Genomic DNA, 72,089 nt, shown 5'->3' with positions numbered 1-72,089 from the left:
GCTGACGAGCCTTTATTAAATAATATTATATATATATAGGCCTATAACTATCGTAAGAATATTAATTGAAACGTATAGGGCCTAGCTAGTTTCAAAATAATATGATAAGGATATTAACGCTGGGTCCCGACATAATCCATGTTGAGTGGTATCGCGAGTTCATTCATGTTTACTCAAACGAAGCTCTTAAAGGCCCGGTCACACTGTGACGAATAGGGGTGAACGGCAAGCGACGTTGAGCTGCGAATTGCAATTTTGAATTTACCGCCACTCATCGTGGGTTGCCGTTAGTTGTCGCTGACGAATCCGTCAGCGACCGCAGACGGCCGAAATTATTCGTCGGGAAATTTTCAACATGTTGAAAATTTTGTGACGACAAAAAGGTAGTTGTGATTCCGTTCAAATTTCGTTGGAGACAGCAACCCTCATTTCTTTGACGTTTCCATACCGTGCGAAGCCGTCTCTAGTCGTTTTGAGGTCGTCACAATTTCGTTGGTAGTCGTTGTCAACGACCATTGACGAATAAACAACGGCAAGCGACGTCACATCTCGAACCCTGACGACACGTTGCGGCAAGCAACGAAATTGTAACGATCTTGGTGCGACAGTGACTTTTTGTCCGGAGAGTGACGGATATTGTTTGTGAGCATCGTTTGCGAGTACCTGCGGCATTGAAACGGTGGTCTGCGATGGGTTACGATTTTTAAACGATGGTCAACGATTTTAAACTTTTTGTGCGATTCATGAAATAGATATATGCATTTGTAGGATTGTAGAAATTAATCAAGTCTTTTTTTTATGGTCGTTGACAACGACTACCAACGAAATTGTGACGACCTCAAAACGACTAGAGACGGCTTCGCACGGTATGGAAACGTCAAAGAAACGAGGGGTGCGGTCTCCAACGAAATTTGAACGGAATCACAACTACTTTTTTGTCGTCACAAAATTTTAAACATGTTGAAAATTTCCCGACGAATAATTTCGGCCGTCTGCGGTCGCTAACGGATTCTCAGCGACAACTAACGGCAACTCACGATGAGTGACTGTAAATTCTAATCAAGTCTTTTTGTGCGATGTTTGACGTTTTATTGACGTCAGTTCGATTTCAATAGATTACCCGGCACGATGCAATTTTAAAGTTCATATAAAAAGAAAATAATATCAATAATAATCAAAAATATTAATATTTCTGATTATTATTGATATTGTTATTGATATTGATGTTAATATTTGTGATCATTATTGATACTGATATTAACATTTTTTATTATTATTGATATTGATGATAATATTTTTGATAATTATTGATATATTGATATTGATATAATAGTTTGGATTATTATTAATATTGATTTTAATATTTTGATTATTATTGCTATCGAAATTTTTTATTATTCTTATTGATATGTGTAGTATTTGTTATTATTATTGATATTGATATTAATATCTTTGATTATAATAATTGATATTTATGTTAATATTTTATTATTGATATATTATTGATATAGATATTAATAGTTTGGATTATTATTGATATTAATTTTTACTATTTTTGATTATTATTGATATGTGTAATATTTTGATTATTATTGATATTGATGTTAATAATCCTGATTATTATTGATATAGATATTAATAGTTTGGATTATTATTGATATCGATTTTACCATTTTTGATTATTGTTGATATTGATGTTAATATTTTTGATTATTATTGATATTGATATTTTTGAGTGGATGATCAGAACGTTGTGAAGAGTGGGAACGCCAAAGGGGACTATACGACCCGCACACACACAGGCTTTGATGTCGGCTGCTGAGTCACGTCATCATCACCGCAATCCACCGTCAGCTGTCGTTCCTTGCCGCAAGCAAATCCGCTGCCAGCCGTCTGACCTCGTTGCTTGTTGTCGGGCTCCGTCAAGACTTCGTCACTCACCGCCCAGACAACGTCCGGTTTTGGTCGCTAGTCTCCGTTTCCTGCCGCAGCCTTTCGTCCCTTGCCGTCGTGTTGTCGCTAAAAGTCGTTCCCACTCGTCAGCGAATCTTGTTTTTCCTCTTTTTGTCGTCGCTTTGCCGTCAACATTTTGTGATTTTCACGTTCGTCACCTTTCGTTGCTTATCGTCCGTCATAGTGTGACCGGGCCTTGGTAGAGTCTTTTGTCTTGAAGTGGGACTAATAACCACTTGACTAAACAAAAGAGAGACATTTGGATGTAGTCGGTAACAAGCTCTTACACATGCCCTTCTTTTGAACGCACATTGATACACATGTCCCGAAATTAAGCGACAAGACGCTGTTGTTGCAGTAACCAACCATACGTTCGCGTTGGAGTAAATTTGAGCAAGAAATCCAATCGATATTTCTGAAGTTGCCGTTCCAGTTAAAGTAACTTCATTCCGCAAGGTCTCTAGTGTCAACACCCTGTATTATAAATATTTTTTCCATACAGCTCCATTCTCCGTTGAAATCAATATTCCATTATTGACACAGATAAAGAAAGTTTACATATGCATTGTGTTATAGGACTTGCACCTGGAACTTAACTGAATGGGCTAAACGTGTTCCTTTATACCTATAAAGTATAATTGTAATTCTCAAAATTAAATATATCACAATTTTTACTTTGGATTTCAAAATATTTACTTATAAAATGCAGTAAAAGATATCCACAGCAAGCTGCAAGGCCCCGCTAATTAGTGTATTGCTTTTCGAGTTAGTGTACTGGAAACAAAACCCTGGTTTTACCTGAAAACAAATCGATTTTTCTTGTAATAGAAACATCATATGGGGTACTAGAGCATGCACAAATCGTAATAATGTGTAGAATATAGAAACTCTGTGGTATCTCATATGATAGTCATGGTATGCTTAGCCTGAGTCGCTCGGCCTATCTCGAACAAATCGCCATGCGTAGCTGTTGAAAAACGAAAGGATTCGCTGTACTATCACGGCAATTTTTGACACGAAGATATAGGGATGATGACGATGTGCGATATCGTTGCTTTTAACTTTTCTTTCTCCTCCATGAAAGTTATGTTGTCGGGTAGAGCATTCCACTCTACCAATGTCCTCGGTATAAAAGAGTACTTTACAGCAGTTTTTATTATCTTGAATTTGTGTGTATTGAGAATGCTTTGATGAGCGTAGGGCTGGGCGCAGAACCTTTCGCATTGGGACGGCGAGGCGAACCAGCAGAGCTTGTTGGAAAATTGTAACTCTCGCTGTCTTACTGCGCACATCTAGGGGCTTCCATTCCAGACCTGAATTCATTTTTGTAACGCTGCTCTTCCTCTGGTAATCTTGACTAACAAAATGAGCCGCTCTATTCTGTACAGACTCTATTTTTTGTATGAGTTCTTTTGTGTGAGGATCCCATAATGATCCACTAAATTCCATACATGGTCTTACCAGAGATTTGTATGCCATATTTTTTATATTTTGGGAGCTGGAATACAGGTTTCAGCTGAGGTTTCTTCGAACAAACCCCAGAGTTCTGTTTGCTTTGGCGACTATCCCATTTATGTGTGTGTTCCATGTTAATTTTGAATTTAGTATGACACCCAAGTCGGGTGTTCATTTGTTTCAGCCTGAGCTGTATGATTGAGAGTATATGTATATGTTTGAGGTGTTCTTGCGTGTGTTATTCTTAACACTTCATGGCGTTAAGACTTATTTGCCCCCGTGATTGCCATTTAGTGAGTGTATCCATGTCTTCTTGAAGTTTGTCAGCATCCTATGGACCTGCTATATTTCTGTACACTATACAGTCATCTGCAAATAACTTCACGTGTGAGTTTATATTTTGTGGCAAGTCGTTTATGTATATATAACAAGAAATCCATGGGTCCAGTTACTGTGCCGTGGGGTCATGAGCGTCAATCGCGGGGAGACAGGCGCCCCCCTCCCACTTTTCGGCAAAAAGACTCATTTTTGTTCTTTTCAGCCACCTTTTGACAATTTTGGCCGATTACTCCCCCCTACATTTAAAGCCGGATTGGCGCTGATGCTTAGGGGACACTAGATTCTACTTTTATCCATTCTGAACTTTTACCGTCCATGACTACAAGTTGCTTTTTCTGTGTTTGAAATGCTGCTCTCCATTTCAGTGTTTTCCCTCGAATCCCGTAGCGTGACATTTTCAGCAATAATCTTGGGTGGGGCACTTTATCAAACGCTTTCTCGAAGTCCATTATAATCATGTCAACCTGTTGTTTTTGGTCTAACTGCAGAGCTATATTCTGAATGGTGTGGATAAGTTGCGTTTTACATGAATGGTTTTTACGAAAATTGAAAAAAAAACAGTGGCATGGTCGATGGTAATTATATAAATAAACATAATTTTTCACCAGGTTCGCCGTCGCAAATAATAAAGGAGAAAAGTAGAAAAAGTGATCCCGCCCGGGAATCGAACCCAGGACCTCAGGTTTACGAAACCTGTGCCTTAACCACTCGGCCATGGAAGCTTCACGATTAGGCTGCTTGAAATTCGAAACCATAAGTGATCACTTAAACTCATCTCCTCCTCGCAAATATAGTAGCTAGGGCCGTAAATGCGCCTAATTGCCATCCTCCCTGTAAATGCCGTGCTGATTTTCACACAATATTATGATTTTCAAGATGCTGCATTACATTGGATTTTAGTATGTGTTCAAAGATTTTGCTGCTGCTGATGTTAAATTCACTGATCTATAATTCGCTGTATGAGTTCTGTCACCCAATCGGATGGTACCACTCCAGTATCGTATGACAACTGAAAGATGATCTTAAGTGCCGATCCTATTTCATTGGCCACTAACTTCAAGTATTTTGGTGATTATCTCATCCGGTCTCATGACTTTATTGGGATTCAATTCAAGCAACAGTTTGACAACACCTTCTTCGTGTATTATCATGGTATGCCACTATCTGGTTCCACATGTAAATCCTCCAAAATTCTCCTTGGTAAATTGTGATTAAAATTGTTTTACCTAGAAGTTATGCTTGCTTGGAACTATCTGTTACGAGGAGACTTGTGGCTTCACCTTCACATAAGTCTTTTAAGCCGTGTTCGGTCGCCGCCAATAACTCTTTGACCGGAATGTTCGTAGGAGTTGGTGAGAAATTCATGCATTTGCTTAGGATAGTATTTTCAGATTCACTAAGTTCCCTACTACCTACTACTTTCATTGCGATTTGTATTTTGAGGAAAGTCACTATTATCATGCTTATTTCGCCACTCCCGCCTTAGGATGTTGTCCGGCAGGTTTTCTTGTTTTTTTAGACGAGCAAAATTCTGAAGATGTTCTAGCTTAACGCCTGAGTATGTTTTGTCGGCTGCTATCTTGGCCACACGTGACACAGTTTTAAAGTCCATTTCATTCAAATTATCTTTTAGACAATTGTATGTTTGACTTATTTCTTTGGATACGTTGCATATGCTGGCGATTTTCATTAATCGTGGCTCTGACGAGAGATAGACCAGCTTGAAACATAATTCGTTTTGCTTTGTTAGACTTGAGACCCGTTGTAAACATTAGACCTTTAGGAATAATATCATTGCCTCTGCATCTTCGTAGGAAGATGAAGACTGAGTAACAATTATTACAAAATATGCCACTCAGACCTATTGTCAGCTCATTTAATTCACCATGCTACAATCTAGCGAAACACCTAGCTGATATATTGACACCCTTATCAGGGAAAGGCACTTCCTAAGTCGAGAACTCGCAACATTTTGTTGAAAAGGCAGGGCAAATATCCATACAACCAGGTGACTTATTGGTCAGTTTTGATGTGGTATTATTATTTACTAATGTACCAATTGATGATGCTAGTAAGAATATATGAGATATCTTGCGTGATGATGATACACTTGAATACAGAATACGCATGACAAGCGTTGAGATCGTAGAACTTATGAAGTTATGTCTCACATCTACGTACTTAAAATGGCAAGGGACATTTTATGAACAAAAAGAGGGTCAGTCAATGGGTTCACTCCTCTCCCCAATAACATCGAATATCTTCATGGAACACCTTGAAACCAAAGCACTGGATACGTATCCTTTGAAACCCGTTGCTTGGTTTAGATTTGTTGATGACACCTTCGTCGTCTGGCGACATGACAAAGACGAACTGGTCAGATTCCTTAATCATCTCAACAACCAATATAAGTGTGTTCAGTTCACCATGGAGATTGAGGAGGCGGGTGGCATACCTTTCCTTGATGTCAAAGTGCAGAGATCTGACACTATACCGAAAACCCACTCACATTGTTCAATATCTTCATTTTAACTCTAGCCACCATATGTCTGCCAAGAACAGTGTTGTCAATACGCTGGTTCACAGAGCATTGACTCTGTGTGATGAATAACATCGAAAAGACGAACTCAGACACATTGAAAAAGCGTTGAACAAGAATAGCTATCCCTCAAACATCATACACAAGGCGTTTAAGAAACAGACAGGAGAACAATCAAAAGAAGTGGTGGACGATGAACGCAAAGGCGTTACTTTCATGCCATATGTGACCGTACAGCACGAATGAGCCGTAAATGTCCTCAATTGTATTCTGAGTTACAGTGTAAAATGGGCATGAAGGTCATATTCATAGGTATTTCAATTTGGTGCTACGTGTATCTCATTAAATGAGGTACACGTAGCACCAAATTGAGGTACCTATGAATACGACCTTCATGCCCATTTTACACTGTAACTCAGAATACAATTGAGGACATTACGGCTCATTCGTGCTGTACGGTCACATATATCAAAGGTGTATCAGACGAAACCGTGCAGGGGTCAAAACATACTACTCTAGGTCGGCCAAATTAAGAGACAACCTACGCCACCCGAAAGATCCTCTTCCCAAGGATGTACTCTATACGTTGCAGTTGAGGTAAGCAATACATAGGTCAAACCAAACGACCACTAAAGCTCAGAATATCTGAACACCGAAGAGCTACAAAACAAAAGAAAGAAGAGGGCTCGGCAGTAGCTGAACATGCGTGCAAAGAAGGCCATGAACCCCTATGGGATGAAACAACAAAACTAGCACAAGTTTCCCACTTGGGGATGAGGTTGACCCGTGTAGCGTTGGAAATCAGAGTTAATGAAACTTCTACCATCAATAGAAATGACGGCAAAGACATCAGTCGTATGTGGCGCTCTCTATTTTTAAATAACCAATCACAAAGCCGCTAATCTCTACCGCGTCCGGAATGAAGTGATTTATACGCTCATCGCGCACACTCTTAATCATAGTCCGGCAAGGCCCGCAGAGCTGGCATAGTATTTGCTCGCGGCCAACTCAACCCAAACCTCCACGTGGTGTCGGATGGATAACGTAAACTTGGGCTCTGGGGAAGAGGCTTTGATGCAAGGAAGTCAAGCTAGCGGAGGATCATGCAAAGTATTTTAACCAAGTTTTAGCCCTTCCTCGGCTGACTCAGCCTGGTGTGGCTCTGAAGAGACACCGTTTGGGTTTTACCACGTCGACAAAGAAATAAATTTGGATGCATCGTACGAGCATATACAGCAAGAGATATACAACGAGCTAGGCATGAAGAAGATAACTAAGATGCAGTGAAGCAGATAATTACGTATTGTGACTGAATGGAGATATACAGGTGCAACTTGACAAAGGAGTGAGTACTGGCGCAAATAACCTAAGTAGTTGAAAGCGACAACATTTGATTGAATGGACTTCACTCCGCCATAACTACGGTGAAGGACACCGGCTCAAATCCTTTGTTTGGAGCCAATCGATAATTTCATGCAGCGCCTCTATTGTTTTGCATGAATACGTCCAGGGCGATGTGCTCATTGAGCGGTTGGTATACATTGAATTTGGTGTTATAACATGTGTTAACAAAAGCATCAAATGGGCAAGATATTTCAACAATAAAAGCTTGCATGGTCTGACGATCACAAATAAGGAGGTCGGGTTTTCTGTGATGGATGTATCGGAAATCAGATTGAGTACCAAGAAAGTCGCCTGTTATGGGTTGGTCACTGAAAATATCAAACTGTGGGTGTAGTTTCATAATTTCCTCCCTAATAAGAGCCACAATACGGTCGTGTCTCGCAACATAAATGTTTCTGAAATGCATACAACCATTCATGATGTGGGATACAGTATCAGCCGGGTTATTACAAATGCGACATGTTTTTGGGTACGTGTTGGGATAATGATAATATTTGTGCAGGAGAGAATTACACTCTAAAAGCTGTAGGCGTGATTTGAATATGAAACGAACAAGATTATTATCTAAAGTCAGATTTAACAAAAACTTTGAAGACAAAACTTGAACCTTATCGCACTTAGTTCTGAATATTCTGCCTTGTGATTCCAGGTTGCTAAGCCTGTTTATGCGTTTATTGGTATGAGTCTGTTTGAGGTGGGTGGAAAGAGCAGAATGTGACCGAAAAACTAATTGAACGTCATCCTGTTCAGACACAAATGCATACACATCATTATGAAACTCTAACTTCAGCTTCTCGCGTATACCATGGAAGTAAGAGACATGGAAGCTGGTCGATCCAACACCTATTGAATTATTTACGTAACATTCTATAGAGGGTACGTATCAAGCTATTATGATAACAATGTAGTCAGCGTGTCTTTGATGTGGATCAGACTTGCCGCCTTTATTGCCAGTTCGTTTATTTACAGGTTTATTATTATGAGCAAAACTCGTGTTTTCCTTGATTATGTTTCAAGTATGTTGTTTTTATTCGGAAAAAAGTGACAGGGATGTTAGATTTGTAATCCATAATTACATAAATCCAATCAAAATATCGATTTCTACCCTATACTTACAAACTTTCTTAAACTTCAAAATATTGGAAATCCTGCATTTACGTCTAAACCGCTAATTAGCGGTAATAATTGATATGCGCACTTGGTACATGCGTTATATTATAAAATGAATCCCGCATCTATTTGTGTGCCCGGGGCTGCCCGAAATTGCTGTTGACCAGAATGTTCCAGAGTCGGGTATTATTTTTACATTCTGCTTAAAATAAATTGTATTTCACTTCATTTTCTGTTTTAAAACTGCTATCTGAGAGTCTAGCATATATATACATTTAATCCGTAGGTTTTCACATAATTACATACTTTAATAAAATTGTATAAATTAAACTGATAGCATTCTGACCATTACGTAGGGATTTTATAAAATATGTTTGTGTTCATAAAACTAGTCATGTACTGCGGTAATATAACACAGCCCATTGCCAGGACTTAGTACACGACCTCGTACTGCTATTGATTTTTAAGCGGGAACTTTGATTTTAGGCATGGTACACGTTGACCATGCGTTGACTCAATTGTTCCACTTTCACCTGTACTTCTTTTGTTCAGTATCGCGGCAAGTATGATACTCACTTTCATGTAGTATTTGACCAGCTTCCATGTGTATTACTTCCATGCGTATACATAGCTCATTTAACTCAACCCAAATGGATTTAGGCCAGTTGACCTTACCCCTTTTGACTATTCTGCCATCTCCATCCACTTCACAATTCGCAAACAAAGCAACACCAGGATCATCCTAAGTATGAAAAATCGCTTTTCTTTTTGTCATATGCAGCTGAAAGAACGATCGGGCACTGTACTTTATCATCAGCATTTAGACAAGCTGTGTTCACACATGCACTTATTACCGGTAATATTTTATCTAGGCTTATGTCCGATCGAATTAAATATTTCCGCTAATCCCTTAGTGCGTCCACATTTGTCGGCAATAGCGCTATACGCTGTCGAAGTTACGTAATAATCGGATTAACTACCATAGCAATAGGTGAATCAAGCTGATTACTTGCACCTGTAAGATTAGTATCTTTGAAAAGACCAGTATTGTATTCAATCTATATGTTCAAAATTGTTTTCACCTATTGCTAGGGTAATTAAGGACCTGGTGCTTAATCTCGCCGATTACCTCTGCATTTCGATGGCTCTACTGCGTCTTGCAGTTTCAAGCCGCAGTACGCCGATGAATTAATACAGTCATGGAAGTAAGAGACATGGAAGCTGGTCGATCCAACACCTATTGAATTATTTACGTAACATTCTATAGAGGGTACGTATCAAGCTATTGTGATAACAATGTAGTCAGCGTGTCTTTGATGTGGATCAGACTTGCCGCCTTTATTGCCAGTTCGTTTATTTACAGGTTTATTATTATGAGCAAAACTCGTGTTTTCCTTGATTATGTTTCAAGTATGTTGTTTTTATTCGGAAAAAAGTGACAGGGATGTTAGATTTGTAATCCATAATTACATAAATCCAATCAAAATATCGATTTCTACCCTATACTTACAAACTTTCTTAAACTTCAAAATATTGGAAATCCTGCATTTACGTCTAAACCGCTAATTAGCGGTAATAATTGATATGCGCACTTGGTACATGCGTTATATTATAAAATGAATCCCGCATCTATTTGTGTGCCCGGGGGTGCCCGAAATTGCTGTTGACCAGAATGTTCCAGAGTCGGGTATTATTTTTACATTCTGCTTAAAATAAATTGTATTTCACTTCATTTTCTGTTTTAAAACTGCTATCTGAGAGTCTAGCATATATATACATTTAATCCGTAGGTTTTCACATAATTACATACTTTAATAAAATTGTATAAATTAAACTGATAGCATTCTGACCATTACGTAGGGATTTTATAAAATATGTTTGTGTTCATAAAACTAGTCATGTACTGCGGTAATATAACACAGCCCATTGCCAGGACTTAGTACACGACCTCGTACTGCTATTGATTTTTGAGCGGGAACTTTGATTTTAGGCATGGTACACGTTGACCATGCGTTGACTCAATTGTTCCACTTTCACCTGTACTTCTTTTGTTCAGTATCGCGGCAAGTATGATACTCACTTTCATGTAGTATTTGACCAGCTTCCATGTGTATTACTTCCATGATACAGTGTAGCCATATACCTGGTTGCGATTTCGCGACCAGTTATGGGCATCGAGTTCGCAACATCTTGTCATCTTCTTGCTCTGCAGTTTGCCATTCATTACTCAAAACCTTTATATTAATGTTTATTGTAGTACTTACTTGAGTTTACTCACCGTGAGCAATTTGCGGATCAGTCGATATAATCCGGCAAAGAATATACATCGAAGGTCATAATGATATCATCCAAGCATAGAAATGGTATAAAGCACATTGGTTCTGCTTTAAAGATTTCATAGGTTTTCATTTTTTTCTCTCTTTCTTTTATCGGTTTCACCATTGTTTTAAATTATATATATAGGATATAATTATATAGCATATATATTTCCCGTAAAAGGTTCTTGACATCATACATTATCACTGATTATTTGCAATAATACATGAATTTTAACCATTGCTAGTATCTGAGGTGAAGTTTTGTTGAACAATTACTTTCAATATGTTATCATGCAAACGTCATCATGGTAAATAGCATTTGCTTCAAACTACAGCCATTTTGACTAACCTACCATAGGAGTAAAGTATGCACATAATTTTAAAATGTGTAAAAATGTTGGGTTTGCAGCAGAGATCGAGTTAATGTTATTAAGTAAACATTGGCCTCATTCATCAACGCACTCAAGGACACTAATTTGTTAGGGTATTGTTGTCAAGTGTTATAAGCCGGTTGCGAGAAATGTAGGAGTTGGGCCGATCAAGCCGATGCACGGGTGACTGAACATGGCTTTTCATCGAGCAGACACACATTTTGTTAGTGCATATCGCAACAGTATTTTATTTCTCAGCATAGGCGCATCGGCTTGGGTCTGCGTCTTGGGTTGCGGGCACGCCGCAGACTTAATCGGCGAGATTAAGCACCCAGGCCTAATCCGATAAATTGCGTAACTTCGCCAGCGTATGTCCGACGTGTTATGTCCGATAAGCCTACTACCGGTCATAAATCCCTCCTTTCTACATGAGCATCATCAGAAAATTTAACCCGATTTAAAATTTTTTCACTGAAAATTCACTTTCAATAAACGCCCCTCTTTAGACCCTACATGGTGGACATCTTACAAAATTACAAAAAGTCTGCTTCAATAAAATTGCGACCTCCCCTATTTCGTCAGCAAAGATTTTATGACCCCCTCCCCACCGTTTGCACCCCCCAAAACAGGCATCAGTCTTTTGGAATAAAATAAACACACTATCTGTAGTCATGTTGTGTTGTGACTCCCTACATTTTGGTCATCAAAAATATTTTATGACACCCCCTATTTTTCTTTCCGTATATTTGGGACCCCCCTAATCATCTTATACAATCCAATTGCATGCCTTTCTGTTATCATACTTATGGCTTAATAAATGTCATCTCCATCTACATCCAGGGCCATACTGCTCCCCCCACTGAGCCCTCTTGAGGGTTTACATTTGCTACCCATCCCCCTAGAGACTCGTGTAGGTCATCCCAATAAGGATGGTCAATTGCGCCTGCACCTGAACTTTTCACCCGACCATGGAGGGTGCGATGGAGAGTTTTCAGTGCCTTTATCTTAGCATGTATCTGGTCCCCCGACCGTATGGGGAATCCCCCCTTGTCATGTAATAGCGTGGCTCCTCCCAAAGCTTTTTTTTATCCCAGAAATACTTTCCGTGTCTCTCCAAATTTTGAGGATAGCCAATGTTTCCTTGTCATTCCAATTGACCCCTCTATTGCGTTTATTTATATTAATATTTCCAGCTGCAGCCATGATGACATCACGCAGTAAATTACTATACTCAGTGGCTTAGATTTCTTTTTGACATTGGGGGGGATGGAGTTGGAAAAAAATTTCAAGTATAGTCAATCCAGCACCTTTTGGCGACAGAATAAGTTTTTGGTTCAATTGTGCGCAAAGCGCGCGAAAAATTTTGCTATTTTGAAGCTAAACTGATGAATTAATGGTGTAAAAGTAGAATAAATGCGCGCGGAGCTCGCGAAAATTTGCACTTTGGGGGCAAAAAATGGGCAAATATGAGGTTAATTTGGTCAGAAACCCATTATCAGGCGTCAACATTGGGGGGGATGATTGTATGGACCATCCCCCTGGCAAAATATTGGGGATTTATCCCCCCATCCCCCCGGGATCTACGCCTATGACTCTGCTTAAAATTTTGCGCGAGTGATGCTCACAGTTATATCCGACAGCCCAATTAAATAATAATAGTGCTGCATGTCCACACGTAATTACTATAACCGGACGTAACGTTTCGATCGGTCTTAACAGCTCTTAACAGCTCTTAACCCTGGTCATCTTCAGCTTTAAATTGACGGATTTAAAGCACATTACGTCGGATATAGTAATTTGTTTTATATCCGACGCTCATTCACACTGCCACTTATATCCGATATTATATACTTCATTAATATATTCTTGTTCATTGATTGGTTAAAAGTGGATCGCATGACCAAAAATAGTTCTACCATCAGTACTCATATCCGTAAATAACATTTTCAATGTAAATAGTACCTCCAAGCCGTAAATGTGACCGTACAGCACGAATGAGCCGTAAATGTCCTCAATTGTATTCTGAGTTACAGTGTAAAATGGGCATGAAGGTCGTATTCATAGGTACCTCAATTTGGTGCTACGTGTACCTCATTTAATGAGATACACGTAGCACCAAATTGAAATACCTATGAATATGACCTTCATGCCCATTTTACTGTAACTCAGAATACAATTGAGGACATTTACGGCTCATTCGTGCTGTACGGTCACAAATAGTACTTTTGACCATGCCTTCCGCGTGCGCGCATTCGATGCGACGGAACGGTTCGCGCACGCGAAACTGCCATAGCGTGATTTCGCGCTGCTGTAATTAGTTAGCCCGATTTAGCCTATTCGATTATTTTGAAGGGCAAAATATAGGTTGTGCTTGGTCGATAGAAGCTGGAGAGTCCAAACGTCAAATAATTTTCTTTTAACCAATCAATAAACAAAGAATATATTAATGAAGTATATAAAACAAATATATACTGCCTTTATTCGAAGTTCTGGTTAAAACTATGGTCCCTCGTTGAGATCAATTAATACTATTTAAAATAGTACTATTGATCTCATCTCGGGCCCATAGTTTTAACCAGAACCTCTCATGGCAGTATATATCTGTATACTATAACCGACGTAATTTAAGTCCGACTGTGTGAACAAATTGTCGGATTTAAAGCACATTACGTCAGATATAGTTATATCCGACGCTAATTCACACTGCCACTTATATCCGATACTATTACCGACGTAATGTAAGACCGGTAATAAGTGACTACATTGTAATAAAAAAGACACCTTTTTAGCAACATACATTGTTAATGGACTTAAGACTCCTAATCCTCCTTTATAAGTAGGGATAAAGATGATATCCCTATTGGATGAATTGTTTAAATTAAACCATTCACGAAAATGTTTTACAGTGCTATCCTCCATGGCCGTAAGTGTCTTCAAAGGAATCGTAATATTACAGAAAAAGAAATTCAGTTTCGAAATTGCCATAACGTTTATGGCCTGGATTTTGGCGCCTATAGGCTAAGGACATTTACTGATCTGATCAAGCGTATCATTAAATTCCTGAATAATGGAAATAAGCTGTGAATCGGTAGCTTTACCATCCAAGCTTATGTCATGACCAAGATAGGTGTATTTTCCATCTTTTCCAAGTTTTGGAATAGGGAGATTTTGAATGGAAATGTTTATGTCGGATGTATCATCCCTTTTGCTCCACTTATTTCCTGTCCTTTGGCCATGGAGGGTAGCACACTTCCTATATTTTACCTCCATACCAGTGCTGTTAACGAAGATCCCTGTTTTTTCACACATTTGGATGAGATTTTGTTTACTAGTACTACATAATGCAATGTCATCAACATAACCCTGAACAGGGTTAGGAATGGAAACAATACTATTGCCGCCCATTGTATTATACCCCTCTGTCTATGTATGAAATCAGTATAACCCGTGCTAGATTCAACTTGGAAATATGAATTTGTATAAATATCTTGAGTTAATTTAACTATTGTTTCTGGATATCCATAAGCTCTTAGTGAAACGATCATGAATTCGTGATTTATGCTGCCAAATGCATCAGCCAAGTCAATGAAAGTAACAAACATTTTTCCTGATTGATGACGAAAGTCAGTAATTGAACTTTTCAAACAAAACACATGTTCTTGTAACCCATATCTAGGCATTGAACCTTTTTGATTATCAGAAAGTCTGTTATTATCAACAATCCAAGGTATAATTCTTTTTTCCAATAGTTTCATGAACAGTTTGTAAACAGTCACAAGTAACACACATATACGAATTTTTTATTCAATAATGAACAAATACATTTGGGCCACCAAAGCGGCATTATAAATCATTACATGAATAAATTACAAACAACATGAAATTGAACAGGAAGAATTAATTGATTTTGGTGAGCCTGTATCGCAGTCTCCAAATGATGTTGGTTCCAATCATGGAACTGACAGAAGCATACTTGGCAACAGCCTTGGCAACACGTTTGGGGAAGCCAAGTTTCTTCAACCCACTTCGGAAACGAGTGACCCAATCACGAAGACAAGGATTTTGCAATCAAATCCGCACAATGTGAGCAAGTTACAAAGAGGAGTATACTTTTGGAACTTTGTGTTGTAACTTTCCTCAATGAAAGCATCGAAAGGACAAGTTACTTCCAAGATGAAACACTTCATGTTTTCGTGATCAATGAGAAATAGGTCTGGTTTTCTTGCTTGAATGTCCTGAAAGATGTTTGCGAATTCAATTTCATCATCGTCATTCGTGATCAGGGCACCCGAGATGATCTTTTCACGGTAGATATCACACCTGTTGTATTTTTTAATTTCCTTTTCAAGGATATTCATGATCCGGTTATGTCTTGAAATGTAATTGTAACGAAATTGCATGCAGCCGTTTGCTACATGTGATGATGTCATTTCCAACTTGCAACTGATTGTCCGGTAAAGAACGTTTAAAATGAGGCGAGGTGGCAATAAAATATTTAGCATATTTTCACTCACTCAGAGATGTATTTCATCAATGCAGTTTTGAAGTGCAGAAAGAGTCGACTGAATAGATGCTAAATCTGAAGGTATATGAAAGAACTATATTTGAATATCGTCTGCGTAGACAAGATAGCACAAATTGTTCTTATTATGATCCTTCCAATATGTATGGTATAAATCGTGAAACATTTTGGTCCAACGATCGACCCCTGTGGAAGTCCATAGCGCATATCATGAGGAACAGAGTGCACATTGTCAACCAAAATACAGGTTGTTCTTTTGCTGAAATATGATCTGAAGTTCCTGTTATGCCATTCACACACTCTAATCTGTTGAAGAAGATACTGTGGTTCACAGTATCAAAGGCGGCACTTAGATCTAAAAGCACAAGGAACGCGCCTTTCTGGTCATGCGTGTCTTTCTTTTGACACCACTCAGGGGTCATACCTCCTTTTCATTTTAAAATACGAAAATGACCCCATATTTATTTACATTTTGCTCTCACCAAATGTCCCTTACTGTGAAAGTGTCAACCATACACGTATATCTATTCCATATTGAAGTGCCTCCATACATAATAAAAGCTAATAATATATACATTATATTTATACTCAGTCATGCAGGAATGCCCTGATCATGTCGTTTGGGACAGAAGGTGCACAAGTTGGAGCATTAATGCCCATGATTAAAGGAAGTACTACAATCATTACAGGACCTACTTTCGATGCACAACTAATGGCCAATGCTATCCACAAAGAAAGGTAAGGACATTTCTAAACTAAAACGCGTACCACCATTAGCTGAACCATGGGGCTTCGACCGTATATTGTGGCATACCTAAGGACAGGGAAAATGCGCAATGCGCAAAAAACACCGAATTTTAAGATTTGCCCAAAATAACCATTTTTTAAGTACTCATTTTTCAAAAACCTGAAGTTTTCACTAAAATCAAAGAATCCATAATGATCTGCAACGCAATCCATAAAAAAGTATAGAAAAATAGCCGTCGCAGAAAATATAGAAGAAAAACAGTAAAATATTGCATAATTTGAACTTTTTTTTTTGGGGGGGGGGAGAAAAATCATGCATTTAATTGCGCATTTTCAAAAACTGGTGCGTGCATTTTACTCTTTAAAAAGAAACGCATTTTCTCTATGCTTAGGTACCCAGCAAAGGGTATAAAACGTTTTCATAACATTAAAAAACATTTTTTGATAACCTACTGCAAATGTTTTAACATAATGTTATTTAAGGGGGTACTACACCCATGGCCAATTTTGTGCCTATTTTTACATTTTTTCTCAAAAATTATAGCGCATTGGTGACAAGTAAGATATGTATATTATAGGGGCAAGGACTATACACAGAGGATGATTTAAGTACTTCCCACCAGCCCACGGGGTTTACTGTGCAGCAGGCGATCAGTGTGAGTAACATGACACTACTGCTATGCTATACTGCATACAAGTGCGTGGTTAAATTTGAATTTGTACAGTTATATTTACATAAAAAACGATGTGAAGATGCTGGTCGATTTCACATTTTATGGTATCTACAGAAGGTGTGAATTATCCTTTAAACACACATCACTTTTGTTCTAAATCGACCAAGTAATAATGACACACGGGCAATTCTAAAACAACATCTTTTGCACAGAGTTGCCTTCTTGACATTTCGAAATATGAAAAGGACGCAAAATATTAATATTGACCCTAGTCTTATGAGTCGTGTCTCCCCCGTGAGGAAAATATTTTTATTACATTATTTACTCTTTTCTCTTTCATTTGACACCACTTGGGGGTCATACGTTCCATAAATTATGAAAAGGAGCCAAAATATGAACATTGACCCGGGTCTTATGTATAACCCCCGGTTGGGCAATTGTTTTTATTGACCCAAGTCTGATGAGGCGTGTCTCTCCCGTGAGGAAAATATTTTTATTACATTCCTAACTCTTTACTCTTTCATTTGACACCACTGGGGGTCATACCTTCTTGAAATTTCGAGATATTAAAAGAAGCAAAAATATGAATACTGACCCGGATTTTATGAGCATTTATTTTTATTATATTCTTTACTGTTTTCTCTTTCATTTGACACCATTGGGAGTCATACCTTTTTGGCATTTCGAGATATGAAAAGGACCCACATGAATGTTGACCTGGGTCTTATGATAAGTGTGACCCCCGGGTAGTGTGTTACTTTTTCCTCTTTCATTGACATCACACGGGTGACCATACCTTCTTGGCATTTGGAGATAATATGTCTATTTACGACCAAAAAGCTAGTCAGTCAGTCCAGTCAGTAAGTAATTCAGATATACTAATATAGTCTGAAACCATTTCATGGCTCAGAGAAAACAATACTTTTGTCCATTGGATTTTTTTTCCAGCCATGGCTTAATTCTGAATTGTCACCTAATTTGGGTGTACTTTGTCTTGGGTCCAATCTCTATCATGGAAAGTTTGCTATATCTTTCTAAATATAATGATTGTTTGTTCTAGATTTGTGTTTTAGCGTTTCATATTTGAAAGAACTAATGTTTAATTGCAACATTTCGAAACTACAAACCCAAACTGGGTGCTATGATGTACACGATTGGGCTACGAGTATGCATTTTACCAAGTTAGCAATAGGTATTTCCTTCATGTTGCCAATGCATGACTTTCTTTATTATACTCAAAAACGGACTTTATTATACATGTACTAGAAAGTTGTTTACGTGCATATAGGCTCCTTCACAGCCGGTTTCTGTTGTGTATGTTTACAACTGAGCCACATACAGACTGGGTTGCCGGGACTACCAGACAAAGAATCTGTTTTTTGACTATAATTTGGCCTCCTATCAGTTTTACTGATAAGATGGCTAATTGAAAATAAACACTTATTTTATAAACAGATAATGCTCTGTGGTTATTTATGGATGGAAACTTAGGAAATTGCTATTAATGAAATAATTAATATATTAAACATACATTTTGCTTTGTTAACGATGGAAATCCGTTCACAAATATGGTTTTTAGGAACCATTCGACAATAAACATTTTGAACAATTTTACTCTATGAAAAAGGATACAATTGCACCCCTGCTGATCCGACTACTGATAAGCTGTCAACAAGCATTGACAAGTAAAGTGTGACCACTAATTAAACAATAATAATGGGCATTATCTGACCATTCCCTGATCTGACCAGAGCTGGGTATAAATAGTGCAGGTGCCTAATACCAACATAGAAATTGCTTCAGTAAAAGTCATTAGGTTATTACACTATGAGATATTGAGACTGAAAATCACACTGAAAACTGCAGAGTAACGCTGAAAAATTATTCAATAGATAATACCACTGAAATAGCACTGAAAAGAGTTCTTTTGTTATCAGATTAATGTCTATAGAGGCCTTGCATGTGACGTATCATCCCGTAAATATGACGGACTACTCAAATGCATTCAACAAAAGCATGATTGCAATCTACCGTGACAAGCTCGTGACAGTTCGTCTCACACACATAATCCTGCACTACGATCAAATAGGTTGATGACAACATTTGATTGAATGGACTGCACTCCGCCACAACTACGGTGAAGGACACCGGTTCAAATCCTTTGTTTGGAGTCAATCAATAATTTCATGCAGGGCCTCTATAATCACACTGAAAATTGACTGCAACATTCTCAAAATGAGAGGCCATTCATTAATCCCACTGAAATGGTCCTAATCACACTGAAATATATTTTCTGATGCTTTTGTTATGAATAATAATCCCTAGACAACAGGCACGCTGAAAATACCCAGAGTAATAATAGAAATGGCTAGAGTAACGCTGAAAATGGTTTTCAGTGTGATTTTCAGCGTCAAACTTTCACAGTGTTAGAGGTCATATAATGGCCTTCCATCGATTCTGGTACATTTCTTTTGTATACTTTGAGTAGGTAACTTCAAACCAAATAATTGTTTTCTTCATACCACTTATAAGAAACTGAAACCAAAACCGAAACTGACTGACACAAATGTTCAGTTTTTAACAAAAGGTAGACAGAATGAGTTCGATATCTTATGATTCAAGTGGTTAGGCAGGACAATAGGAAACCACGTGACCAAAACCAAAACCAAAACTAAAACTAAACATTTGAAATGAGTGTACGTATCTGTTTGTGGGACCATCGAGTTTTAATTGTAGCTTGATGGTGGCACAGTGTCAACACCCTGTATTATAAATATTTTTTTCCATACAGCTCAATACTCCGTTGAAATCAATATTCTATTATTGACACAGACAAAGAAAGTTTACATATGCATTGTGTTATACAGGGTGAGTCAAAAAAAGTGCAATAGAGCAAAGAATCGATATTTATGTAAGAACCACGTTGAACTTTCCAATTATTGAAAGTTTCTATAAATGCCACACTCAATACGCACCCGTTGTGAAAAAATAAAGTCAATCACATCTACCGTTTAATTTTTATGAGTCCTTTTGCTACGATACCCAATTTCATTATTTGTCCACGAGGTACCATGTATTTTGAATGAGAGCACACAATGCATGATAAAAGCACCAGCTCTGAAACTGACTTTAACTTAAAACGGTTGATTTTTGTGTTATTTCAATTTCTTTTTTCTGTTCAAACAAACTTTCTAGCATTACTTTAAGTCCTTCATACCTCACTCGACTTCAACTCCAGTTTTTTTAATCCCAATATGTCCAACTTATTGGATATTTTATAATTCACCCCACTTCAATTTGCGCGCATTTCATTTCGACATTTGAAAAAATCCGCCTACAAATGTGTATCTTTTTGATAGAGAATAAACATCTTTAAAGTAAAGGTAAAATGAAAATAACAACAAATAATGTTTCTTTTCCTTAAACAAGACCAAGGAAAATAACAATTTTGGTGCTCCATTTTATTTCAATGCCAATGAGGTTAAGCAAATAGCCACCCATAGTGGGTAGGAGAACATGAAAACTAATATGAGATACTGTATTAGGATCACATATTAAGTATCATGTGAGAGTATACTCTTGTACTCCAGAAGACAGGATCACATATTAAATATTTGACACCATAGAATATAAAAACTAGTAATTTGATAAGTTAAAATAAGATTTTTAACGGAATAAATCTAAATAATATGATTATGCAGTTTATTCCGTTAAATATTTACTATAATTTCCCTCATTCTTCAGGCCCTGCCCTCTATCGGGTGCTAATTTAAAGTTTAAGCTTGATTGCTATTGTTTCTTTGTAAGCCTGCGGCGCAACCTTGAACAATATTGTCCTTGAGATAAACACTGTGGTATCTCATATGATAGTCATGGTATGCTTAGCCTGAGTCGCTCGGCCTATCTCGAACAAAATCGCGATGCGTAGCTGTTAAAAAACGAGAGGATTCGCTGTACTATCACGGCAATTTTTAACACGAAGATATAGGGATGATGACGATGTGGGTGGGACCATCTTCTTTTTACCATGTTGTTTATTACACTGCTTATCCATGGATCAATTAATTTATTTGCACTTCTCTCTATATATCCCCAATTAAATTATTTTATTAATTTAATTTAATTTGTTCATACTTATTGATTATTGATATTATTGTTTTCACTACTATTATTATTTCAATATTAATTTTTTCCAACTCTAGACATGATATTATTGTGTGCTCCAGTTCTTTTCGTTCATGATTGAGCATTGTTGAGTGAGCGGGTGAATCCTTTTCTCCTATTCACCATTGATCCTTCTCCTGCTCGCTTTTCGCTCAGTTTGTGAAAACGATATGTTCATGTCGTAATCTATTTCTCATTTTAGATTAGATTTCTAATCTCATTATTTTTTCCCTTTTATTCCATTTGATCTCTGATGCGTTGGATTGAATTTTAATTGAATTGTTTTATTTATTTAACTCATCAACTTATCATTTAGTTATTGGTTAATTAGTTGATTATTGATTAATTAATTGGTTAATTAATTGATTAATTTATTTATTCATTTATCCAAATAATTTAATTTGTTATTTATTTATATTCTGTTTATATTATCTTATGTTTTCCCTGGTGGTTTGCCTGGGCTCTCTATGGCTTTCATGTTTTGTGGCCTTAATGTTTTAATTTTTCATACCCCATTTCTTTAGTGTAATGTAATGTTATGATAACTTATAAATACTGTAATTGTTTCTATCATCAAAGATGTGTTCATGGTAATACTGTTGTTGATAACTGGATGTGTTTTAGTTGTACTGGTAATTTATTTCCATTCAATCACATTCTTGATGATAATGAATTTAAATTTAATCTTTTTTATTTTAATAACTCCATTGAATATAATAAGCTGCTAAGTTTAAAACTGAATCCTTTCTTGTTAGTCCAGTCAATCTAAACAAATTAGTGGTGTCACCCATCACTAATTGCAACAGAATTTGTTTCACTTTTATACATTTTAGAGATGTCCCCTGAACATCATACCAAAAATATACTAAAATATACTTGGTGGAAAGGTAGTTTTTGGCGGGAAAAGGTCATACAGTCAAATTTCAAAATTGCTTTAATCTTTTTAAAAACTATACCAAAGCATTCCTCTAGTCTTAAGGATTCAGAAAAAGTATAGTTTGTCATATCTCTGATGTATCATTCTCACGTTATAAGCAAAAAGGTCAAATTTCAAATTTTGGGCTCCACGTGGGTCAACTTCGAAAAAATGCTTGAAAATGGTCTCAATGTGTTCGTCCTTTAAAAACACTCCAAAATAAGAATAGTTTCCCATATCTTGGATGTTTCGTTACCTAGGTAGCAGGGTAAAAGAGGTCATTGACCATTGAACTCTATTGACCCCGACCTAGTTTTCGATGTTACGCATGTAATTAAACAACCTAAACAGTGTAAATATTCTTTAAATGAATTATGTTTGCAAGCCGAACAATTTGAGACCATTTTGGTTAAAACCAGACAATTTTTAGTTTTTTGACCTCTGTTGAACCCAACATTTGACCTTTGACCTTTTCGGTTATAACTCAAGAACCGTACATCACAAACTATATTTTTCTGAATCCTTATGACTAGAGGAATAATTTGGTATAGTTTTTAAAATGATTGGAGCGATTTTGAAATTTGACCCTAGAACTGGCTCAGTTCCTCGGACTATGAGGCCGCGCGAAGCGCGCCCAACGAGGCCGCGAAGCGGCCGAGAGGGCGCGCGAAGCGCGCCCGGCGAGGCCACTTCAGAGGACTACTTCCAGCGGGTACTGGTCACGGCACTGGGTCCAGGGCTAATTTGACCCCTGTATGACCTTTTCCCGCCAAAAACTACCTTTCCACCAAGTATATTTTAGTATACTTTTTATATGCTGTTCAGGGGACATCTCTGAGATTCACAGGAGTGAAAAAAATCTGTTGCAATTAGTGGTGAGTCAAAACCCACTTTGACTGGACTATGTACGATGATATTGTTGATAATGCTATGCCAAAGAATCTGTTTAAACCCAACTGTGTTACCTCTTGTAACTATTACTTTGATAATTCACTTGATATTGATGCTTCGTTCAGTGACAGTTTTTCAATTTTACATTTAAATTCTCGTAGTTTTAACAAAAACCGTGACAACATAGAAATTTTCTTATCCAATTTGAACCACACTTTTTCTGTAATTGCATTGTCGGAAACTTGGTTTAAGGAGGATCAAACTAATTTAATCGATATTTCCAATAATAATTTAATTAGTGTACCAAGGAAAAACAGGAAAAGTGGTGGTGCTGCTTTGTATATTCGCAATTCGCTTTCTTTTAAATTAAGAAAGGATCTTGATTTAATTCAGCATGACTCTTCTGTTAATGTCATTGATCACTCCGAGTGATCAATGACGTTGAAATTATGAATTCTAAGTGTAAGAATATCATTATTGGTAATGTTTATCGTGCTCATAGAACTGATGTTGATTCATTTAACTCTAATTTAAGCATTGTCTTGATGTTATTGCAAATGAAAACAAACAGTGTTATATTTCGGGTGATTTCGGGTGACCTTTTACAGCACGAGACTGATTCAAAAATTCAGAATTTCCTCACAAGTTTCTTTGATCATAACATGTTTCCGCTATAGATCGCCCCACCAGGATTACGTCACATTTTGCCACAATTCTTGATAATATATTCACTAATGTCTTTGATAAGAAAATTAAGTCAGGTATATGCGTGTCTGGCATCACAGATCATTATCCTATTTTTCAATTCACTGATTCTATTTCAATTTTGAAATGTAATTTTGTTGGATCTACACACGGTCGTTCATTTACTCAACGTAATATTCATTCTTTTACAAATCACCTTGAATTAACAAATTGGAATCATGTTCTAAATGAGGAATCTGTTAGCCAAGCGTATAAGTTATTTATTGATAAACTGTCTGCATTATATAATCGTTGTTTTCCCATTAAGGCTTAACGTGTGAATCAAAGTTGGAATCGTATTCCTCATAAACCATGGATCACAACTGCTATTTTAACATCCATCAGTCGTAAGGACAAGCTGTATCGTAAATTCAAATCTTCTCCAACAGATGCCAATGAGCGTTTACTAGTAAATTATAGAAATACTCTTAACTGATTCGTAATTCTAAGAAAATGTATTATCGTAATCTACTCAGTGAACACAAGCACAACCTCAAACAAACCTGGAAAATTCTAAATGATCTTTTAAATAACATTCCAACAACTGATCCTAAAATGATTGCCAATGGTTTTAATGATTTCTTCACCAACATTGGTCCTAAGTTAGCTAAAAATATTCCTTCTGCACATGTTCCTTTTGATCAATTTTTGAATAAAATTCCATCTCCACAGAATTCACTTTTTCTCACACCGACGGACACAAATGAAGTTATCAAAATCTGTGCTTCTCTTAGATCTGGTGCTAGTCCTGGCTATGATGAAATTAGACCTGATATTGTAAAATCTGTTAAACATCTGATTGCTTCTCCGTTGGTTCACATATTTAATTTGTCTATTTCTACTGGAATTTTTCCAGATGAGCTTAAGCACGCTAAAGTTATTCCTATTTTTAAAGCTGGCGACTCTAATTTATGTAACAATTATCGCCCAATTTCAATCCTTTTTTCTGTGTTTTCAAAAAATATTTGAGCGTATTATTCGTAAGAGACTTTATAATTTTCTTACATTTTATTCATTACTTTATCAAAGTCAATTTGGTTTTAGAACAAATTATTCATCCTACATGGCTGTTTTAGAGGCATACAATATGATCGTTTCTCATCTTGATAAAGGTCACCATACATTGGGTATATTCCTGGACCTCTCCAAGGCTTTCGACACGATTAATCATGATATTCTCATTGAAAAACTTCGCCATTATGGAGTACGTGGAAAGGCCTTGGAGTGGTTATCTTTCAAACAGAAAACAATACGTTGTGTTCAATAATTGTAAATCTCATTTAAGAGGCTTTATCCGATAGACTCAGATGGTAGGTGGAAGATGGGGGTCAGCAAATTTTGTTCATATTTTGTCAATCAAACATGTGTCCATGAGTATTTACAGTGGAGGTATTAACAATTTTTGAGGACCCCCCACTGGGAGATACTGGACCCCCCTCAAATTTACCCTCATGATTGTCTTCTCAGACACAAAAATTTTGAAATGTGCACTAACTTTTGATTAGAGTCACGTAATAACTCGCATCTGCAGACATTTTATTTATACTTCACAGTAATAATACACATTTTGTCTCGACATAACAATTAAAAATTCTTTGGACAACATTTGGGTTGTTCCATTTTCAGAGAGGGGTGTAATGGCCTTTTCAGCAATTGTGTAAATGTGAAATATCCTAATTTTGAAGCAAAGTTTGCAAGATGATTGTGAGAGTTCCTCAATATTTTTGTCAAAGTTATTTACTTGTTGGATAAAGTAGATATAGGTTGAACAATTGAGCAAATAAAAATCGTGGAGACTTTTTCCGTTTTAAAATGAGCACATCTTACTTTATGCTCTTTTTCAGAAAAGTGCAAAATCCTAATTTTAAAGCAAAGTTTGCAAGATGATTGTGAGAGTTCCTCAATATTTTTGTCAAAGTTATTTACTTGTTGGATAAAGTAGATATAGGTTGAACAATTGAGCAAATAAAAATCGTGGAGACTTTTTCCGTTTTAAAATGAGCACATCTTACTTTATTCTCTTTTTCAAAAAAGTGCGATATTTTCATGCTAAACTCAGGTACGGTGATTTTCTAAGTTTAAAAATGACAATATTTTTCTTTATTTTTAGCTGTATTAAATAAAGCCTAAATTTTCATTTAAGCTCCAAATTTGTCTATCTTTACAGGTAAGGTTCAGTTTTTATTAACAAATGTTAGAAAGTGATGCAGCTATTTCAATATCGAAACTAGTACTAAAACGGGCTCTGTTAGCAGTTATTCGGAGAGGGCCTACTTTTCTTGTGAAATCGAATTTGCTTAATGTTACTGGGAAAATTCGCTTAAATATTAGTATAAATGGCAATTGCCATGACAACTGCCTTCTCTTTGAAATCTCCTAATACATGTAGCTTAAAATTAAAGAATCCATGTATATCAATATACTTATAAAGTGTAATACAAACTTTTTTAATGCAACAAATTGCTCAAAATGAAGAAAATGGGTCAATTTGGGGTCAAACTGCCCAAAATTCAAAGATCATAGATTACTGGGGAAATTCGTTTAAATATTAGTATAAATGGCCATTGCCATGGCAATTGCCTTCCTTTGAAATCTCCTAATACATGTAGCTTAAAATTAAAGAATCCATATATCAATAATATACTCATTAAGTGTAATACAAACTTTTTTAATGCAACAAATTGCTCAAAATTTGGGGTCAAACTGCCCAAAATTCAAAGGTCATAGGTCACAGAAAAATGTTGTTGCTGTCATCTGGGATGAGGGAGGCAACAAAAGTTGGTATATTGCGTTTTACCTTGATGATAATGGGGACGAAACGCGGGGGACAAAACCTTCGAGTGGATCACCTGATGCGCGTTGGTACTGATACCGGGGATGAAAGCTGTTAGCAGCGACCACAGGGCACTGATGATGATATAGGACACTATCATGCAGCAGTTTGAGATTGTGCCTGTGACACTTATCAGTTTCCGTAGCAACATAACAACTAGCCATTTATATTATGTGTGTTTTTTTTGTTGTAAATTTTACCTCATATTGTGGAGATGTCCTTAAAAATTTTACTCCTAAATAGCCAGTATCGAGGATAATAATTCCTTAGCAATTTGCAAAATTGTTCCTTAGCAATTTGCAAAATTGCTAAGGTCTGTTTCTGTCAAGTTCTTTGTTTCTTTCTTTCTTTCTTTCTGTCAATCTTATAATGAGCCACCGTAGCCATATGCTTTGAGCCATGTTGACCATAGTTGGTCATTAGGACCATTGGGTGGGGGGACAAATGAAACATGATCAACTTCAGGTCAAAGGTCATCCACTTCTGGTCAATGGCCAAAAACGTGATTTCACTAAAAATGCTACTTCTTCCACAAATTATACAGCACGATGATGGCACTTGGGTACATGCATCAGCTATACCCAGTGTCTAAAAGTTATTGTCCAGAATTGGGGTCAAAGGTCATTAAGGGGATACTTCCGGTATATGACCAAATACCCTAAAATGCTGCTGCTGTCGCAAATATATATGGTACAACAATGTTACTTGGTCATCAGGACCAATAGTTGGTGGCACAAATGTCACGTGACCAACTCAAGGTCAAAGGTTATGGAAAGGTCATTATGGCCGAAAATGTTATTTCCTGTTATTTTTACTAAAACTGCTACTCCTTACACGAATTACACAGCAAGATGATGTCACTTGACACATGCATTAGCCTTGAGGTCAAAGGTCATACGAAGGTCATTATGGCTGATGTGATTTTCTGTTCTGTTACTAAAAATGCTAAGTCATTCCACAAATTGTAATATAGCATGATAACATTACACATTGTATTCATCCATTGGGGTCAAAGGTCATTGGGGTCAAAGGTCATGCAGATATTACTTCCGGTATGTAGAAAAATACCTTAGGAAGTCGCACTCTAATAGCGCATGACCAAAGTTGCACAGAAATATTTACATGAATATTGAATAATTTTTGGTTAACAAAATGATTTCACAACTATGGAAAATAATTATGTAATATAATTAATAATTATAAGGCCAAATAAAAATTAAACATGTTTCACGTACCCTCCCGCTTCCTTTTTTGAGGTTTCTTCAATTATATATTTATTCAGTTATAAAAAAAAAAAAAATATATCTAGGAAGCAGAAATATTTCTATAGCCTTGCTAATATACAAGAAACACTTTTGGAAGGTTTTATGAAAATTAGAGGGGCCGGCCTATATCCTCAGAACAAAATAAAAAGAGGCCTCCTCCTTTTCCAGGCATTATTGTGTATGCTAAAACAGCTCAAATTATGGGTATTCACACCGATTTTGCCATGAAAATATAAAATAAAAAGTCCACTCTTCCTCCTTTTTTACAAAAACCCGGACTTGAAACATGTTTTTTATTTTACTTGGCCTAATTATATGATACTACAAACTTCTGTTCTATAGTTATACATGTATATTCCAATGAATTACACCAAACTGCTGGACCTTTTGAACTCACATATGCTATAGATGAGCTAACAAATTAACCTTGCTCCCATTGTCCCTATGGTCAATTTCAAATTACAGTGCATTTCAAAAAGACCTCTCAGTAAAATCAGCATATTATACTACTGCTGGCTGTTTATATGCCTTAATACATGCATGCATGCTAGATAGCTGGGCTAATTAGCCATAGGCCTAGTTAATTAGCTATTGCTAAGGTCGCGTATATGTGTATGCGCAATTAGCTCTAGTTTTTTCTCCCTCATCTTATTTTAACATACCAGTGATACCACTGTCACCGTAGAAGGTCAAGGGTCAATACACATGACTTGGTTGGAGCTCTCCCCTACTGACAGTGTAAAAAAAGATCAGGAAAGGAAAATTTATTATCCCTGATACTGGCTATTTCGGGTAAAGTTTAGGTCATGTTCACATGATGAGGGAATTTGTCGAAAAATGTTACCGGGTAAATGTGCTTTAAAATTAGTATAAATGGCCATTGCCATGGAAACTGCCTTCTCCTTGAATTATCCTAGCTCACAATTAAAGAAGCCTCGTATAATTAGTAATATAAAGTGTAATACAAACTTTTGTAATGCAAGAAATTGCTAAAATGTAAATACAATAAAATCCATTAAACTATCAAAATTGTATAAAAGTCTGCAGTGCAAAATCTACATTTTTACTTGATGTAACGTATGTTGTGTGTCTATTTTGTTTTTCCAATTTATAATGTTATGTAAGTTTTAACCTGTTGTCTAGCTTTTCTGTAATTTAAATATGAGGTCTATGGGCCTGGTTCAAAGTGTGGGTAAAAAAGGTGCATTAGGTCAGAAATGGTCGTAACTCAACACATGAAGATTTGAGACTACTTCTAACTGCATAAATAGATTGATTGACCCAAAACAACATAGACTAGACGCCAGAACCTGGTAAAAAGACCCAAAAATGACAAAGTTATGGCTAAAAATGTGATTTTCAGGGAAAAATGCGGCCATTTTGGATTTTTGCTGTGCACATTCTTTTTTAAAACCCAGGCTTAACATTTGTAATTTCATGTTGAGATAGGCCTAGGTCAAATAGAACATACAAAAAACCTTATCCCGAAGCAAAACAAAACAAGTCCCATTTATAGCCCACTCCTAGCATTAAGTTCCACCCCCAGGTTATTAGGATTTAGTACTTTGGGGTATGGGGCCCTACTAGGCCTAGTTCCTACAGCTTAAGTACTGATGCATGTGAAATAATTAAGAATCAGAATAGGAGCTTGTGATTCATAATACCACTAACATGTATGAATACGAGCTTGTGACATGAGGTAGGGGCTCATATTCAAGGAGCATTAGGCCTATCTACTGGCGATTTTACCAATATGCTCAAGAGAAACACCTACCCCTGTATTTGATTTGCATTCTTAAATGTGGTTCTTAACTCCTCAATGCAATAACTGACTATTGGCTCAAGAAAAGGGACTGCTACAGTGAAAAGATCTTATATTTGATGTTGGTGTTGTATATGGCATCATTATACCAATGTCACATATTGGGAAAATGTTTGTGTTCTATGAAAAGTAAAAAAGTCTCCATGATTTTTATTGCATTATATAAATGACCTATGTACAGAGGTTCTCTCCTGTAATGAACAATGTGAGAAAGATTGAGGAACTCCTACAATGACGTCACAAAGTAGAAGGATATTTCACTTTTTTCAAAAGTTGTAAAATGTGAAATATGGGCCCCCACCCCTGTTCATAAATGGAACATCCCAAAATAAACATTTGTTGTTTTATATTTTTTGATAAAGACAACGGATGAAAGAAGGTGTGTAGAAAAATTTACTTTCATAGATGCTTGTCTTAGGTGCCAAAATTTTGTTCAAAAATGGCATAAAACGGCATTTTACAAGTCAGAGAAATACGTGTTAGGGGGCATATTTTAGGGGCCCCATATTTCCCAGGAAGGGGCATAGCAGATTTTTTTATACTGATTATTATGAACACTTATCCAAACTTATTAAATTGCCAAAATATGGTTGAAATTTGCTGACCCCCATCTTCCACCTTTTTCCCATGGCATCAGTATTTCTCAGAAAATCTCTCTTAAGTACTGTTCAATGCCGTGTTCCCAAGGTTCTGTATTAGGTCCCCTTCCTTTTTATTATTTTCCTTAATGATATTATATATTGCGAGAATAAATTTAATCTATTCAACGTTAACGTTAAGGTACGTTAATCTGGTTGAATGGATTAAATTTATTCTCTCATTGTTAGATTCCCAGATGATTGAGAGTACTCACAAAGATATTATATATTCTTCGAAAGATTTGTCTTTTTTTATTTAAGCAGATGATACAAATGCTATTATGTCCAATCCGAACCTTGATGAACTTATTTGTTCTGTTAATAATGAATTAATTAATATTTCTGTATGGTTCAAAGCTAACAAGTTGTCCCTTAATGTTCAAAAAACGAATTATATTATGTTTAAAAACCGTCATAGCAATCGCACATATCTCAATACTCATATTTTTATTGATGGTAATGAACTTATTAAAGTAACTCGTACTAAATTTTTGGGTGTTATTCTTGTTTGGCTTTCAGCGTGGAATACGCCTCAATGTCTTGGATGAGTGCCAGCGCCAGCACTCTAGGATTACTAGACTCTATCCAGAGAAATGACATTCGAATCATAGGCGTGAGTGAAGAGGAAGCAAGTACAGAGCTGAACATCACATCTCTCCGTCAAAGAAGTCAAGTGGCTACAGCAGCAGTCCTCAACCAAATGCACACCAGCGTGTGTCCACCAGAAGGCACTGCTACCAAAGTCAGTCAAAAGAGCTAACCGCCCCAGCTTGTCCATGCCTTCCTATTCTCTCACAGTACCAGTTTCTAGAGCAATATCTACAGATAGGACTTTCATCCACTCTGCAGTTCACGTTTGGAATAGCCTACCAGATGAAGTAGGCCTAGTCCACACCACTCCACGCCATACATAAATTCTGCCAGTCACATTTCCCCAATATGAAATTTTTTTAAAGTAAAATTTTAAGTTTAATTTTACTTCATTAAAGTTTGGCGGAGGCGGGGTTCGAACTCACGGCGCTCTGCTTTGGACACATTATGAACCCAGCGCCTTAGACCACTAGGCCACTTGTCTTGTTGGATTCTATTTGAAACTTATTTGAAGATATAATCGCAACTTCAACATAGGCCTACCACGTGACAAGCAAAGGCAGAAAACGTACCATATTTTGGAATTTTATTTGCCTAAAAACATTAATGTGTATTATTAGCGCTCAATTGCTGTTAACTGCGTGTTTTATACAAAAAAATCCAACAATAAACATGATAAATGGGCGTCTATATGGACAATACATTATATCGATTTTGACACGTGCTTGTGTTTCAGTACATTTCCATGGTCAGTAAAATACTATAGAGGAACCTACCATTTTCTTGTATACACGTTCGATGTTTTGATCAAGTATGTGAATATTCGACATTAGACCCAAAATGTTTTTTCAGGAAATAAAAGATTAGATTACCATAAAAACGAAACAGTAATCTTTGGTTGGGTCTAATGTAATATTCACATAGAATTTTGAACGCCTTTTCTATCCTTATTCTTGCTCAATTAAAAAAAATATTTTGGCGTATATAAAATTGAAATAAAATCCTCTGCCTCTTAAACGACATAAAATGTGCCACAAATTGGGTATCACGAATCGTTATATATGATGTGCAGTTAATATTCATATTTTCTTTTATACCGAGGATGCTTCAGTTTTGACAGGAAAAATATTTTCTTGAAAACCCTCTCACTCGGTTATTTTAAAATGTAACCACGCTTCCCTAGAATGTGCAATAAATTAGCATTAAAATTTTTCTTATTCTAACAGCAAGCGTTTCTAGAATGTAGTATGGCGAACCCCGCCTCTGCGAAAATAAATTTATTTATTTATTTTTTTTTTAAATTTCATATTATGTTACGGAAATGTGGCTGGGAGAATGTATGTATGGCGAAGAGTGGTCCGATGGGAACGGAATCTCTTGTAAAACCCATTATACAATGTTATAACATTGTAATGGGGTTTAACATTTCTGTATAGTGACAAAGACCATAGATTACTATAAACTGACCGTATAACAGTGACAATGGCAAAAGCGTTTCTAGTTATCTGGGAATCTTCAGTACGATTATTTTTTTCTTTATAGAGTTACCGGATCCATGATGTGCATTCAACATTTGAACGACATTTTGAATTTGCCCAACTTTGACGATTATGATTTTTCATCTTTTCAAGTTGGTAAGTATTGAATATTACCGATAACCTTTTAAAGATGATCGACAACCTCTTCCCCCCACTTTTTTCTATCAAAATGGAGATTTTGGTATCAGAAAGCTCATATTTTTCTCATAATCTCAGTGAAATTTAAGGCCTAAATTATATTCTGTTTAGATGTTATAAATGAAAACGTGATAGCCTTATTGCCCAATTGTGGTATACCACACATACCGTTCTATGGGCCATTGTGAAACACGTTTTTACTTCTAATAGCAAAACGGCTAGTGCAATCGACCTCAAAACTTGGGAATTGGATTGTTTTGGTAAAGGCCTCAATGCCCGGGGGGGTCACTCCCATTGTGGCCTGTAGTGTACACCATCCGCGATAATCAACTTTCCTTGGCTAAAACAATACCCTAAACAGGGATTTTATTCCTTGCATCAAATTTCATACCCTAAATTTCATTTCCGCGTATTAGCAATTGCAATTTTGCTACCCTTTTTCCAATACCGTAAAACCCCGTCTACAAGCATATAGTGTGCTTCTGATGAAAGCTCCATTAATCCAGTCGCCATTATGGAGTTTGAGCAAATAAATTACGGATCCAAGCATATACAAACAAGTATTATTTTAAGACCGATCTATTGTATTGGTATATTAACGCTTGCTTTGAATTAATTAAGCTTTTATAAAAAACAATATGCTTGTAGACGGGGTTTTACGGTATTTCATGTTTACCCACGAAAAACTACCCTTTTTACGCGTTTTCATTATCGCGGATGGTGTACAGGCTACAATGGGAGTGACCCCCGGGCCTCAATGTGAGGTACGTAACCATAGTAAATATTGGTTTGAGAATGAGAGAGTCAGGCACAGAATGTGCGGGAGGGAGAATGTGACATTTAGGTAAACTTGAGGCGATATACTAAAGGTATCAATATATATAAATATAATAGGAATAGATGATTAATTTTCAAGTCCTACCTTCTTATTTGCAAAATGTTCTCCGATGGTACAATTTTCTCTTCCCAGTGGCACAGGAGTTAAGGCTACATGCTCTTTTTGGTTGAAATTTTTGGCGGGAAATAATCCCGCCAAAACATTAAAGTAATCTTTTCCCACAACTAAATATCATAGTCAGGAAATTAATGATGCATCTGGTAGCTTAGATCATAACTTTCATTGCACTTAGTTGCAATTATCCCAGAAAATTCTTGATTTGTTTTTACAGAGTCTTGAATTGTCGATGTTTTTGATCAAAAAACATCACTCGGTGTATTTTGAAACTCGAGGCATTAACTCTTCTCAAATTATCCCCAAATCATAATTTATTATATGCATGTGTAGCAAACACCAATGGGAATAATTGGACGTTGTTTGCGGAGCCTAAATTTGGTTTGATTTTATTTCACAATAATTCTAAGGTGAGAATTTTGACCTGACATTTACTTTTTGGATTTCAAATTTAAATTTATTGATATACATATTTTGAATAAATAAAGAGTACGCTTACCTTTCTGCAACACTTCCCGGTATCATTAAGCATCTGCTGATAACCAACATTTTAGCTGAAAACAGTCCCTTCCTATCATTTTTGAACAAAATATGGTTCAAAAGTCCGTACGCTGCGTGTATAAACTAGCACAGCGAGCTAGATAACGAACAGAGCTATTTACGGTGGGGCAGGCCCGTACGCAGGATTTTTTTTGGGGGGGTGCTGATTTTGAAAAAGTGGACTTTTTTCCAAGGGGGGGGGGGTGATTTTGTGAAAAGTGGACTTTTCCCCCCAAATTTGGACCTTTTTTTGACCAAAAACCGTAAAAAACCTTATTTTTTTGCTCGCTACGCTCGCAAATTCTTAAATTTTGGGACTTTTTGTATACTTTTGCCAATTTGGGGAGGTGCGGTCGCACCCCCGCACCCCCCCTGCGTACGGGCCTGCGGTGGGGTATCTATTGTAAGCTATTAGGGTAGGCCTATAGTATATCTTCCCGCAAGTGACAAGATGTGTCAAGCAGGGCGGTATATTCAAACGCTATTGTCTGGATCATTGAGTATCGATTGAGCACGTATACATGCAGCACGGATGTGTGTGGTCCTCCCCAGGTTTTGACATAAATTACAAATGATGTCGTGAATGACCCATCGTTTTCATTTTATTATTACTAAATTAATCGTCGTTTATCACGAGTGCTAAGAGTTGTACCAGTTCAATTCATCAAAATTAATTTGTATTAAATGAAAAACAAACAGACAAGTAGAGTCATATGTCTTTCTATGACCGTATTCCTACCAAAATCAAAATCAAAATGATTTTCAATACACTAGAAACGTGTTGATATGTATATCTTTGAAAATCGCCGAATGTTAACCACAGTCACCGTGGCACAGCATAGGCATCTTTAGCATTCAGTGAAATTGGCAGTGGTTCGAACCCCGGTGAAAATTTTAGTATTTTTATTCTTTTTACTAATGCGCTGTGTCGTTTTACAAACACGCCCCTGAATGAAACTCATGGGCATGTGCCCTTAAGCGTCCGCTCCCGCTAACCCTCGTTGAGACAGGTCAATCTAAGTTATTTGTTAATAAATATTTGGTACATTTCAATTACAGGTACGGCAGGTGGAAGTATCATTCCTCATTCGTTACGCCAAAGAGCTACAAAGTTCACTAAACATTTATTGGTATGTTAATTCTCATAACTATGATAATTGATGTCCAAATGCGTATAGAGCGCCATCGATACCCAAAATGGTTCATTAAGTCGAGTTTGTTAATTCTGCACGAAGTAAAGGTCAGGTTGCATGTTAGCTTACGTTTTGGATGCATTCTGTCAACTTTTCATATGTTTTCAAATAATTACGAAGAGCACAAAAATTTTGACAAATTGATTTTCAGGTGATATATATATACGGGTGAGGCGGATATCTTATTCTACTCCCCCCTCCATGTGGTGGCGCCCGGAGGTTTCTTTCTGGCTCAAAGCATTAACGACCACGGTTTCTACATTGCAAAAATATGCCACAAATGTCCAGATTTGTAAGAATAAAATTAAACATGTTCTCTTTTCTCAATAGAGAGTTCTAAACAGATTTAAAAAGCACACTTGCACAGAATAAAAGTCAACTGTCATTCCGATCATGTCTATACGGTTCTAGCCATCATACAGCTCGCGCAATGAAACTTATCAAAGAGGATTCCCGTTTTCGTCTAAGGAAAAACATGAAAAAGAACCAAGGTATTTATGAATTTATCATGAATGTATTCATAATACTTGTTTTCTTTTTCACGTTTTGTTAATGTACGTGTAGCTAGAATACGGAGGTACAGAAGGATTTAGATTTCGGCAATCACCAAAAGATCCACTTGAAATTCTACATAGGCCTGGATACTTTCCTTTTGATGGTTCGGAGGTAAGTTGAACAATGCCATTTTGTCATTATTATTATGTAAGTTATGTAAATATTAAACGTTCTAGTCCAGTACGTGTTCTAGCATATGGTTAACATGCATCCCACAGGACTCTAAAAAACAGATTTTTTTTTAAGCGTCTATTTATGGTCCTATAGCACAATCAAGATGTTACCAAAAAAATAATAAAACATTCTCTACACTCTGGCGATATTCAAAATCAAAGGTCAACACAGAGGTCAACTTATTCACGTGTTGATTTTGATAAAATTGGCAGTCGGGTATGAAAAATGGTGCAATCAAAACGGAAATTCTGACAAAATTATGATATATCGCCCGGTGTGATGTGCTTTAGAAAGTTGAGAAAAATCTTCCATAAGCGAAATTTATTTTTACTTTGAAAAGCTAAAAAGGGGACACACACACACACACCCCCACCCCCACACACAAAAAACTCACGGGCGAAGTTAAGACCTGTCAAAATCGAAAATCGTACACTAGAAGACTAAATTCCATGCTTTAAGTTTAAGGGATGGGATATGAACGTTTGGACAGTATTTTATTGTGGGACATTAGAGCACATCAGACATATCGAATTGCATTCTGAATACGAAGAATGTCCTTCGCAATGTAATACACATTTTATGGCAAATGATTAAAATTGATATTTTTGATATTTAACAGTACTCGAAGTAAACTTTATAAATCTGATGATTTATACTTAAAGTGTATGTAGGTGGGATGAAAAACCGACGGTCAATTGAAAATTTTGACCTTTCGTATTGAAGATATGGATTTTTTTCCCCAAAACACCAAAAGAAATTAGGTCTTTTGGGAAAAAGAATCCATATCTTCAATATGAAAGGTCAACATTTTCAATTGATCGTCGGCTTTTCCTCCCAGCTACATACACTTTAAGAATATATCATTAGATTTATAAAATTTACTTCGAGGACTGTTATATATCAAAAATGTGAAAAATATCAAATTTTAATAATTTGTCATAAAATTTGTATTAAATCGTGAATTTCAAAAAATGCAATTCGATTTGTCTGATGTGCTCTCATGTCCCACAAAAAATACTGTCGAAACGCTCAAAACGCTCATTCCAGACCCCTTAACACCAGGACTATTTAAAAAAAATACAGTATCATGCATTATGGTTTTCTGCTGATATTTACTGAAAGAAATGAAAATTAATGCTTTTCATTTACTCCAGAAAATGTATTTTAACGTGAAAAGGTGTAGCTTACAATTTTGCTCATTTCATCACCGAATTCAATCGGTTCCAGTGCCTAATTAAATGACTGAGTGTGCCTTGTATAACAATAGAGAGTTTGCGAAATGAAGTTTGAAAATTGACTGGAACTGGAACGGCAACTTCATCGATTGGATTTCTTGCTCAAACTCTCTTCAACGCGAACTTGTCCTTTAAACTAGGGAATCAATGGGCGATCAAAAGAAAGGCATGTAAAAGCGGCTGCAACAAAAAATCCTCCCTTTGTTTTCTCAAGAGGTTTGTTGTTAACACTTCAATACAAAAGGCGCTTCATTTGAATAAACATGAATGACCTCTCTAGGCGATGATCTATGAAATGGAAATTATGGTATGAGCCTACGCTAATATTATTCTTAAACATTCAAACTACTTGAATTCAAAGACTATGGAAATTCACTCATATCAACCCTGATGTTTGAAAATGTCTTAGATCTTTAAAGATCAATTCCATGCGTGTAACTCATAGAGGAAAAGGTCCCAGGATAGGATTCCGCACAGATTCATCAAATGAACTTGAGCCGGGATCTCCAGAAGGAAAGATGATAGAAACTGTAAAATAAACAATATTAAAATAAACAATATAAAACCTTTTCTAAGAAGCGTATTCACATTATCAATCTCAATGCCTCTTCTGTTTGTCCCAAAATGAGTGAATTAAAATTGATTGCATCCAATACTAGACCCAAAATAATTACTGTCTGTGAAACATGGCTAGATGATTCAGTCACCGATAATGAAATCAACATTCCTAATTTCTCTGTTATCCGTAAGGACCGTAACAAAAATGGCGGCGGTACCTGCATCTACATTCATTGTGATTTGGCATTTAATCCCAAGCCTGATTTAGACATTCCCAAAATGGAAGCTATTTGGACTGAGATTTTTCTACCAAGATGCAAACCTTTTATTGTTGGTTCCTGTTACAGGCCTGAAAAGCATTCCCAGTTTATCAACAATCTTGAGAATGTCCTTTCAAAATTGCCTGCTGATTCTGAAGTGATTATTTTGGGTGATATGAACATGTGTGCTTTACGTAAAGACCGAGTATACACCAAATATGCTAACATGCTCCACTTGTTTGGACATGAACAACTTATTCACCCCCAACTAGAATTACCCCTACTACAAAGTCTGCTCTTGATCACATTATATGTAATTATGATAATGTGATCAGTCATTATGGTGTGGTAACAACTGGGTTAAGTGATCACTTTTTCACGTACTGTACAAGGAAGTCACCCAAACCAACATTTAACGAGCATAAAAGAGTTAAAGTAAGATCTTTAAAGAATTACAGCAAGGAATCTTTCATTGATAAGTTGTCTGAAACTGACTGGTCTGAAATATTGTTATGTAACGATGTTGATAGAGTTTGGTCCATGTTTTGTAACATATTCTTGAACACTCTTGAGTCTGTTGCTCCTCTAAGGGAAGTTCGGATTAAACGCCCTGAACCATGGATTACAAGTGAGATTATTGATGACATCAGAGAAAGAGACTGTTTGCTTGCAAAAGTTAATAAAAACAAACATATATCTGAGTATTATAAAGAGTACTGCAAGTTACGTAATAAAGAGAGATAAGATCTGCTAAACAACAGTACATGTTGCATAAGATTGAAGCAAATAAAAATGATTCTAAAAAACTCTGGAAAAATCTCAAAGAGCTTGGGTACCAAAACAAAACAAAAGACTCTACCAATATGGTTTTAGATATTGATGGTAAAAAGTATTTTGAGAACAAATAAGTTGCTAATTATTTCAACAAATTCTTTACTGGGTTGCTGCCAAACTTGTTGGTGAGCTACCTGAGCCAAGTGGTCTTTATGATGTTAAGGGCATACTACACCCATATATTGGTTTGATTGGTCTAAAAAAATATTTTTTCATTTATAGCTAGGCGATATATGCACGGATCATGTGAAATAAAAAAAAATAAAAAAATAAGAAAAAAAATGCTTTTACACATTGTAGTAAGTCATTTTAGCCCTATATATTTTTTGTTTACTGTGTATCCTAGTAACTCAGATCTGTGTTTCATAACAAACTATAATTTATTCTTTTCAACATGTTCAAGTGGGGTACATGAATAGAATACATTAAATCCTTTGTTATACTCTCTATAGAAAATCTATAGTGGTGCATGCAAAATATATAACACTGAATAAATTAAATAAACACTTACACAATGGATGAATAGTCATTAGTCAATTTAATTATATAATGTGTTGTTAGGAGAAGAAAAGGCTATTAGGTCACCGTATGTCAGGTTATAGGTCAATTGGTTCAGGACTTCAGGTCAAATTTAAGCATCAATTTTGAATACACATGTAAGAGTCTGTGATATCATAATGAGGAATAATTTTGATATTCTGTCTTTAACTGGATATATATCGAGAAGTGCAAGGTGGATATACTAATATACCTTGGGATGTAAATGGTGAGTACAATTTAGAATGCCTAGTTGAGATGGATTTCACAAATAAATATAAAATAGTTACCAAAATCACAAAAGTTAAGCTTACGGAAAACTACCCAATATGGTGGTATAGGTGACAAGAAATACAATTTTTTCAACATTGCTGCAGTATGGTTGTGGTAACCTGTTACCTGGGGCTTAATTATGTTTCAGTGAAATAATGTCGTAAGTTAAAAATACAAAATATACCTTAACATTGAAAATAGAAGCATTTTAACCAGTTCCTTTTTGATAGTTGTGGAGCACCAAGTTCATGAAGTCATAAAAGAAATCAGGAACCACTTATTCCCATTTTACATATCAACTTTATTTCCCTAACGTGTTAGCAACACATATCCAAAATTTTAACGAAATCCGTTGATAGTAAGCTTTCCAAAATGAAGTGAATTTAAATCATCGGTGATGTACCACCTTTTGGCTTCTACTTTTAAAAGCATGTAAGCTACGTTGATACCGATGCCACCAATAAAACGAGAAGATTTGCCCCTTCATTTTGCATACCACTTTGTCCAATTTTTGTTGTTGTAATTTCTTCACAAAATGCAAAAAAATGCAAAAAAAAATCATGGGTGTAGTACCCTTAACTCCAACAGGTTCCAAAGCTATTACAGTCATATTAGGAATGGATCCTTTGATCTCCATGAAGTCAGTGAGGCCTTTGTCTATGATGAGCTTACCAATCTTAACATCGATAAAAGCACTGGCTTAGATGGCTTGCCGGCTCGTTTTCTGAAAGATGCTGCAGAGGTCATTACAACTCCAATCACATCTATTATTAATCTCTATCAGGACTGAAGTGTTTCCAAGTGAAATGAAAATTGCCAAGGTCAAACCATTATATAAAAAGAAGAGCAGGTTGGAAGTAGGCAACTAAAGACCTGTTAGTATTTTGTCTGTGGCCTCAAAAATTTTGGAGAAAGCAGTGTTTGTACAATTTAACAGGTATCTCACGGAAAATAACATCTTATTTAAATTTCAGTCAGGTTTTAGAGGTAAATATTCCACAGACATATGTCTTATCTATCTTCAAGATCATATCAGAAACCAAATCTGTGCTGGTCTGTTTACTGGAATGGTGCTTATTGACATCCAGAAAGCATTCGACAGTGTTAATCACTCTATTTTATGTCAAAAGCTTACTGTCCTGGGAATGAACTCCACTAAATGGTTTGAGTCATATCTGAATTGCAGATCTCAGGTTGTTAATGTTAATGGCTCAGACTCCAACTCTATGGCTTTAACATGTGGAGTTCCACAGGGGAGTATCTTGGGTTCCATTTTGTTCCTTTGTTACGTGAACGACATGCCCAACTGTGTTGATTGTATACTCCTTCAGTATGCAGACGATAGCGCTCTTTTGGTATCTGATAAAGATCCGTTAAAAATTGGGCAGCAGGTTAGCAAAAATCTGGAAAGCTGTAACAAATGGCTCATTGATAATAAACTGTCTCTCCACATGGGTAAAACAGAACTCATTCTTTTTGGAACAAAATGTAAATTGAAGAATTGGCCAAATTATACCATTGAGTGTGAAGGGCAAACAATTCATGCTACTCCCTCAGTTAAATACTTAGGTCTTACTATTGACCAGTGCTTGAATGGTGAAGAAATGGGTCTTGGTGTCATAAAAAAAGTAAATTCTAGACTCAAATTTCTTTACAGACAGGCAAAGTTTCTTGATCAAAATATCAAGAAAATGTTATGCTCTGCTCTTGTTCTTTGTTTGTTTGATTATTCTATTTCTTCTTGGCATGCTGGCACACATAAACAGATGAGTAAAAGCCTTCAAATTGCTCAAAACAAAGTTATCAGATTAATTGTAAATAAGAATTGCATGTATCATATTACAGAAGATGATTTTAAAGATCTTAATTTCCTTAACATACAAAATAGGGCAAAACAACTTAGGTTGAACCATGTTTTTGATATTTTTAATGAAGTTGGCCCAGACTATCTTAGTTCAAATTTTACCAGAGTTTCAAACGTGCACCAATACAGTACCAGAAACAGTGCTCAAAATGTTCGTGTTCCAAAATCCACTACCATCACTTCTGGCTCTTTTTTTTTATTATAATGCCTTTCAGGATTGGGCCAACTTACCAAGTGCAATCAAATCAATTTCTGATAAACCAAATTTCAAAAAGTCTGTAAAAACTCATCTTTTAAACTAAATTAAAATTTAGTTTCTAATGATTTTAATCATGTTTAAATACTTTTTTACTTTTAATATTCACTTGTATATTTTTATTTATTTGTATGTTTTTGTTTTTATTTATGCCTTTTGCCCTTCTATGTATAAAGGACCCCTTCGGAAATAAGCCTTTGGGCTTAAAGGGGTATCCTGCGATATCTCCTTGCGTTGTTATTTACGTGTATTATATGTTATTTATCTTTATGCATTTTATATCTATTTACCTTGTATTGTTGTATGTGCAATATAGAGATACCGAATCAAATCAAATCAAACATGTTTCAATTTAATTATTTTGTGATGGGCCTATATCATTTAATAAATAATGCTCAATTGTTCCAGTAAACGTCAGCTTTGTCAAGTTCATATTTCCATTTTTTGTATTTAGCGCGTCTTTACTTCTTTGCTTTCGAGAAATCAAAAACGACCCTAAGATCTATGGCTATAACTCCCTCTCTTCCTCTCCCTCTAAAATTCCAACCCTTCCCCCTCCCCTTCTCTGCCCCACTTCCCCTCTCTCTTCTCTCCTTTCTCCCCTCTATCTCTCTCTCTCTCTCCCCACCTCTCTCCCTCTCCCTCTATACTCTTTCTTTTCTACTCCCTCCTTTATCTTTTTTCCGGGGGGGGGGGGGGCAAATAGGCAATTTTTTGACATGGGAAATTTCCTTCTGCCCCCTGCAGCTATACGTCACTGTATTCGATTGGATTGAGAGTAGCATCCTGAGTGTAAATGTGTATTTAAAATTTCATTGATTCGTAACAAGAGGCCTAAACGATTATAACCATACCAAAAACAGGTGAAGATTATCGGCGATGATGGCCAGGTCCTACCAATCAATGAGATTGGAGAAATCTGCTTTAGAGGTTCTTCTTTATTTTTATATTACTGGGGAGAAGAAGAGAAGACAAAAGCAGCCAAGAAACCGAATGGATGGTACCACACAGGGTAAGATGAATAGCATACGATTTTATATGCCCGTCCCACGGGACAAGTTTCGGTTCGAGTCACGACATCTACAGCCTGTCTCAAAAAAAATTGTGCAAGTGAAAAGCGCCCTCTATGGCAATTAGAAAATACCGTTGTGACATATTGCTGATACCAATGTCAGGGGCGTAGTATTAGCTCTCAAATGCCGTTTGTTCTGTTCAATTTACTTGTTTTAATCTCGAGATATGCTTAGTTAACAACGAAAGGGTAAAATCACAATTGTGCCACTTTTTACTGGGGAAGATCAAGAGGACTGTACATGTAAATCAATGATAGCATCAAGTTTATCAAGAGTTCTTCATGAAATCAAAAGACCGCATCAATTATACAACAATAAAAATAGTTTTTACTGTTTTTACTCTTTTATCATGATTCATGTATTATATGATTCTCTTTTTCCACTTAAAACAGGTTAAAAGAGAAATAGATATTTCACATTCTGCTGTAAAAGTAAATACATGTTCATGTCAATGATTTTATCATGGTTAATACTGTTTTCTTTGTCACTCAAGACATGTTAAAAGACAAACAAATATTGCAAACTTATAGGTTAATGAAAGCGCGCGTATTATTTGTTGGGAGAGAAATTAGACAAAATAATGCATGCGCGCTGAGGTTGATGCGTTTTATGCACGAGCCCCGAAGGGGGAGTGCATTAGACACTTCAACATCAGCTATCATTATTGATCTAGGGCCTACCTGTGTAGCCCTCTTCCCTAGTAAAAGTGGCACAATTGTGATTTTATCCTATCGTGGTTAACTAAACATATCTTGAGATTAAAACAAGCAAATTGAACAGAACAAACGGCATCTGAGAGCTAAAACTGTGCCCTTGACGCTGATGTACATGTAAGCATCATGTCACAACGGTATTTTGTAATTGCCATAGAGGGCGCTTTTCACTTGCACAATTTTTTTGAGACAGGCTGTACAGTTATGTTCTGCATTTTTTCATTGTCAGATTTTTGCAATCGATGCTTTAATATGTTCTTGATTACAATTCAAATTGCAAGTGTTAAAAGGGAAAACATATCAGGATCTGAATATTGCTCCATGAAGTCACTGTCACATGATAATAATTGTTGCAAGGTTAGGGATTTCTAGTATCCATATTTAGTGATAGATTATCAATATGCTAATGAACCGGCAACACCAATAATAAGGGCTTTTCCAAGATGGCAGCCCGCATGGTTACATGTGTATCACACAGAACATTTAATAAATGTTTATAGTTACAAGATAACACGAACTTGTAAGAATAATAACATCAATAATATTGGGTAGCAAATGAGTCGTGTAGATGATAAACCCCAACGAATAGTATTGTGCTTAAAAATGTTTCAACCAAATTTGGAAAAACTATTTCAAGCTCAAACTGTGTCAAAATTTATGATTCATAATTAGGGGTTCTCTTAATTCCTTATCAAGATCATAAAAGTTGTTTTTGATGTCTTTAGTGTCCATTCTCTAATGTATACACTACCGACAAGATACATAATGTTAATCTTTGTTTACTTCCATTTTTAGGGACCTTGGAACGATGGATGAAAACGGGTACCTTCAGTTTATTGGAAGAAAAGCGGTAATGCACAAATCAAGAAAACTAAATCTTTCATCAAATACCATTCCATACAGCATTGTATAATACTCATTTCACACGTAACCTTCGTTTATTCGATGACATATGATACTAAGCTGTATATCCCTTCAAAAACCGTTGCATAGGATTTTGCGGTAGCAGGATCAACATTGTAGGCTTTGGAACAACCACCCGCTTTCCATCAGAGGCCAGTGCTTTTGCCATCTTCACAAATAACTTTTTCAATAAAATATAAAGTGTTTCTATATGATTGTTCATTTTTAATTTTGTATTTTGAATTTTCCTGTCGTAGGGCAGCATTTTGTATTGCGCCTTGATTCTTTTTGGAAAAAAAAGCGCATTAGAAATGCTATAATAATAACAAAATGATACCCATTAGTATCCAGTGGGCATGGCCAAGAATGCCACATCAAAATATAATATTACACCCACCTTATTTGTAGATTTTTACTATAAAAGGTCACTAAACAATAAATAGTAGTCATTTCAAGAGGATCTAATGTAGAAGAAGCAGCCGTTTCATTAGACAACAAAGCTGATCGGTACCAATCATTTTGACACACCCTGTATATATAGAGGGGTGTGTAGGGGTTGTATGTTGGTAGGTGTGTGTATTATAGGTATGTAACCTACAGAACCAATTCAGAATTCAAGATCAATGAATCTTTTCAGGAACGCATCATCATCAAAGGAGGAACCAATATAGCGCCCGGTAACTTGGAGAAAGTCTTAGACAAACATCCTGCAGTCAGTAATGTCATGGTAAGAAGTTGTATACTGATGAACATCACACAACTATAAACTGTTCTTTGTATTGTACAAATCGTTATCGCTTAATTCTCAGTCCAAAGCTGACAAAGCATTTCTGTCATTGTCGCTGCCCGCTCTCCGCGAATCGTGTCAGGCACGTTACATGTAATAATAGGGGCGGTTTATAATATAATTGGGTGTTCGTCTCTATGCGTAAATCATGTTAATTATGACTAATATTAGACCTAAAACAATTATTCAATAACCCTGGCTGAAAGATATTCAAAATGACTAAACTATGAACTCACACAATTCCCTCCTCATCCTGAATTTCAATCCCTTTTATGACACTTTCCCACCAAATCATGCATGTTTTATCCAAAATTCGGTTTCCCTATAGTTGACCTAATTTCTAATTTTATTTAATAAGGTTGTAGGAGTTCCTGATGGACGGACTTATGAAGAAGTGTGTGCCTGTATCAGGTAAACCATGACGTTTAAAATGGCTTAATCGTGTTTATTGGGCTGCGATCACATAGAAGTATACTATTCGGGTATACGGTGCACGTTTTGCAGGTGCACGCGTATAGCTTAAATCGAGCAATGCAATTTCATAGTACCGGGTCACATAAGGCTACGATCGCATAGAAGCATACTATTCGGGTATACGATGCACGTTTTGCAGATGCACGCGTATAGCTTAAATTGAGCAAGGTAATTTCATAGTACCGGGTCACATAAGAGCTATTCGAAAAGGCCGTATACCTGCGTTTAGTATAGTATAGTGGGAATCGCGCGTGTTCGATTTTAGTGCAGCGTATATCGTCCAAATTTTAAAAACCTAAACCATATTTGGGTAAATTCATTTTTTAATAGATGCACTATCTAATTCTGCACATTATGACACCTCATTGAATGCAATGTGACCTCAAGAAGTAAAGTTACAAGCATTTGATAAGACGAAGAAAATGGGTAAACTGGCATACTCGCTATTCGCTATACGAAATACGCTCATTCGATCAGGCTGAGTTCACATAGTATACTCCTATATGAACTCAGCCTGATCGAATGAGCGTATTTCGTATAGCGAATACCGTATACCGTATACTTATATGTGAACTCAGCCTTATACATTATATAATTTGATCCGATGGAAATCCATGATTATTTACTCAAGTTTGTTACCCTGTCGTTTATTTTGGATACAACATTTATAATCAACTTTATATTCAAAAGTAAATATCACTAGTTAATGTTCATGGTATGTTTGTAGTTTTTGTTTGATTTGTTTTTTTTTCTTTTTGTTTCATTTCTTTTCAAAGACTTCATCATTCTTCCAAAGTTACCTCAGATGAGTTGAAGGAATTTTGCAGAGGCAAGGTGGGTCAGAGTTAGAAAAAATATACTAAAACAAAATATAAACACTAAACACTGGAAATGTGCGCATGCTTTGAATCCCCTGATTTCATGATGTTTAAAATGATATTTTTTAAAGTCTAATCATCTTCTTGTTTTTAGGTATCCGATTTACTTGTTCCAAAGTACATTCTCTTCGTGAAGGATGCCTTTCCAACATCGGAGTCGGGCAAAGTAAGTAATTATTAGACTCTTTATGCTCAACGTATATTGATCGCATGTCTTTGTTAAACTTTGTTGAAATGGTTGCTCCGTGTGAAGACACACCGTTGTTTAATTCTGATAATAATTGGTTGAAGCAAAGAAGTTGAAGAACTTGTTTGCAATATTATCAATCACAGCCGACAGTAATAAAATAAATTTACTCAACTAAATATATTAACTAAGTAGCAGTAGAGTGCCACTTCCAAGACACTTTTTTACCCCTCGACCAAACAGGAAAATTCCTGTCAGAAGCACACGTATTTTTTCACCATCAACCAAATATCATTTTCCTGTAGAAGCCGCTGCACCCTTGTGAAAAAAATTGGCTTATAATTTTTTTATAATATAAAAAGAATGGATCAAACAAAATCCTCCCAAGGACAGAGTTGTCTGTACAACGCTCTTTGTTTTAAAAAAAAGTGACGCAGGAGCAAATTCAAGAGGAAAAAGCACTCCAGGAAAAAAATAGATGAATTCAGAAAATTTCACAAAATCACGAAAGAAATTTTTCTCGAGTTAAAAACTGAAGACCATCGATTGCTTGTCTACTTTGACGAAAAATGAATTCCATTTACCCAAAAGAAGAAATTTTACGCCGCTTCGTCTTTGCAATCCAAGCACGGCTTTAAGTTTTGCCACGAGTTGGGTCTGGCTACGAAACACCACTGTTCAAAGGAATATATTTGTTAATATTTCCAGGAGAACAAAGAGAAAATTTGTAGCAAATCGAAAGAAAATTACGCGAAAAAAAAAATTTCTCTAGACAAAATTAAAAAAAAAAGTTTGTTGACCTTTTGACCTCTTGAAAATAATTCCTGATATTAATCTAGCACAAACTCCGAGTTTAGTTATGATACTTCTTACAGAATGTCTGATATAGCAATTTAACCGATTAATTTAGGATTTTTTTTAAATTTTAGAAACACTGAAAAAATTTTGTTCTAGAAACACTGACCAACTCTCAAAAAATGAACCCCCTAATTTTTAATTTTAAGTCTCTAGCACCTTCCTTAGTCAAGATAGCTGATTTTTTTGATAAATGACCTTTGACAGCCACTGCAGTGGCCCCATCTAGAGTTAGCTTTTTTGAATTTGTGGTATTGACTGTGACTTCCGGTAAAACAGTTGACCTTTGACAGCCACTGTAGTGGCCCCCATCTAGAGTTAGCTTTTTTACCTTTTTGTCTGGCATTGTTTACACAGCTGCGGGTTTTACATTTAGCTTGAGGCACAACACGCGATTCATTGTTTGACACTAGACAGAGAGTTAAGGTGGGAATAGTTGTACATGCACAGTATACTAAAGCTTAACCTTAGTAAAACTTATATTACGCATGTACAAACTAAAGAAGTGTCACCTTGGTCTTGGTTGAGAACAAAGGAAACAATTTTGAAACTAGCGTGAACTAGCTCGTAGATCCTGTATTGTGACGTATTATCGTGCAGGAGAATACGTCATCATTATTTGGCAATGGTAGGGGATTTGCGTGTACTTAGTTAACCAAGTGTAAATAATGCACAGTTGTTAAGACACGCTGTCCTTGACTATAGTTTCTTTGTTCTGGCGACAGGTGTTAAGTTTTTGTTTACATTTAGCTAGCTGTATACAATGGGCTTTTGACAAGCCAAAAATAGACTGGTGGTACACACATTTAGTTAACTCGAGAATCCTGCACCTTACTTACAGTTCTGTGACGTATTCTCCTAGCTTTCTTGTTAAGGATACAGCGCACATAATTTAGTTAACTCGAGAATCCTGCAACTTACTTACAGTTCTGTGACGTATTCTCCTGCCAGGAGAATACGTCATCATTTATTTGGGTGAAGGCTGGGCATAGTGATGAAGCAGTTTTTTGTTAGGATACAGCCGAAGGTAGCAAGTTAACCCTTTGCACGCTAACGGAGGCAGGAGTTTTAGGCAGTTTGTTAAAATTTTATTTGCACCGCCGCTACTGTTTGGAGTAATAAAAAAGTAATTCAAATTTACGGTGTACAAATAAAAAAAAATGGGTTCTACGCCAAGCTGTAACGAAGAAAAAGATCTAACAGAAATGTGGAAGTCTCTGCCAAACTGGAGCTTAGTTGATGGGAGCATTGATGTCTGGATAGAAGAATTTAGAAAAAGAGGACATTTTCGAAAAGAAATGTGGAAGAATGGTAATCCAAGCGGTATTTGGAATTGGTAGTATGACAACGGGCAAAAAGAAGCTGAATTAGAATTTGAAGAAGAGTTTCCGGTATATTTTACATGTTGGTTTAAAAATGGATGTAAAAAAGCCGAAGGACGCTACAAAGATTTTAATCCAAGAGGCCCGTGGACAACCTATACGATTACAACCTCTGTAATTGATTAAATCTTCAACAAATTTTGAACATTAAAAATTGACGCGCGAGCTTGGAGGCAGTTTGTCACAAAATACAATTAAACTCTAGCTGTTTTGCTTCAACCCCCTGCAATTAGCTCAAATGCTTGCCACTACCATCGTGAAAATAGAATTTTGACACCCGCAAGATGCAAGATGTATATAATACATGCCCCCGAAAGTACGCTTATTCGTTGTTCATGCCTTTCCAGATCATTTTCCATTTTGATAAAATCTTCTTGGAGGGCTTGTTTCAGCCTACTTTCTACTTCGGCCAGATTTTCGTCTGGGTTTTGCATTTTTTGGAAGGCTTCCAGAGCATGTTTCAGCCTACTTTCTACTTCGGCCAGATCTTCGTCTTCGTCTGGGTTTTGCATTTTCAGATCTTTGTCTGGGTTTTGATTTTTATTCGCCATTTCTTTTATTTCCACAAAACTCAAGTAAATTCTAACTTTTTGCCTCGTTCTTCAACCCAGCGGTACTGAGGATATTCTCCAGAGCCTCTGTTTTTCCTCGCTCCATTCCAGCGTTTTCTGCTTCTGCGCGAATTTCTCTCTCTCTCTCTCCCTCTGTCAGCAATCAATTCGATCAGGGCTGCGCGAGTTCTATGTTTTATACCGGCCTTATGACCTCTATAGTTCTCCAACTCCCGCCGAATGTGGTGGAAGTCTTCGTTGCTGACCTGTCCGTCTTCAAGGGCTCTAGACACCAGATCATTCACCGTGTTCAAACATGACTCTGCCGTTCGTTTTACGCTTTCGTGCTTCTCCAATTTGTTCATAGTGCCTTTCCAAGAGCTACGCATGCCGCGCTGACTAGACCCCCGGCGATGGCGATTCCACCGAGGGGAATACTCACGATCACACCAATTCCACTGGCCAGCGTCCCCACAGCCCCTGTTCCAGATCCGACCGCGATGAGTCCGGAAACTTGAGCCGTGTTGTAGAACACGTTCCACACGGCCTTGTATTTCCTTCGCAATTCTCCCTCTCGTTAACCTCGTTGTCCAAGAAATTCCTAATCTCTTCGATATTTTTTAGTCGGAATTCGACTCCTCGACCTTCGCTTTCCTGAGGAAGATCGGGATAAAGTTGCGGCGCGTTAGGTTTCTTCATGCTTATTTTATTTATATCAAAACTTTGTCGTTAGTAAAATTGTCAGTCCAGCAAAACTTCGTGGTCCGTAAAATTTGACACGTGATGTTCAACGAAATGCTGTATGATTTCTTGCTTGGTTAAATTTTTTTCGTAGAAGCTCAATATTCCCAGTTGCTCAAAATTCATGGAAATTCCAAGGAGACTTGTTAGAGCTTGAGTTCTGTAGACATCGTCTGAAACCCCGTTGATCCAAAAGCAAAGCTTATTTTCAACGTACTCGATCGCGACATGGTGCATAATCGTAGTGTCCGTTTGAACGGATGCGGAAAAGACGGTTTGCCGCGCGTTATTTATCACTTTGAACGATATCGAGTCGTCGGCCCAAGTAACAGTCAGGTACATGAAAAAAGTCGGATTAGACTGAAACGTCAAAGAACAAGCGTTCGCTGGAGCGTTTGGCGGGCTCACTCCCGATTTTACCGAAAAAGAGAGGTTCCAAGGCTGGGCAATAAAATGCGGCTTGTTGAAGAAAATTTCTAAAGGCTTAGTGAGTCGCATGGGGGGCCAAATCTTTTTTGGGATTCGGCAAATTCGTAAAACCGGCAATGATGCCGATTTGATTAGACCTGGCGTTGAAAGTGTTGTTCATTCCGTTTTTAATTTCGACCAACTTGTCTCTCTCCAAGTCGATGTTTTTCTTGTGAACTAATGTGAACTAAAAAGAATGGACGACAAACTTTCAAAAATCTATTACAGTCCAAAAGAATACTGGAAAGGCGTCTCAGCAATAGACAAGTTGGCGAAAGAAGCTGGTGTGTCAAAAGAAGAAGCTGCGGACATTTTGAAAAAGTAGACTATCTGGCAAATCTACCTTCCACCTCCAAAGTACATCCCTAGGGCAAAATTCAGCGTGAGCACTCCCGACGAGGTTCACCAGGCCGACCTGCTTTGTTTGCCTCACGACAGGCCAGGTAAAGGACGTAAGCTTTACAAATACGCTCTGACTGTGGTGGACGTTGCAAGCAGGTACAAAGAGGCTGAACCGCTGAGCTCGGAGTCGGGGGAGGTTGCCAAAGCTTTCGAAAAAATTTACACAAGAGGCCCGCTTAAATGGCCAACCCTTTTGCAAGTCGGTCCAGGAAAGGAGTTCATGGGAAAAGTAAACGAACTCGTGAAAAAGCATAACGTGAGCGTGCGAAGAGGAGAGCCTGGTCAGCATAGGGCTCAGGCCATCGTGGAAAGATTCAATCGAACTTTGTCTGACAGATTGATCATACACCAATATGCTCAGGAAATCTTGATAGAAGCTCGAAACGGGAAGAATGTAAGAAGTACAGAGTGGGTAGCTAGGCTGCCGGAAGTTATCCGAGCGCTTAACAACGAAAAACGCGTCTCATCGGAATGAAACCGTCGGACGCGATCGGGAAAAAAAAGTCGAGGCTTTGCACTCAGCGCCGCAGCGTTGGAAAAATGAAGTCCAGGTTCCATCTAACGTAAAAGTAAGGTATCTGTATAGGCCAGGAGAACTCGAGGGGGGAGAGCGAAGGAGAGCTACTGATCCCATATGGTCTCTGGAGACGTACGGGATCGACAGCGTTGTCGAAACGCCTGACGATCCCATCCTGTACTATTTATCCGATGGAGCGCCAAAAAGAGGGTTTGCTCGACAGGAATTATTAATTGTTCCTCCAGGTACTCAGCTGCCTCCGGATTCGGTGTTATGACAAGGGGCATCGAGCAAATTGTCTGGGTACCCCCAGGGCCTCCAGCTGCTTCCTCTTGCCCTGGTCCTCGCCCTTGTTTTCGCCAGCGTTCTTGCTCTAGCCCTTGTTTTCGCTTTGGTTTTCATTCTCCTCATCATTCTCACCTTTCTTCTCGCTCTCTGTAATGACCGTGCGCAAATGTGCAGATTTTGTCCGGCAGGACGATCCTCTTATCATCATTTGCAGCGAGCGCGATCTTGTTAACCTCTTCGGTGTAAACCTCGTGGGCATAGCTTCGAATCACGTTCATTCTTCTCATCTGAGGCTCACCACTGAAGAGGCATTTTTTGTAATCGCCAAAAGTAATTTTCTTTTTGATGACGGCCTTCTGCACACCCTTGCATTTTTTTCCGAGCCCTCGTGCATCCTGTAGGCATACAGCTTTGCTCGAAGGCCAACAAACTCAGCGATCTGATTGCCACCGGCCTCGTCCTTGAACTTACCCAGCACTTTCTTGTTCCCGGATCCCGGACAAATGGTTAGCGGAGTAGTTCGAAGTATCGATTCGAGCGTCAAGATCCTGGGCAATGTCTCGGTAAAAGTCTTCAGTTTGAATTTCATACGCCAGAGAGTCCGAGAGTTTTCCCACACCTTTCGGGCGTGCTCGTAGTCCTCGTCGGAAATGCTTTCTTCGTACAGCTTGGAGTAAAAGGCTTCTTTCGGCGGAAGACAAATTTCCTCGAACTTTTCCAAAGAATCAACGTAATCGTACGGGTAAACCCCTTTTCTCACAACTAGTCTTCTTTTTTCATCGCTCGGAAAAAATTCTTCCATCGTCGGAAAGTAGGAGAGATTGTCAACGAGCTTGGATAGGCCTGACGCCATAAACTTAAAGCTGTCGATAAATCGAAGATCGCGCTTAACCTCAACTTTTTCCCTTCTTTGCCAACAAAGGAGTCGACGACGATCTGCTTGGTGAAGGAAATGTACTTTTCCTCGTTGTTCGGAATGCAGTCAATCTTACCCTCAGTCTTGCCAAGATTTTTAACGAACAGGTGAGCGTCGTAGCCGGCAAGATTATGGAAGATCACGGGAAAGAATTTTGGTTTCCTGTACCGAAGGTTGCACTTGTTATGCGCCGCTCCTCGAAACCTGCCAGTAAAATGGAAATGATCCCGAACTGTACAGTTGTCTTCGTTTCGGGGAGGGGGGGTTAGGGGCTTTCCGCAAATGTGACAATTACTCGACTCCACAAAATAACTCGTTCCCGCCGGCCAAAGATCATCTTTTGAGGTAATTGAAACTGTCGATAAATGCGTCTAAAGTCTTCCTCAAGGAACTCCACAAAAATCTGAGCCACGTCCTCGTCTTCCGATCTTTTGGTATAAACAACCGGATCTTGCCTGTACAGCGAATCGTCAAAACATTTGATGTAGTAACAAAATCCCGAAGTGCTTCTTGTACTTTTTTGTGTAGCTACTGTCGGGAATGGGTTGACACGTATCGATAGGCTTCGTGAAAGACTCGAAGTCAGCGTAAACAACAAATGGAACCTTTTGCGATCTAAAATGGTTCTTGAACTCCTGAACGGAGCCCTTTTCGGGCATCTCAATCCTCACCGATTCGTGCAACCGGCAGAGTTCGATGTGCACGGCTAGTCGTTCCTTACACCTGTAGGACGCGTAGTACCTTTGGCAAAAGTGGCGGGCGTGTCTGTCTATCGTCACCTGCGTAGTCAGCAATCTGCTCAAACTTTTAACGACGCAGTAGTGTTGCTTTTCTTCGTCAGAAATGATAAGCAAATCGACCTTGCGTTGACAATCGCGATCGCTAATCCGAAGAGGATAAACTTTCTTTCCGTCAAAACCGTGCACGTTCACCAAAATAGTTGGATTTTTTTTCTCAAATTTGTCGATGTCAGAAAGGGGAGTCAGAAATGTCACGCCATCCCAGTTTTGCTCGGCGGCTTTTTCTCGAAGGGGCTTGTCGATTCGTTCCGGATGCACGTCAACCATGTTCGTTGCCCTTGTGACAGCCCACTTGAAGGACGCGTCGTCTTTGTTTTTGAGATTGACGATCGCTGTCTTTTTTTGCTAAAAACTCCGGGAGAGGAATGTACGGCTCGTACTCCACCGTGTGAAGATCAAGGCTTAAAGTTGTCTCAAACACCCACCGCTGCCTGCCTCTGTTTATAAAGGTGGAATAATTCTCAAGAATTCTAGCCGACCAGGTGTCGCCTGGCCTCTTGCAAAAACGTCTCCGGCGTATAACCAGGCAACCCCGGCACCGTGTACTGATTCACAAACTGTCTTAACGCGGACGCTGATTCTTCAATCTCAAGAGATGGCTGTGATCGTGAAGGCTCCTGATCTATCGCGTGGTTATCTCGCAAAAATTGAACCAGATCTGCTTTCCGCATGCGAGAATAGCCTTGAAGACCAGCATCTCTCGCCTGTTTCCGCAAATCTTTAACTGTATTTGGGTTGGGTCCGAAGCGTCTTGGACGTCTTTCTCTTCTCCGCTGATTAATTCGAGTTCGCTGCTCCTGAGTTATGTTTTCACTACGCCAGCGCCGCCGCTCCTCAGGGGTCGGAAACGGAAAATGATTTTCGTCCATTTATTGTATATTAAATTTTTTTAAACCAATTTCTCTAGGCTGTGCTAATTATAAGCCAATTTTTTTCACAAGGGTGCAGCGGCTTCTACAGGAAAATGATATTTGGTTGATGGTGAAAAAATACGTGTGCTTCTGACAGGAATTTTCCTGTTTGGTCGAGGGGTAAAAAAAAGTGTCTTGGAAGTGGCACTCTATTGCTACTAACTAAAACATAATAACAACAACTAAAAATCATTATTTTCTATTTGTACGTTTTTTCCAGTTTGACAGAACGAAGATGGCTGAACAAGCTAAAACAATACTTGGATTATAGGACTCTTTGTAAATAAAATTCATTTAAAAAGTAATATAGCGATCAACTGTGATATTTTCAAGACATGTGACATGATCAAAAGGAATGAGTCACATGTCGACCCTGGGCGAAAATGAGTTTTTCACATGTTTCTAAAGAGGACATTTAGATCTTTTTTTGAAAATAATATAGCCATAGATTTTATATCCCACTCTGTTTCGCTCTGTTTTTGAAATATGGCCATAGATTTTATATCCCGCTGTTTTTCGCTTTGTTTTTGAAATATAGTCATAGCTTTAATATCCCGCTCTGTTCTTCGCTTTGTTTCTGAAAAATAGCCATAGATTTTATATCCCGCTCTGTTTTTCGCTTTGTTTTTGAAAGATAGCCATAGATTTCATATCCCGCTCTGTTTATCGCTTTGTTTTTGAAATATAGCCATAGATTTCATACCCCGCTCTGTTTTTCGCTTTGTTTTTGAAATATAGTCATAGATTTCATATCCCGCTCCGTTTTTCGCTTTGTATTTTGAAATAATTATAGCCATCGATTTTATATCCCGCTCTGTTTTTCGTTTTTTTAAAATAAAGCCACACATTTAATATCTCGCTAAGTTTTTCGCTTTGTTTTTGAAATATAGCTACAGATTTAATATCCCGCGCTGTTTTCCGCGTTGTTTTTGAAATATAGCCGTAGATTTCATATCCCGCTGTTTTTCGCTTTGTTTTTTAAATATAGCCACACATTTAATATCTCGCTCTGTTTTTCGCTTTGTTTTTGAAATATAGCCATAGATTGCATATCCCACTCTGTTTTTCGCTTTGTTTGTGAAATATAGCCATCGATTTTATATCCCGCTCTGTTTTTCGTTTAAAAAAAAAAAATATAGCCACACATTTAATATCTCGCTCTGTTTTTCGCTTTGTTTTTTGAAATATAGCTACAGATTTAATATCCCGCTCTGTTTTTCGCACTGTTTTTGAAATATAGCCATAGATTTTATATCCCGCTGTTTTTCGCTTTGTTTTTGAAATATAGCCACACATTTAATATCTCGCTCTGTTTTTCGCTTTGTTTTTTAAATATAGTCATACATTTCATATCCCACTATGTTTTTCGTTTTGTTTTTGGAATATAGTCATATCCCAGCAAACACAAAAACATTTAATAACATTAAAATGTCGGGTTATATAAAGGTCATGATAACGTTTTCAAACGTTTTGTATGAAAACACACTGCAACAATATTTTGAAATGTTTTCAAAAAATGTTATTGTAAACTATTTTTGCAAACTTTTTGGCCAAATATTGTGTCAATACTTAAATAACATTATGTTGAAATATTTGAATCCAGCAAACACAGAAATGTTCTTAAAATGTTTTTTCAAAACCCTTAATAACATTTGAAATGTCGGGTTATATAAAGCTCATGAAAACGTTTTTAAAACGTTATTGAAAATATTTTGGGCAAACATTTTTCGCAAAATATTTTTTCAACCCCAAAATAACATTCTGTTTAGAAAGTTTTGTATCAAGTTTTCAAGAATGTTTTTGGAATGTTATTTAAACGTTTTTATACCATGTATATAACCCGACATTTAAACGTTTTCTGTAAAACATTTTTGTTTGCTGAGCAGTAGGTTATCAAAAAATGTTTTTTAAGGTTATGAAATCGTTCTATACTCTTAATATACCCTTTATATAACCCGACTTTTAAACGTTTTCTGACAACCTTTTATAACCTTTTTCGTATGATGTTGAAAACGTTTTGTGTTTTCTGGGATATCCCGCTTTGTTTTTCTCTTTGTTTTTGAAATATATTCATAGATTTAATATCTTGCTTTGTTTTTCGCTTTGTTTTTGAAATATAGTCATAGATTTAATATCGCGCTCTGTTTTCAATAATATCGTTGCGACGCGAAAACAAATATTTTTTTAAATGAAATTAACAGAAGTTGTAACATGTGTAGTATTACGCGTACAATACAGAGAGTAAATTTCTAAACACAAGTGATTTAATAATTTTAATATTTTTCTCATATCAGGAAAAACAGTAGATTCTGGGACACCCTGTATATAAGATGGTATTAGCTAATAGGTTGTTCTTGCTATGCATTAGCTAAAAAATACTTCTAGTGCTAGATACTTGTTGCTGATATCTTAAATGTAGATATTATAATTACTTACTTTACCTATAAGCTATAATATATATATTTTATTGATAGTTGTAGCTGATAATTAATAATGTAGATTGACATCACTTACTTTATTATTACACTATTAAGCTATAATTATTAGGTATATATTCTTGTTAGATTTTTCAAATCGATATCTGGTAATGTATACATTATATTACTTACTTTTTAATAAGCTATAAGATATAGTAATTTATATTACCTGATAGATATTTCTTGCAAGATACTTGTTGCTGATATCTGAATATTTAGATGTTACAGCAATTACTTTTAGACGATATAAGTATATAAGTATAATATTATTGATAGTAACGTATCGTAAGGAAAACTGTAAAATTGCGAATCCCATAAAAATGTGTTTTAATGCAGATTTCTTCGAAAGATGCCGCATCATAATATGTCAATAAACAACCAATATGTATTATGACGTCATAATGTGAGCGCACTCTTGTAAAACTTGGAAATTATGGGTATGTACAAAAGTATAAGCAAAATTGAGTTTTGGCTACAAATTTGACGAACATGCGATTTTGATTTTCCCCTAAATATAAAAGGAAATAGTTATTTCAAAGTAACAGACAAGTAAGGAGTTGAAATAATTTAGAGGGAAATGCAAATCGTTGACTTTACTGTATAAACCTATGGTGGGCTTCAATATACCCGTCCCCCATCATTTGTAATCTTTGGTGGCCGGTCCTACCCACGGGTAACAAACAAGTAAGAGCTGGGAAAAAATGTTATCACTAAAATGAGAGCAAAGGATGATTAGCTTAAGTCGTTTGAGCGTAAAGACGTGACCGGTGAATAACCTTCGGGGAGGTACACACCTCTTCATAGTTCTAGGGTTAACTTGTCTTTATTACTTTAATTCCCGTGTATTAATTAATCATCAGCTTTGAGACTATTAGAGACCAACAATTAAAAAAAATGACCAAAAATCATACGTCACTATAATATGTTCATGGGACCTTTGGACGTCCAACTGAACTGATCGATTTGAACGTACCATTGGCCTGGAGAGGAGGCATCTCTGTAGATGATAAATCAATACTTGTGTGATTTTTCCAATTGGCGTTAAGGGAGGTGAAATGAGCGTGAACCTGGTTTGGATGCAGAGGGAGTGTGCCTGTAACAGACACAGCCACCAGAAAAGGACCAGCTCAGATCGCGCGCCAAATAAGTTTGCATTCCAGAAATTTCATTTTTTTCTCAGCCTTGCAAAAAATAGGCAGAGGTGGGAATCGAACCCGGGACCTCCGTGTTGTAAAACCTACTGCGTTACCACTGAGCCAACTGACAATTAGCTATGAGAAGTTTGATAGTAATCCTTGATATTGCTGAATAGAATAAATCAATACTGATAGGTCTATTTATCTAATGTACGATGCTATTCAAATTGGCCTATAAACTAGGAATATAATGTGAAATGACTATCAATCGATCAATCAATCAAGTTGTCAAGTTATCAACAATCAATAATAAACCGACGTAGGCCTATCATGGAATATTACTAACTAGGCCTACTAACTAATATACCAAATAAATAAAATAAATAAATAAGTCAGTAAATAAATAAATAGGCATAGGCCTAAATAAATAAAATAAATAAATACATAATGCAGAATGCAGTTAGTATTTTAGTTGCAAAATTCTAAACATTCTATTCACACATTCTATTATAATTTTCTGCTATACACGCAAAGGACCTGTGCCTTTAATATGTCCGCGCCTAATCAATAATGAGTCTTTCACCATGCTCACACACCATGTTAAACTATTGTATCCCTGGAGTATTATCTACTGACCAAGTCCTAACACCTCAATGAAATGGATGCTATAACGTACCCAATCAAGCGAACATATCAAGGTCATATCAGGGCGTTATACAAAGAATGGTCAAAGGTCAACGTTTCCAAAGAAGTATAGTAATAGATGTAGACACAAGCTTTCGTGAGGGAAACATAAACACATAGTCGTCAGTCGTGTGGTTTTTATGAGATTTGATACGGCGCTGAAGTCTAATGGCTGTCCCAAAATCAGTACCAGACCCGGTTTCAAGACGGCAATGTGTGTGTTGTTACAAGGAAGGCAAACTCAAATTATCAATAAGTGAACCACATAGAGGAATACGACATCTATCGTGAGCCAATCTGCATTCTGTTGCCTGCAAAAGCCGACGATCAGGTAAAAATTCTAAAAGCAGTTGACTAGATATTTGCGTTAATTTCATGATACGTGTAAAACGCATTGAAAACACCAAATTGCAGTCATAAAATATATAATATTAGTAAATCACCCAATCGAATGTTAACGTAGGTATGTGGAAAAGAACTGCAATAACAATAACAAACTATGTGCACAAAGAGTTGTCTTTGGCATGTCGCTTTTTGAAATATCACCAAAATATCAAATTTTGGAAAAACGCCCCAAAATTTAAAACAAACACGAACCTTCCAAAATAAATATATATTAGCACTCGGCGGCCCAGTCACTACCTGCCGCTGTGATTTGGGGTAACTCATTGCTTCCCCTCTCCAGATACTGGTACTTCAAGGTCGCTCATACCCCAGCCCTTAAACACGTTTAATACACGCCTGCATTTGTAATGCTTGCTGGGGAGTAAACAAAATATTCTGTGTGCGTGGCCTGAACCAAATGTCTGTTTTTTGTTTTTGATTGATTTGTATGGCGCTTTCAACTACTGAGGTTATTTGCGCCAGTACGCACTCCTTTGTCAAGTTGCACCTGTATATCTCCATTCAGTCCCAATACGTAATTATCTGCTTCACTGCATCTTAGTTAATACTATCTTCTTTATGCCTAGCTCGTTGTATATCTCTTGCTGTATATGCTCGTACGATGAATCTAAATTTGTTTCTTTGTCGACGTGGTAAAAACCAAACGGTGTCTCTTCAGAGCCACACCAGGCAGAGTCAGCCGAGGAAGGGCTAAAACGTGGTCAAAATACTTTGCATGATCCTCCGCTAGCTTGACTTCCTCGCATCCAAGTCTGTTCCCCAGAGCCCAAGTTTGCGTTATCCATCCGACATCACGTGGAGGTTTGGGTTGAGTTGCCCGCGAGCAAATACTATGCCAGCTCTGCGGGCCTTGCCGGACTCCAAATGTCTGTAGTGCAAATCTGTCTATTTATACCAGCGTTTAGAGAATGTGTACTCAACCGTTGCTGTCAAAAAACCTTTATTCTGGATACTTGAATGCCTACTGCGGATGCGATGGCATACCATAATTCTCCACTGACGTATATAGGACATCATTAGAGAGCTTGCGAAATGGCGTTACTTTAACTTTAACTTTAACGTCTAGAGGATTATAGAGGATTATGTATTCAAAACCACCGTGGTTTTGAAACCATAATCCTCTATAATCCTCTAGACGTAAAAGTTAAAGTTAAAGTAACGCCATTTCGCAAGCTCTCTATTAACCAAATTTAATACTTCTCGGAAGGATTATACACTTGGATGGTGTTGTATTTACAAAGCACTGAATGGTCTATTGTTCTATTGTGTCCGATTTGAGCGCTGACATATTGGAAAATGTTGCCAATCAATATTCATGAGAGTGTACATTCAACGTCCAATTTTCGAAATTGGGTGACTTGTGCTTGGCAGGTGTAAAATACATCTGACTGGGCGTTTTAAATACGTAACGCATCATCGAATGGCTGCCTATAGTGCTGTTAGTGTTAGGCCTATGTGTGTGTGTGTGGGGGGGGGGGCTGTGTTTAGTTTCTATAATAATTATTATAAGGCCTACATTTCTTTTCCTTTCTCTGTACTTGCTAAAGTATCACTCCCTCTTCTTATCCCCCTTCCCTTCTCCATCCCCTCTTACGTTTTGTCCCCTCTCATTCCTATAATTTTCCTTACCTTTCTATTTATTTACGTCTATTTATTTATTTCTCTTTATTTCTTCCTCTTTGTCTCTTCCTCCAGTCCCCTCTCATTCTTCATATCCCTCCTCCAACCTCATCCCTCCCAAGACCTCTCACAGAAGAGCTGCCCCTTCAGTACGCCACTGATTATGACATTCTCCTTCTTAAAATAAAATAAAATAAAATCTCAATTTGTAAAACAACTTTTATATAGGCCTATACCGGTATACTTATTATATGTTACATGCATACGTAGCTCCCGGGACGTAGCTATTTAATACCATTATTGTACTATAGACATGGCAGCCTTGATGTGTAATCATTCAGCAGGCGCATTCAATTTATTTAAATGAAGCACCTAATGTCAGTGGGGTGACAACGAACTATGCATTAGCGGCTAATGTGTGCCTTTTGTGCTTACGGCTACTCAATCACACCCTTGGGTTTATGTATAACAATAGGTACTTTTCGATCCATTAAGCGCTTTCACGCGACTTACATTTGATCACTTATTGACAGTAGCCTGCTAGGTAAAGCGTTAATACACTGTCGGGTCAGCTTACCGATTTAATGGCGGAAGCCCTTTGTCCCAAACAAAAGGTACCTTTCGATGAATAGCTTGTCAGATTTCAAATCGGCACAAGGTTTCAATGCGTTACGTAATATATTTCTTCTCCATCTTTAATAGCTCCATGTTGTATTTATACTTGTATCTACCAGCATCTACTGCGATAACGCCCAAAGCTAGCCTTTCGAATATGCTTCTCGTGTGGCATGTGTAAATAAACGAATTAGGTATGAAGCATGCACGCAGTGTTAACATCGTCTCACGTCTGCACATGTCCGTAGATACTACAATCCGCGAAATTAATAGTTGGCACACTTGCACTAAACAATGGAAATGCGTGCCCTATTAAAATTGGGGAGGCGAGGGAAACATGCATACAATATATGTGCAGTAGAGACTCCCCCCTATATCTCACCCTTCCCCACTCCCCATCATTCAATGTTGGAGGGTCTCACGGACCTGTTGACAGCATGGCTTGGTCCAACATTGAATTGGGGAGCGGGGAAGAGATATACCAAAAGACAGGCAAACTGTGCCAACCTTTTTTTCCTGGGTTGTCCGAGTCAAATCCTAAATATTGCATCTGTTTTCCGTTTTTACTCAATAACTTTGCAACGGAATGTTGGATTATGGTGGCGCTCTATAATGGCTGCACCGTGTATTTTTCGCTCTCGAGTTTTCAACATCATTTGCTATGATTTTGATCTTCTTTTCAACTTATATTTTATCTGTGGGATTTGTAAGTGCTTTGTGAACGTTTTGACATGAGTTGACGCTATATAAAGACTCATAACAGCCGTATTTTGTGAACTTTGTTGGTTTTTACCGGCCTATTGGTACGCGATATATCGCTATAGACAGTTATACACAGTGTTTCTTGTTGGTTTTTTTCCAAGTATTGATGATGCAGCCATTTACATATACCAAGGACTCATTGCTCGCGATCGGAAAATGTGTGACAAACACCATTCATAACAAGATCGATCGTTTTACCTGGATGAAACTGAAAGAATTGAATATTGCTAAGAAAACAAAACGTGGTTGTCGTGCTGGAACGAAAAATATAAGACCTATTAAGACTATCATTTCTGATCGCACAATTATTGATCAATGTTTTGATTTTGCCCAACCGAGTACCAAGAGCACCACCAGTGTAAATCACAGTAATCTTACGTATGTGCAAAAATCTAACTTGCGTGCACCAAGCGCAAAATTTGCTGTCTGGAATGCGCAATCCATAAAAGAAAAAACAAAATCAGCCTCAATCATTGACTTTGTCATCTCTAACCATCTGGACATATTGGCAGTTACTGAAACATGGCTTACTGGTGATGATCGGGATAATCGCTTCCTTGCTGATATTAATCTATCTCTTCCTGATCACGTGTTCCATCATATACCCCGTGGAAAGAGGGGTGGTGGCGGGGGTGTGTTACTTCGCAAAGGATTCGATGTTGTTATAAATAAACCTGACTCCTTCCGATCTCTCGAGTACAGTGATCTTACAATATCATCCTCATCGTCTTCAATTCGACTCTTTACCATCTATAGACCATATCCGTCGAAGACCAACAAATTGACGGCGAAGATGTTCTTTGAGGATTTCTCTGTACTGGTGGAAATGTTCACCTCGCTTGCTGTACCTCTCGTTGTCGCTGGTGACTTCAACTTCCATATGGATGTCTCAAGTGATTATGATGCGATCCAAATGCGTGATTTACTTGATTCTTGTTCTCTGGAGCAACATGTGACTGAACCCACGCATAAATGTAATCACACCTTGGACCTAGTTATCACACGCAAATCTGATAGCGTCATATGCTCGGATATAGCTGTTGATCACAGTTTACCTTCTGATCATTTTGTGGTATCATGTTTGGTTAGAATATCTCGTCCTAATGCTACTAAAAAGACTATATGTTTTCGCAAACTACGCGACATCAACCTGGAAGACTTCCGGAAAGACATCTCAGAGTCTTCATTGGCTACTAATCCTGCTGGTGACGTTGAATCACTTTGCGTTCAATTCAATGACGTGTTGAGTGAACTTCTCGACCTGCATGCTCCGAAAGTGACCAAGAGTGTGACTTTGAGACCGTTTGCTCCATGGTACAGTGACGAGATTCGCACTGCAAAACGCGAGAGACGTCGGTGTGAGAGACAGTATGTGAAATCAGGATTGCAAGTTCACAAAGACCTTTACCAAGATCAATGTAGGAAATGTAAGGAGCTTCTAAACGCGGCCAAAACGAATTTCCATCGATCTGAGCTTGCTGAATGTGATCCCCGCCAGCTTTTCCGTGCTGTCGACAAACTGTGCTCCCCTACTACAGCCAAGGCTCTCCCATCACGTGATGATCCTGAACAGCTTGCCAATGACTTTGCTCAATTCTTTGTTGAGAAGATTGAGAAAGTAAAAGACAAACTTGACAATTTACCTCCTCGCTCAAGTCCGTTTCCACCCTCATCCACATCAACTTCGGTGTTCAGTAATTTCACGGAGTTGACTGAGGAGAGTATTCACAGGATTGTTATGAAATCACCTTCATCATCATGTGCCCTTGACTGTATACCGACGTGGTTACTGAAGGAATGCATCAATGAGCTTTTACCTTCCATAACACGCATTGTGAATCTTTCTCTGCAGTGTGGCATCTTTCCATCGCCGTACAAAGTCGCTAGGGTCACCCCTTTGATTAAGAAGCCTGGTCTTGATACTGAGAATTTGAGCAACTATCGACCAATTTCGAACTTGAACTTTATTTCAAAGGTCATTGAACGAGCTGGAGCTTCTCAACTTCAAGAATATCTGTGTTCAAACGGACTCTACGGTAAGGTCCAGTCGGCTTATCGAAAGAACCATAGCACTGAGACTGCGCTGTTGAGGGTGCAAAATGATATTCTTCGCGCCATTGATTCTCATAAAGACGTTGTGCTCATCTTACTTGATCTCTCAGCTGCATTTGATAAGGTCAACCATCAGATTCTTCTGCAGCGGCTGAGGGATCATTTCGGAATTTGCAACACTGCCCTAGACTGGTTTACAAGTTATCTGACTGACCGCAAGCAGTGTGTCGCGATTGGAAATACTTTATCTGCATCTCACACTTTGGACTGTGGCGTTCCTCAGGGGTCTGTTTTTGGCCCGCTGGAGTTCACTTTGTATACGGCCCCTGTTGAAGACATCATTCGATCACATGGTGTTCAAAGCATGATCTACGCCGATGACACTCAATTATATTTGGTTATGGATTCGTCTGATAGAGCTACACAACTTACAAAACTTGAAGACTGTGTACGAGAAGTGAAGGCTTGGACGGTTGCTAATAAACTTCTTCTTAATGATACCAAGACAGAAGTTGTTCACCTTTCTTCTCGATTTTTAAGACAAGTGAATCCAATTGCATCCCTTACTATTGGTTTGTCGGAAGTTGATATCGCTGATAGAGCTCGGAATTTGGGCGTAGTGATGGACAAGCACATGACGTTATTAACGCATATCAACAATGTTTGCAGATCAGCGTCGTATGCCATTTCAAAGATTGGTCGAATTCGCAAGTTCATTGATCAGGCTACAGCTGAACGCCTCGTCCATGCGTTTGCTACCTCGCGACTGGATGCGAATAACAGTTTATTATACGGTTTACCTAAGACAGCTATCGCAAAGTTACAACGCGTTCAAAACAGTGCCATTAGACTTATAACATGTGTTAAACGAGATCAAGACATCAACGCCGTGCGGAGAGATCTTCACTGGCTTCCCATCAGGGATCGCATCGTTTAAACTCTTGCTCATCACCTATAAAATCCGTCATGGTCTTGCACCCGCCTATCTCGCTGATCTTCTCATGGACTACATACCCACCCGCACTCTACGCTCTAGTTCCCAATACCTTCTTCAACCTCCATCCAGTCGCGAGGTAGCTACTGATTATTATGGCAAACGTGCCTTTTCTGTAGCAGCTCCTTCACTCTGGAATAGCCTTCCTCTTGCCATAAGAAATGCTGACACTGTGTATAAGTTTAAACGTCAGCTCAAGACCCATCTTTTTAATAATCCTAGTGTCTAATGCATTTCTGTGACTTTTTATAATGACATTGTTTTTAAATGAATGTGTTTTTAACTTTTATTCTTGTTGTTTACCATGGCAATGGCTGTATATACTTGTATGCATGTTTAAGGTATTGGTAGTTTTTAATGTTCTTTTTCTTATAGTTGTTTTGTAAAGCGCCTAGAAGCCTTCGGGTATTGGGCGCTATAGTAAATGCTTGTTTATTATTATTATTATTATTATTATCTTCATAATGAAAACTTCGCGACATCTGCTCTGCGCACTACTACACGGCCACTAAAGCATGTGTCAAACCCTCTCTGTTTTTACTTCCATAGCTCATAACTTTGGATCTACTCATAGTATCAACATGGGGCAAACGCCATTGAAAAGAACTTTTTTTCATCTAGTCAATGAACTTCAAGTGATTTACATAGCTTCACAAAATATATGTTTTTTTTAAACTAGAACAGTTCATGTCTGACAACTTCTCAATGGAGAATTTCCCCTTTGGCCTCAAAATATCTGGGTCGGACAGTTATCTCAAATTGGTATATGAAAACCAAAGGTCGTACAAATTTGGAGTAAACTGCATTGATATGCCATTGAAATTCTCCAGCTTATAATATAAACCTCATTCCTATTGAATAAGTAGAAGTATGGTTTTTTTCAGCTTGAAAAACTGCGTTCCAGTCGAACTTAGCCTCTGTGTTGAGCTCAAATCTGTGACGTCATCAGATCTGACTGTGCAGTGTATCCCACGCACTATGTTTTACCATACATGCGGACCAGGATAGGTCACAGAGTCAAGAAAACAGTCTCCCCACAGACCTCTGGCTCACACTTAGTATTTGTCCATTTTCTTGGTAAAGTTTTCATTATGATATTTCACACAAAAACATATAAGTGATAGGGCTTTACGATAAATAAAAAAAAAATGAAAAAATGTATTTGTTTCTTTAGGGGGTGGTCAATTAAAACATCGCTAATGCCTGGTTTTGCGTCTTGGCTTGGGTCTGAATTTATGCGAGAACTCTTTGACAAAAAAAGAAAGAATGATTTTTAAATGCAGTATTACATCGAATTGCTTCTAATTCAAATGATAAATAAAAAGAACTGAATGAGCAATTTTCAATCAGCTATTATTACATAAAATTAATGCAATTGCACCCGTATCATAGATAGGGCAATTTTACGTATGTCTATATAAAAACATCATCAGTGCGGAAATTACGATGATATTTGTACAGTGCCGTAAAATATAGGTAGAAATACAGAAAAAAAGAAGGACGGACATTGGCAAAAATTAATAGAACGACAATATAATATGATGAAGGATATTGTAAAATAATAACAAAAAAGAAAAGAAAAAGAAATCTAAATAAATTCAGGGGCTCGAACCCGTGTCCACTGCGCCTGTGGCAGATGCCGTATCCATTGCGCCACAGAGCTGTGTAACTTCCACAGGCTTAAACTATAATATAATGCTATTCAACATGCATGTATATAAATATACGCTCTACATACGATATACAGTCCAAAAAAAATACATTTTTACGGCATTTGTTCCATTAACTGAATATTTATCATATAGCAGGTGTTGGCTGACATTGTGCTCCACATTTAGTTCAGTTTTTGTCCGGGATAAATGACTACGGGACAAAATCGGACGGTATACACGTCTTTAAAGAGTAAAGAATTTTAATATAATATTACTTTCTTTTTTTTTTTACAAACGTGTATATCGTTCGTTTTTGTACCAAAATCATTTTACCCCGGCCCAAAACTGAAATATATGTGGAGCACAAATGTCAGCCAACACCTGCTATATGATAAATATTCAGTTAATGAAACAAATGCCGTAAAAGTGTGATTTGTTTGACTGTTTATCGTCCGTAGAGCGTATATTTATATACATGCATCTTGAATAGCATTATATTACAGTTTAAGCCTGTTAAGGTAACACAGCTCTGTGGTGCAATGGATACGGCATCTGCCACAGGCGCAGTGGACACGGGTTCGAGCCCCTGAATTTATTTAGATTACCTTTTCTTTTCTTTTTTGTTATTATTTTACAATATCCTCATCATATTATATTCGTCGTTCTATTAATTTTTGCCAATGTCCGTCCTTCTTTTTTTTCTGTATTTCTACCTTTATTTTACGGCACTGTACAAATATCACCATAATTGCCGCACCGAGTTGTTTGTCAAAATGGAAACTCGGATGGCTTTCAAAACAGAGCATCACGTGTCCACGGCCATGATGATTGAGCTAAAAAACAGTTTGAAATTAACAATCACAATGCCTAATATGGCCATTATATACGATGAGAGATTTTTCAATTCAGAAAAAAATATTTGAACCGTATTTTACGAAAATTGTGAATTTTAAGGTGTTACAATCCAAACCGGAAACAAGTTTCGTTCCTTCAGGTTGCACGAGATATGATGTGCATATAAATGGTAAAAAAAAAAGATGCTTTTACAGCACTTAGGAGAAAGTCATATTTTCAAATTTCTGCAGATATACAGTTTTGTTGGTTGCATAGGCCTATACATTTTTAAACATTGAATATTAAAAGAGGATTTATTGATTATTGATAATCGATAATAACTGATTATCGATAATATTTTTGATTAATTTTAATTTTTGCATATTGACACGAATATGGGGATTAATCCCTGTAAATTTGGGGGCCATATGCTTAATGGTTTATATTTTATAAGCCAAAATATGAAATTAGATGCATTTTTGGAAGAATTATCATAGCTTTAAACTGCGAAAATAATCGGCAATCATATAATATTCTTTTGACTTATCCCTTATTTCACAATATTTTTTTTCAATATGAACTTTACATATTGGTATAAATGTGAGGATTACTCCCTGAAAATTTGGTGGTCATACCTTTTATGGTTTTTATTTTATAAACCAAAATATGACATTAGATGCATATTTTGGACGAGTTATCATAGCTTTAAACTTCGAAAATAATCGGCAATTATATAATATTCTTTTGACGTATACCTTATTTCACAATATTTTTTGTTAATATTAATTTCATATATTGATATGAATGTGAGGATTATTCCCTGAAAATTTGGTGGCCATACCTTTAACGGTTTTTATTTTACAAGCCAAAATATGAAATTAGATGCATATTTTTGGAATTGATTCATACAATCCGCGAAATTAATAGTTGGCACACTTGCACTAAACAATGGAAATGCGTGCCCTATTAAAATTGGGGAGGCGAGGGAAACATGCATACAATATATGTGTAGTAGAGACTCCCCCCTATATCTCACCCTTCCCCACTCCCCATCATTCAATGTTGGAGGGTCTCACGGACCTGTTGACAACATGGCTTGGTCCAACATTGAATTGGGGGAGCGGGGGCAGAGATATACCAAAAGACAGGCAAACTGTGCCAACCTTTTTTTCCTGGGTTGTAGGCCTAGTATGCCGACCATTCTAACCAAGCAAATGCACCTCAAATCTTACCTTACCTTGTACCTCTCCTCCGGCAAACATATATAGTCCAAGGGACCCTTAAACGTACTATAGTGATGGACCCGACAATATCTGATAGTGTAGATATATCACTTGTTTTATATTGAATATAATAAGCTATATACGATATTGGCTAATTGCTTGATAGTTTTTGCAGGTAGAAACGATAAAACCATGCGTTATCTATAAATGGTTAAATATGGTTGCCAGTTCATTTTTTCACTACAAGGTGTTCTGGTCCCCAAGGAAACTCCGTTATGTTTTCATTACCGGTACAGCTCAACTTACCGTACTTTGCCTAACCAGACAGTCCATGCCAAAATTGTTACTACACCTTTACATTTCATCGAATCTCTTTTTGATGTCTGTCATTTTGAACATCACACTTGAAAGATGTATGCTATGTAGAAACTTTATTTTGCAATTTCATAATTTGCATATTATTAGCATATTTGCAAGAAAAAACATGAAAATCAATAAATACCTATATTTTTCACAATTTCAATATTTTATTAGAAATTAAGCATGTAGGCCGTTTGTTATGACTTGATGAATGAAGTTGCTAAAACAGATTTTGATATTTTTGCTTATTTATCCTTTTTTGCCCCAAAATGTGTAAAAATCAACATTTTTTGGCTGACCTATATTTTCTTTGAATATTTATCAAATTTCTTAATTTAGGTATAATACAGTGCAGAAAAAGATGTCAAAAAATCTGTTAAAACAGATTTCCAATAAATTGTTCCATTTTCCATTTTGGGTTAAATACTCAATTTTCATGCGCGGGATATTTGAAACATAAAATGAAAACATGTCCATTGCACTTTTTCCTCGAGATGTACTATAATATCAAGGTTACGGATATATTATAATCCCTTCTTATCTTCACTGATCCATCAGATACCTATTGTTATGAATGATCAATGAAAAGGTTCAGAACTGGGCTACTAATGGTCTGTCAAGTATCTATAGTTATTTTCATGACTGTGTCAACTCAAAAATCATGCAAGGTCGAATGTAGGAAAAGTATGATCAGTTGATGAGCTGTATTGGTAACGATGTGTATGCTGTCACGATACCCTCCTTCACCAGCCTGCCCTACTGGTATCACTATCATAGGCTCCATGGTAACACACATGTTAGGCTCTAACACAGTCTCAATGTCTTCACGTAGCTCAAGACCTTAGAATAAAGAGAAGAAAAATCTTGTTACCACAATAATAATAGTCAATGTTATCAAGCAATTGACAATACAATAAAGAGTTATTATGGCTTAAAATGCAATGATATGATGAAGACAAGTTCTTACCAATGAGATATTTGGGATTAGAGGGTGTTTCTTTGCCGACACCGATAAGAGTATTGTCTAACCCTAACGCTTCTAGACCATGCAAAACAATACAGCACGAAGCGACTGCAAGACCATGCATCTCACGTGATCCGATTGTGCAATCCTGCCAAACTATTAGTATTATCAGGAGGGTGAAAGTGAATAGGAACAATGCCGGGAACTACGTCACGCTATTGTTCGACTAAGGCTACATCATTTTTAACGCATGCGTGTTCGTCAATACAGCTTTAGTCTCCTCCACCTTCGCAACACGGTACGTGGAGTGACTGGAATCACACTGACGGCGGAGGAGAATACTAACTGGTCAGACAATTTCATTCTATCAAGCATATAATACCTGAACAATCACCGTCATTTGATCGATTTACTACAGAATATATTGTATACACAAAATATAATTTTAAAATTGTAAAGCTGTTAACTTATATATTTGTGTACTAAAGTATAAGGACACGTGAATAAAATCATGTAGAAGACAAAATGGCCGCTAATCCGCCTATTGTCTAGACTTAGACTACATCTTCCGGTTTGTTATGTAATACTAGGATGCCTATCCCTTTGTATCGATCCCTGGTATTATACGCAGGTTGGCTGAGAAGCGGTCACACAGTGGGTCAAATCTCGAGTGGTGAAAACAACTTTTATCTTCATCTCCTTCCTTCCTTCCTTCTTTCTTTCCTTCCTTCCTTCTTTCTTTCCTTCTTTTTTCCTTCCGTCCTACTCTCCTTCCACTTAGGTAAAGAGTAGTGAGGGAGTTGGGGTTAACCGAAATGTACCAAATTCAGGTATACTTTCATATTTGCCGAATTTGGACACTTTACTATAATTGTCCCCATTTGCTACTTCAGATTTGACATTTGACTACACTGAAATGGACACTTTACAAAATAAAAGTCTAATCATCCATAATTGTTAAATATTAAATGACGTATAATTACCTGCCTCCCTGCCGTAATAATATGTGTGCGTCCCAATCGAGTGTCCATACCCAGAGCAACGGTATTTGAGTAGATTATATTTAGCAAATGCTTCATTCAATTCTAGAGCTATATCTTTGCACTTGACTCCCGCTTTGATGAGTCCAATTGAATACATGAATACAAAAGCCACCTAAGTCCATGCGAAGTTATTTTGAGAGAAAAACCCGTGTATCATTGTAATTCCTTCAGTTAGATTTACCTGGTCAATATGGTAAGTTTTACGTGCAAATGAGTGGA

The 72,089-nt window shown here is 37.2% G+C and overlaps 1 protein-coding gene across 1 annotated transcript; it reads left to right on the top strand.

The window, feature by feature from the left end:
• The first annotated feature begins 16,624 nt into the window (after positions 1 to 16,624).
• Positions 16,625 to 47,212, top strand: LOC140163752 (medium-chain acyl-CoA ligase ACSF2, mitochondrial-like). Its single transcript, XM_072187069.1, has 10 exons — positions 16,625 to 16,749; positions 22,176 to 22,228; positions 35,524 to 35,594; positions 36,222 to 36,323; positions 43,067 to 43,215; positions 44,785 to 44,839; positions 45,530 to 45,619; positions 46,038 to 46,090; positions 46,930 to 46,987; positions 47,126 to 47,212. The coding sequence occupies exons 1-10, from the start codon at positions 16,625 to 16,627 to the stop codon at positions 47,210 to 47,212; spliced, it is 843 nt and encodes a 280-aa protein (XP_072043170.1).
• The last annotated feature ends 24,877 nt before the right edge of the window (positions 47,213 to 72,089 follow it).

This window comes from Amphiura filiformis, chromosome 11 (assembly GCF_039555335.1).
Source record: "Amphiura filiformis chromosome 11, Afil_fr2py, whole genome shotgun sequence".
Classification (NCBI taxonomy): domain Eukaryota; kingdom Metazoa; phylum Echinodermata; class Ophiuroidea; order Amphilepidida; family Amphiuridae; genus Amphiura; species Amphiura filiformis.
Note: the sequence above shows the minus strand (reverse complement) of the source record. Positions and strands in the feature narration are given on the sequence as shown.

Excerpts from the sequence above, each read along its gene's own strand:
- LOC140163752 (XM_072187069.1), top strand. The coding sequence starts at position 16,625 with ATGTCGTTTGGGACAGAAGGTGCACAAGTTGGAGCATTAATGCCCATG. Across the intron at positions 36,324-43,066 it reads TTCCTTTTGATGGTTCGGAG|GTGAAGATTATCGGCGATGA; the intron begins GTAAGTTGAACA and ends TACCAAAAACAG. Across the intron at positions 43,216-44,784 it reads AATGGATGGTACCACACAGG|GGACCTTGGAACGATGGATG; the intron begins GTAAGATGAATA and ends TTCCATTTTTAG.